The sequence below is a fragment of the Desmodus rotundus genome, chromosome 13 (genome assembly GCF_022682495.2).
Source record: "Desmodus rotundus isolate HL8 chromosome 13, HLdesRot8A.1, whole genome shotgun sequence".
Lineage (NCBI taxonomy): Eukaryota > Metazoa > Chordata > Mammalia > Chiroptera > Phyllostomidae > Desmodus > Desmodus rotundus.
Genome location: NC_071399.1, coordinates 45,908,436 through 45,980,524, shown reverse-complemented (window position 1 = coordinate 45,980,524; position 72,089 = coordinate 45,908,436). Strand labels below are relative to the sequence as shown.

The following is a 72,089-nucleotide window of genomic DNA, read 5'->3' as shown; positions in this document are numbered from 1 at the left end:
GTCCATGGGTCATACACATAAGTTCTTTGGCTTCTACATTTCTTATACTATTCTTAACCTCCCCCTGTCTATTTTCTACCTACCATTTATGCTACTTATTCTCTGTACCTTTTCCCCCTCCCTCCACCTCCCACTCCCCCACTGATAACCCTCCATGTGATCTCCATTTCTGTGCTTCTGTTCCTGTTCTAGTTGTTTGCTTAGTTCACTTTTGTTGTTGTTGTTTTTGTTTTAGGTTCAGTTGCTAATAGTTGTGAGTTTGTTGTCATTTTACTGTTCATAGTTTTTATCTTCTTTTTCTTAGATAAGGCCCTTTAACATTTCATATAATAAGGGCTTGGTGATGATGAACTCCTTGAACTTGATCTTATCTGAGAAGCACTTTATCTGCCCTTCCATTCCAAATGAAAGCTTTGCTGGATAGAATAATCTTGGATGCAGGTTGTTGCCTTTCATGACTTTGAATACTTCTTTCCAGCCCCTTCTTGTCTGCAAGGTTTCTTCTGAGAAACCAGCTGACAGTCTTATGGGAACTCCTTTGTAGGTAACTGTGTCTTTTTCTCTTGTTGCTTTTAAAAATATATATATTTATTGATTATGCTATTACAGTTGTCCCATTTCCCCCCCTTCAGTCCACTCCATCCTGCCCACCCCCTCCCTCCCACATTCCCCCCCCTAGAGTTCATGTCCATGGGTCATACATATAAGTTCTTTGACTTCTACATTTCCTATACTATTCTTACTCTCCCCCTGTCTATGTTCTACCTACCATTTATGCTACTTATTCTCTGTAACTTTCCCCCCTCTCTCCCCCTCCCAATCCCCTATTGATAACCCTCCATGTGATCTCCATTTCTGTGCTTCTGTTCCTGTTCTAGCTGTTTGCTTAGTTTGCTTTTGTTTTTGTTTTAGGTGTGGTTGTTAATAACCGGGAGTTTGCTGTCATTTTTACTGTCCATAATTTATCTTCTTTTTCTTAAATAAATCCCTTTAACATTTCATATAATAAAGGCTTGGTGATGATAAACTCCTTTAACTTGACCTTATCTGAGAAGCACTTTATCTGCCCTTCCATTCTAAATGAGAGCTTTGCTGGATACAGTAATCTTGGATGTAGGTCCTTGCCTTTTATGACTTTGAATACTTCTTTCCAGCCCCTTCTTGCCTGTAAGGTCTCTTTTGAGAAATCAGCTGACAGTCTTATGGGAACTCCTTTGTAGGTAACTGTGTCCTTATCTCTTGTTGCTTCTAAGATTCTCTCCTTCTCTTTAATCTTGGGTAATATAATGATGATGTGCCTTGGTGTGTTCCTCCTTAGGTCCAGCTTCTTTTGGACTCTCTGAGCTTCCTGGACTTCCTGGAAGTCTATTTTCTTTGCCAGATTGATGAAATAATGAAGTTCTCCTTCATTATTTGTTCAAATAAGTTTTCAATTCTTTGCTCTTCCTCTTTTCCTTCTGGCACCCCTATAATTCGGATGTTGGAACATTTAAAGATGTCCTGGAGGTTCCTAAGCCTCTCCTCATTTTTCCGAATTCTTGTTTCTTCATTCTTTTCTGTTTGGATGTTTCTTTCTTCCTTCTGGTCCACACCATTGATTTGAGTCCCAGTTTCCTTCGCATCACTGTTAGTTCCCTGTACATTTTCCTTTGTTTCTCTTAGCATGGCCTTCATTTTTTTTTTAATCTAATTTGTGACCAAATTCAACTAATTCTGTGAGCATCCTGATTACCAGTGTTTTGAACTGTGCATCTGATAGGTTGGCTATCTGTTCACTGCTTAGTTGTATTATATCTGGAGCTTTGATATGTTCTTTCATTTGGGCCATTTTTTTGTTGTTGTTTTGGCACACCTGTTACATAGGAAGGGGGGGAACCTTAGGTGTTCACCAGGGTGGAGCAAGCCCCATCACTGCATTTTGATGCCATATGTTGGGGAGGGGTCTGAGAGGGAACAAAGCCACTTGCTTCACTCTCTGCCGATTTTCAGTCACTTCCCCCACTAACCACAATCAAATGGGGCCCTTCTGGTGTTGATTCCTGGGAGGGTGGGTTTGTGTATATTCTAGGACCCTGTGGGTCTCTCTGAGAAAGTTTCCTGTGAGGTTGGGAGTTTCTCCCACTGCCACCTCAACCCCCACAGGTGTTTTCAATCAGAGGTTTGAGGCTTTATTTCCCCACACTGGAACCCTGTGTTGCGAGGTCTGTCTTGCTCCCCAGTTGTTCCTCCCGGTTTATCTGCACACGAATGTGGGACCACCCAGTCTGCAATCCCCTGCCTCTCTGGGTCTGGCAGCTGCCTTGCCCACCCTAGTCTTCCAGCTGCCACCTTCCTGTGAGTCCTCTCTGGCCAGCTGCTAGTCTCCTCCCCTCCTACTGGTCTGGCTGAATGTTTCTTCTTTAACTCCTTGGTTGTTGGACATCCATACAGTTTGATTTTCTGTCATTTCTGGTTGTTTTTTGTTTTTAAACTTGTTGTTGTCCTTCTTTTGGTTGTTCAAGGAGGCACAGTGTGTCTACCTACACCTCCATCTTGCCTGGAAGTCCCAAATTTACCATCTTAAATATTCTCAAATGTACAGCATGGTAATGTCAACTATATGCACTTTGCAACATATCTCTAGAACTTTTCATCTTGCAAAATTGAAACTCTGTATTGAGCAGCAACTCTCCTTTTCCCCTCCCCAGGTCCCTGACAATCACTATTCCATTTTATTTTTCCAAGTGATAACTACTTAAAATACCTCATACAAATGGAATTATGTAGTATGTCTTTTTGTGACTGGTTTATTTCACTTGGTGTAATGTCTTCAAAATTCATCCATGTTGTAGAATATGACAAGAACTTCACAGTTTTTTTTAATTGAATTTATTGGGGTGACATTGGTTAATAAAACCATACTGGTTTCAAGTGTACAACTCAACAATGCATCACCTGCATACTGTATCACGTACTCACTACCTGAAGTCACATTTTTTCCTGTCCCCATTTATTTAGCTTTTGCCCACTTATACGTCTCCCCATTCCCCTTTCTTTCTGGCTATCACCATAATGTAGTCCATATCTATTTGTCATCAGCCTCCAAACACCCTTCCCCTCTGACAGCTGTCAGTCTGTTCCATGTGTGCTTCTGTTTTTCTTTTTTGTTGTTGTTGTTGTTAAATTATTTTGTTGATTATATTCCAGATATAGAGGAGATCACATGGTATTTGTCTTTCTTTGATGGGCTTATTTCACTTAGCATAATGATTTCCAGGTCTGTTCATGCTGTTGGAAAAGGTAAGATTTTCTTCTTTTTTTACAGCCAAGTAGTATTCCATTGTGTAAATGTACCACCACTTTTTTATCTATTCATCTACTGTTTCCAGGTCTTGGCTATTATAAATAATGCTGCAATGAACATAAGGGTGCAAGTATTCTTTTGAATTAGTGTTTTTGGTTCCTATATGTTTGGCTGAATCTATAACTGACAGGACCATTTTATCCATAGTACTCGCCATAGCAATGATTTTTATCCAGTGTGCTTCAAGAATTTTTAAAACATGCAATACCTGACTATTTAGTCAGGGGCACTGACCTCTTTTCCCTTAGATTGTCAAATAAAAAAAAATGACAACAGCCAACACAATAGTAGTCATCCAGTGTGAATGAATAAAAATTATACCTATTTTTTGTCAGATCAGCAAAAAATATTTTTTTTGGTGTGCTGCAGAATTTTAGTAAATAGTTTATATATGCCATGAGATGAAAAAAGTTGAAAATTGCTGAACTATAGAATACTATAGACTCCACGGCAAAGCCTAGGAGCTTTGGTGGAGGGTCATCTATTAAAAATGTTTTATATTTGAATATATAACCTCCACTTTACAAAAAGTAAACTGCAAAATTTTATGTATTTCCTAGGATGTAGAAACTGAACTCCTAGTCCCCTTGATTCTCTCTTTTCCACAGTTCTGAATCCCATAGGATGACCACCCAGCATTTCTGGTCCCAGTGGCAAATCTGCTCCTAATGTGGATGCTGCTGGGGAGCAAGATATTCCAACAGTCAAATGGATGCTTAAACTATCATAGTCTGAGCCATTGCAACCTATTCTTTGGACTCCCTCAGGCTGATTCCTTGTGCATCAGGCCACCTTCTGATGCTCCTGTGGCTCTGCAAAGAGAATGCAGCATTTCTTTGAGTATTTCTGGTCTTTGTTACGGTGGTTTCTCTGACCAACACACACACACACACATACACATATACACATGCACATACATATATACATATAATACACATATATACACATGGTACACACATATATGTATATGCATATATACATATATATAATCAAATATATACATAAAATACATATTTATTCTCTGTGGCCATAAATTTCACACTGTAAATTAAGTTGGTAATATAGTTACTAAAAAGGGAGAATGAAGATTATTCTGGCCCATCTTGTCATCCATAGCCTTAGTTTTGAACTGTTCTACTTAATTTAGGGCTCATGAAGCCTTGCTTAATTTTTTTTTTCTGAACTTCTAAGTTCTAGCCCACTACTGTTATCCCACTGTTAACTTTACTTGTTCTCTGACATCATGCAAGGTCCATCTTACCAGCTGGACCTTGACTTCTCTTTCTGTACCTTTAGCTATGTTACTTTAGCTATGGACCCCGTGGGTAAGGCCCAGTTCTTAGGGCTCTTGGGCCACAATGATGTTCCTGTGTTTTGTGCTCACTGCATACCCAGCTGGTACCTACACAGCTTTTTGCACATAAAATTCCATGATTCTAAATCTAGTACATGCTTACAGATATGGGATATTTAAAGACTGTTTTAAACAAAGCAAACAACAGAACAATGCCTTATAAACCAATATTTAATGAAAATGAGGGCATTATGAGATATTTTATTTTATTGGTTGGCAATTATACTTAATGTTTCATTAAATTACTGTGACATTCTTGATTTTATTGTTCCCCCAGGAAATCCTTCTCTATCTTAAATAAAGTGTATTTTATCTATTGAGTGCATTTGGTACCTCTGCCCTGCACAATTACAACATAGTAAACAAAGAACTATGTGGCCTTTTAACTATAGAGGATTATCTTCCTAGGAAAAACAGTGTGTAATTCTTTCCCTTTAGGATCAAAAGGAGTCTTATGACACCTATGGTGAGATGGCTGAATCTTCTTGGCTCAAGTCTTCTCATTTCTGTTCTGTTGTGTTAATTTGGATAACTATAAAAAGATTGAAATCCATTTCTCTGATAGGGACCCTAAAGAACTCACTTCATAGGACCTACCCCAGCTTGGCTTTATATTTTCTGCATTTTTCCTCTATTGCTATTCAGAAGAGATATGGGTAAAAATATGTTTGTGTGTGTGTGAAAAGTATCTCAGCCCTGGCTGGTGTGGCTCAGTGGATTGAGTGCCAGGCTGCAAACCAAACGGTCACTGGTTCGATTCCTGGTCAGGGCATATACCTGAGTTGTGGGCCAGGTCCCCAGTTGTGGGTGTGTGAGAGGCAACCAATCAATGTATCTCTCACACATTGATGTTACTCTCCCTCTCTTTCTCCTTCCTTCCCCTCTCTCTAAAAATAAATAAATAAAATCTTTAAGAAAAAAGAAAACTATTTCCATTACTATGAGTTTTAGTATTCAGAATCACTCAACTATACTCATCTAAGATTATGACAGCTCTAATTGGTACACATTCTCTATATATACATATACAGTCTATCAATTGAATGCTATTTAGCACTTCTGATGTGAAAGGTACTGGGGAATCTTAAATCTCTTGTAGAACCAAAGTATGTTATAAACCAACCAATTAACAAACTAACTGTACAAAGGTACAATATGGGAGATACAAAGAGGACTCTATAATAGAGTCTTCTTTGCTAAAACCTAATAGGTGTTCTGGTTAAAGGCCAAATTGATACAACAATAATTCATAAAAATATTATATAAATTATTAACAAAGTAATACATTATATAACATTTTATAATTGAAAGGTTTTTATTCAAATATTTATAATCCATAGTTTGTTATATAAATGGTATTTATTATTTTTTATACAATAGGTAAAGTGCCACATGTTAACCATTCTTCAAGATTAACTATTTTACATTAAATCTATTTAAAAAATACTATCTAAATCTCTCTACAAAATGTATAAAATTCTAACATACCTGTGGGAACATGTCATAATTTATCTCCAGGCACAAGACTAGTCTATCACCACTCTTCTCCATCCTCATCCTTATTCCCAGTCCCTATTTTCTGTGAGATAGGACAGGTAACAGAAGTATAAATGGGACATAACTGGGATAATCTTCTGGTCAGCTTTTATTACTACATGTCAGCTACCCTTGGTCATTAGAGCGACATTCATATATTTCTTTTTACCACTTTTACTCAGTATACCTCACAAAATTTCATGTGCTATGTCCAAATTGCTACAAGTACATTCCTAACATTTCAGGCATGCCTCAAATATAGGTTAATTTTTTATGTTCTTTTTGGCAATAGGTCTTACATTTGCTGAGAATTAGGTGAGGATTGTCAGGGCAGGAAGCTGATCTAAGTGCTTTGTTTTAAGCCATTGGCTGAAAACATTTGGTTTAAACCGCAAATGTCCTGGACTGACCTTCAGCAGATCAGAGTGTGGGAGCTCATCTTAGTTGTCCACAACCTCCCACCTGCATTCTTATCTGCACCTTTCTCACTTGTTAGTGGGTACATATTTGTGGGGGTGGGGCTGAGGGCTAGAGGCTTTCACTTTTTATTCTACGAACTTCTGTATTGCCTGAATTTGCACATATTTACCTTTTGAAGAGGAGTGATTTTCTACTTTCTTCCACCTGCTTTTTTCAAATACATGCATTTCTTAAATTTAATTGTAAATATAACATGTTCACCATAGTGCAGTCCCTGCCCCATGGTCACCAATACTCAGTTCTTATTCCTCTCTGCTTCCCCAACCTTTTTCTTTCCTTCTTTATCATCTTTTCCTTTTTCTCTATTTTCACAAAACTTCAGTTTTGTCTTTCCTTTATTTTTTCTTCCTTAGCATAGATTTTTCTCAGCTGCACCCTCTGTAGGAACTGTTTTAGAGATTTGTCAAAGGTTCTCATTTGTAATTATATCCACATTTGGTTGCTATGACAGATGTTCCTTTAGGCTGTGGTTCCAAGAAATTAGTCCAGTGTGACCACTGCACTGAGTGACATATTTCTCCACTTCCTATATTTTCTCCACTCACATATTTTGAAAAGAAATTACGAAAACCACATGCTCTTCTTCCTCCATGTTCTTTTTCCTCCTGGCTGGTATACCAGGTGTTTTTAAGCAAAACTTTCTCCAAAGTGAAAGGAAATCATTGCTAGAGGACACAAAGAGTTACCTAAAAAGCACACTAGTTGCTAGGTGTGTGCAGAATCTGATTAGATTTGAGAAGAGGTGTAGGAAGAATTCTTGTATTTTAGAAACTGAGGTGGCTTCCTGGCCTAACTTGAAAAACATGATATTATATTAAAAAAATAAACTCCAACAAAATCTAGTTAGGAATATAGGCTAGTTGTTACTAAAAGTGTCAGATCTTGAAGATGGCAGCGAGATAGGTGGGAGTGGAGTCCACTTCCCCTCCGCACCAGTGAAATGCCTACCTGATACGAGGAACAGAGCGAATAGCCAATGGTATTCCAGCATATATGAAGATTGGAGACCAAAGATAGAGGACATTGAAAGGTCAGATGGTAAGAAGAGTGCTTAAGGACAATATGGTCCCTGGGACCAGCCCGGGGACTAGGGAGGCTGAAGCCCCCGGCTGGGGTGCAGGGTCTGCTGCAGGATTCTTGGGAGAGAGGCAGGCTGCTCTGTGTGAGAGGCCAGGTGCTTGTCTGGACCAGGGGGGCTTGAATAGGAGGAATTTCTCAAAAAGAAAAAGGGAAAATAGAGGAACTCAGCAGCTGTTCAGAGAACTCTCCGCAGCAGCCATGGCCTCTTGCGCCCCTACCCCCTCAGCCCTCGGACTGTGAACACCAGATAAACAGTCCTAGTACACACCTGAAGCCAGGTTGACACATACCCATATCAGCGGACGGGGCACCCACACCTGAAACCACAGGTGGGCCCTCACACCAATCAGCGGCCTGGGCGCCCGAAACTGAAACCCTGGGTGGGTGTGCACCCTGATCAGTGCCCTGGCTGCCCAGGCGCACAGACCCAAAGCCGGGGATCAGTAAAATTAACACCAAAGTTTGTTTGTGAGATGGAGTTGTGGATTCAAGTTTGATTTGTGTGTTCCCAGTTTGCCTGGATTTTTCTGTTCATTGTAATGGGACTGTGGTACTTCCAGTCTGACAGAGGCTATCCTGTGTTGGCTCCTAGGGGGAGGCCTATGGATAGAATTGTTGTGGACTGGAATAGGAAAAGCCGTTCTCCAATGAGTAAGTAGGATTCGGATTTTTACTGCAACACTGTTTGGCCTATGTATGCTTTGGTCTGTGGGGAAAGATGGCCCAACTATGGTCCCATAGATTGCAAAACTTTCATGGAGTTGGAACTGTATTGCCTATGGTTTGGGAAGTGGGATGAGACTGTATATTTCCAGGTATCCAGGTCACTGCATGATAGCATGTTTTCAAGGTCTAAACTTCAGACAGCTGCAGGATGTACTTGCAAATCTAGGGACTTTTAGAGGAAGATAAATGCCCATGGTAAAGGAAAAGCTGGACCTATACTCCATAAGGGGCCTTGAAATTCCTCTTCTGGAAAAGGACAGTGAATCCCAACACAGGGTAACAATGTTTCTGTTACTTTATTCATGTGCTTGTAAAGCTAGGGACATTTAGCTGCCAGATACTGAGTTTGAATATGGTCCTTCCCAGTGTGGAAAAGAACAAGGATTAAAAGTGGATTGTGGTTGAATCTGAAGGAGTAGAGGTATATAGAAAGTTTGTGAATGTTGTAGAAGGTCTGTGGAAAGTTGTAAAGGCTGTAAGAGGTTGTGACAGTTTTAAACCTTGAGGAAAGGAAACCTCAGCTCTTAGGTGTGATTATTCTTTATTTCTTGTTTTCTGATCTTATGGGGACATGGTTTGAACTTTGCTGTTTTGGGTACATCCTCTGCCCAAAACAGCAGAATCCTCTGCCTCTGCTTTTTGGCCAATAAGACCTAAGAAAGGTCATCTATAACCAGTTGGGGAGAATACCTTTGCCATGTGGGACCCAGAAAGGGTCATGTGGGGCTGATGAGTATACCAGCCTGAGGCAAGAAAGCATGTCTCTGCCAAGTGACTGGGCAGTGAGAGGGCACATCTCTGCCAGGAGAGCAGTGGATCCACTGGGGGGAAGAGGCTATCTCTACCATTAAAGTGAGGGGCCATGGAATGCTGATGAGTATGCCTGCTGGGAGTGAGAAGGCAGGTCTCTGCCAGGAGATGAGTGGATGCACTGGTGGGTGAAATACTGCCTCTGTTGGTGAGACTTTGGGCTATGTAGGACATAGGAAAGCTCAGCTGTGTAACTGGTCAGTGGGACCAGTGGGAAATGAGACAAGGTTCCAAGGTTCCAAACCAAGGTTCCAAACCAAGGTTCCAAGGTTTTAGTTACCCTTCTTTTGGAACTCTGTCTTTTCTTGAAATTTTGCTGTTTGTGCTCTGAAAGGACATTGAGGATTCCCAGGAAGAGTTAAAACCACACAATATGTGGTAAAGTGAACAAGGGAAAGCATAAGGCATAGGAATGTAATTTTAGTGGATCTGAATAGTTAAGAAGATTTGTAACAGGTGTACAGAAGGTTGTAGAAGTTTGTGAAAGTTTTGGAAAGAAATTATATGGTTTTAGCAATATAAGGTATAAGGCATGGAGATGCAATCTTGGTGAATATTAGGACAAAGATTTTCCTTCATGCTTTGTATTTTCCTACCTACCTGATCCCTCCAGAATTTGGCATTCTGACGGAGTGAGTGATGACATAGGTTTCTTTGCATAAAACCAATAAGCCCAGTTGTTAATGGTGGTTTTGTCAACCAAGACTTTGACTGGAATGTCATGCCTAAAGGTGGCATACCTGGATTCTGGCTGTTACCAGAAAGCCTGGAGAAATTGGGATTGACTTTTGAAGCTAGTGAAAGTCCACAAAAAAAAGCCTGGTACCTTGGTTGGTTGTGTGGTTCATGGCAGTCTCTCCAGGAAAGGAATGAAGGTTGCTTCCTGAAAGATGGCTAGAAGGAACATTAAAGGCACAATGGAAACCTCAAGGACTTGAGAGAAGCAGGTGCTACAGGCAAGGCCAGATGGCAGGTGTATAGCTCAGCTTCTGTGCCCTGAAGGGCAGACTGAAGAGTCAACATAAAGGTTCCTTGTGTGAGTTACAGCAAAGCAGACTTAAAAATCATATGTAATCAATTGTTGCTCTTGTGTTTATGCAAACAAGCAAAAATTAAAATTGGACTTAATGCAGTCCCTTTAATGACAATAAAGGCAATCCTAAGAACAAAAATTGTGGTTCAAGGAAAGCACAATGCTCAGTGGTAGACAGTGGATTAGTGCAGCTGTCTGCAAAGTTTGTTTTCATTTGGAATTTGAAAGTAGTTTGTGATATTATGAAAGATGCTGAATTCATAAGCAAGAAGGATGTGCCAAATTGCCACTGTTAAATGTCATGCCAGCAAAGGCCTTACAACTGGATGTCTTTCCAGAAGACAGTCTTGCAAACTCAGAGACTGATTTGTGGGTTGTTGTGTGAATTAACATGTACGTTCTTCCTTCTATTTTCATAGGGCATAAGCCTATGATTTCATTACCTGAGTGATAGTTTACACAATATAGACTTCACTCAAGAAGCCCATCTGCATCGCCGCCTCCTGAGATTCAGCAGTTTGGCTGAACTAAGCGGTTGGTTTGGTGAAATATGGGGCAGTCTGTGGGCTCCACTTTAAAACTGGTTTCCTTTTCTGTCCTAATGGTTTGGGCAGAAAGGGCCCAGAGGTCTAAAAGGTGGGAATCCCATCAGCTTTAGGGAAGATGTGTTGTCAACAGCACATCATATAAACCAGCCCATTTTTTGGTTAGCTGCTGTTCAGGGCCTGGAGTCTTCCAGGTCTTTCATCTGTCTCTGGGTGTGGTTATAACAAACGGCACTAATTGGATCTTAGCTATCTATTTCCCTGAGTCATTTAAGCTATTTACCCTCTGGTTGGGGAGAAATGTAAACAATTAGGGAGGATAGGATTTTGCAATTTACTAGATGACTGTAAACCGCTTGGCCAATTAACAATCTACTTAGTTTTCCTATTCCACTTGTTCTGGCTTACTGGATTGTCCCATATTTCTTTATACAACTGATACAATGACAAGAATAAATCTCAAAAATATTTTCCTGACCAAATAAGCCAAGAGAGTACATACTGTGTGATTCCATTTATAGAAAATTCTAGAAAATTCAAACCTAATCTATTCTATTTGTCCTCCCCCCACCCCTTTTTTTAAGTTTTGGGCATTCCCTTCTCCAATGGCCCTCCTCCTTGCAATAGGCACATTGATTGGCACCAAATGGGCCTCTCCTGCTTCCTTTGGGGTCCTGCTTCCTTCCTCCTTTGGCCTTGCCACTTTGTTTCTAAGAATACCATGGCCTACTTTACCTTCCTCGCTTTCCGGGAATTGTAAACTTTAAAGGCTATGGCTACCAGCTGAGAGGGATTCATTCCCAAGGGACCATCTAACTTCTGGAGTTCCCTTCGAATAACTGGAGCACTTTGCCCAATAAAAGTCATTTTTACCATCCACGCATTCTCTGTGCCTGTGGATCAGCATCATTGTGCTTCCTATACGCCAGATAGATCCTCTCTAAAAATACAGAAGGGGCCTCATCTGGTCTTTGTTGAACAGCCAGTATCATATTTTTTGTTTGGGGGCCCCTTTTTAAGCCCTTCCAGTACACACTTTCTGTTATGTTCCAGAAAATCTAAACCCCCATAATTTGGGTTTCAGTTTGGCTGTCAAGGGAATTGCCTCAGCTGGTGTTGGGGGTCCCATCAGGATTCTCTTGGTGGAGATGCTGGCCTCTTCATTAGCCCTATTTATAACCAGCTGTCTCTCATCTACATTAATGGGATATTTAGGAGGGCCTGTATATATGCCCACTTTGGATGATGAGTGGCAAAAATGGAGATGATAAGATCTGCAATTCTCTGAGGATCATCTCTATATGAGGGATTAGAATTTTTTCAATTCAGTAAGTCTGAAGTGGAGAATGGAGTATGGGTCCAATAGTAGCCAGCAGGCTGGCCATGCTGATTTACTCCACCTAGAGGATATTGCCTCAAAGGAAATTGCCTTGCTCCAGGTATGGATGCTCCCTGGCCAAATTAGGTGCCCTGAATGGTCTTTGAGGGGGAGACCCGTCCCTCGTCATACAGAGTGGAGCCATTGGCTCTGTGGTGCCTACTTCAGGGGGAGCTTGTGAAGGGGGTGGGGGTGAGAAAGCTCCTCCTGCCACCCACCCTGTGTCCTCTGGGTGCAGAACATTGATGAGGTTTATCTCATTCTCCCTTTCTTCCTTATATCTTACTATTGGGAAGAGGTTTGGGGGCCTCCTTCCTTTTCTGTACCATCAAGCAATTCTCTGTCCCTGGTGAAACCCTGTTATGCGACAACATAAATGCATTGACATAATGGATTTCATCCCATCTGTCTAACTATTGGCAGTACTGTTTCAATTGCATGATGGCACAATAACTTAGGGAGCTATGCATGGGCCACTTTTCCTCACAATTCAAAACATGAATAGGCCACACAGTATTCTAATAGTTAATTAATACCTCCTTGAACATTGGACAATAGCAGTACCTACTTCAGTCTGCCAATATCCTACCCAGTGGGCTCCCTCTAGGAGCCAGCACAGAACTGCCCTTATTGGCCTGGATGTACAGGCCAAAAACTATAACCTGAAAAATCCAAGAAACCTGTGAACATATAAATAAAACTGGTACCCATGACCCCATTATTCCAAAGAGTATTCTTGCAGCCTGTCAAGGCCAGGCAAGTTCACTTGGGATTGGGGCAGGCGAAGAAAATGCATAGAACCATAGGAATGCCAGACATGCCTTTATTCAAGGGTGGGGTGATCCACGCTCGCTGCAAGCCAAGTCTCACACATTGGGAAGCAAGTCCCTTATATACTAAATGTACACAAAGCTGGCAGGGTGCCAAAACATTGTATAACACAGCACGATTCCATGCATGCGGGACCACTCAAGGTTATGGGAATACAGTTTATCCGACCCCATTCCAAGGTTATGGGGACACCGCTTAGTTTAGTTACCCAGACATCTGGGTAAGGGAGCCAGATTGACTTCATTTACCCTACAAGTATTCACAAGCAAACCTTCTGCCAACCAATTTCACAAACCGTGGTTCTCACATAATGGCTTTCTCAAAGCAGTCCTCACCTGGACCTCATTTCAAGGCCTTTTCCCAGACCCATTTCCTTTCATCAGCCAGGTGTGTTTAGGGGGCCCACACCTCAAGTGGGCATTCTGAAAACTCCCAGAGTCTGGGAAACCCACAGTTCCACTCTTGGGGCACCCAGCCACAGGCAGTTAGGATCCCACCAGAGTTGCCATTGCTGCTACAGAACAGCAATTGGGGTCCTGCTGCCCACCACCACCCTCTAAGCAAAATTCCAGAGTGTAGGGTAAACAGAGGCAGTCTGGCTTCTTCACCCAGGTATGGGGGCAACTAAGGGAAGCAGTTTCCCATGACCTTGAAAATGGGCCTGATAAGTAGTGTTCTTATAGCCATAAGACTGGGTCCAATAAAGAGTTCCCATAGCCTCGAGTGGGCTCACATGTGTCTTATGAAGCTCTGCTACATAATTCTGTTGGCACCCTGCCGGCTTCGTCTATAATCTAGTATTTAATGGGGCAGGGGCTCCCTGCTGGGTGCCACACTGGGTGATGAGAAACATGCAGTGTGCCACACTGGGGGACAGGTGACATGCAGAGACATGCAGAGAGACACACAGCTTGCAGCATGCCTGGATCGTCTACCCTTGAATAAAGGCATGTCAGACATTCCAACGGCTCTGTGAATATTCTTCCATCTGCTTGAATCTCATGAATCTGTCAGGCCTTGAATGGTCACAAGACACAGAGGTGAAGGTTTGGTGATAGAGGGAAGGAGTGGTTATTCAAAAGCTTCACAATTTTGGAATTAACAGCTTTCCACATTCATTAGTCACTTAGGCCTATCAATTAAAGCTGAATTCTTTAACTCTTTAGGTACAGCTTTTATCACTTAAGCCTATCAATTAAGGTTAAACTCTTTAACACCTGAGTTCTCCTATCATTCCCCCCCCCCAATTTGTTTTATTTATCTTATTTCTACAGGGTTTACAAACTAAAACAATATACAAAAGCTACACAATTTTGGAAGAATGGCAGTATTCTGCCTCACAGCCTATTCCCTCTAGAACACCCAAAGAATAAACCTTCCAACCTCTGCCAGGATAGCCCAATCCTGGGCTTTGCGCAGAGTTCCTTCCGATCCAAAATACTGTCCACTGGGAAGTGCAGGCAGCTGCAGCATGACCATCCAGGCATCCTTGAGGAAGAAGAGATCCAGCAAGTGAGCCCAAGAGGCCAAGCCAGTTCGAGAACCTCCAAGCCACAGAGCTGGACCTCTTTTATTTCAAATCTTCTAGCCCATAATTCCATGCACTCTGGAGGCATTCAGCTTCTCAGTCAGTACCATCCTAGATTGTTTACTATTGCCTCCTGCTATGGCTCCTCCCTACTCCTTCCTAGGAATCTGATCAGATCTCTGAATCACCACCAACCAGATCTAACTATATGAGTTATACAATTACACTAAGAATAAATTTTATGTGTTAATAACTTAACTTTCTCTCTTATCTCGTTTTAATATTGGGGTATTTATGTTTCCATAAATCAGGCTTAAAAAAATAATACCAATTTAGTAGGAGACTGGAGTGCAGTTTTTATTGGCACTGATACTTACTGTGCTATAGAAAAAATCCAAAACCTGGAATCTGACTTTAGAGTCTGAGCTCTCCCTCATTTTTTCACCTTGGAAAAATCATTTCACACCATTCCTCATCTATAGTATGAGGATCATTTCCATCCCACAGTGTTCTTATGAAGATTAAATGACATAAACATAGAGTAGCTGTTCTACAAAGACAAAATTGGGTTTAAGGGAGACACAAAAAATCAGGTTTAAAAGGGACCTTGAGCATGGTGAGGAACTGGACAACTTCAAAGACAGTGGGGAGGTGCTTTACATGGAGTTTAAGGTAAGCATTTACTAGTCAAGGGGCCCAAGAACTATGTGGAGTGCAGGACCAATAAAATGGCACAGGTCTGATTAAGATAGTATAAAGTATACAAAACAAAGGGGAGTCACTTATGTCAACTAAAATGGCTGTCAATCAGCCATGACACTTTGGTTCAAGAGGAAAATTACCTAAGTCAGAGTAAACACATCTGGCAGGAGAAACACTTAGGATATCTGCACACGTGGTCAGAATAGCCATGTCTGCAGAGCGGGACCACCCACAGATATGCTTCTGGGGAAATTCCCCAGTTGCCAGCAGGTGTGTCAAGCAGAACAGCCAGCCATGTACCACCCATAGGCTGCTGGGAAAATTCCACACTTGGCATCAGGGGTGCCAAGACATTTATTGAAAAGACCCAGAAGGGTGGAGTACTCCACTTTCAAGGTATAAGTAAGACAGGTTCCAGATCACTGGCTGAGACAGTCAAGCTCCACACACCACAGTACTTCTCCATGCCACACTGATCTCCCTTGGCATCAGCTGCTCTAGGCTCTGCCCTGCTGCCCACTTGGCTCCAGAGATCCTTCTTTGCAGACATTGACAACTCTTTTGCCCACCCTGCTGTCTCCCAGACCTGCAGACTGAGACACTGGGACTCAGGTTCGATATCCTCCATTGATTGCTGTGTGTGTATGTTATTATGTCTCTTAGATTGTTATAGTGTGAGTAGGATATTAATGTATATTAATGTTCTACTCTGAGTGAATTTGCATTCAATAAAAGCTAAGTAAATAGCAGAGTTACTGTGTATGATTCCTTGGTGCCTGGCTGACTTATAGGAAAGACTATATCACAGACATTCACCCATGACGGGTAGGCCTCAAATACCTTTCCCAAAATCCTATTTCCAAAGCCCAGACTTCCCCACCTGGGTGAACTGAACCCCAGGGCATATTGTGATTTTTGACCTTGCTTCAATTCTCCCAATACTATAACTTTGGAGAGACCATTCCTTCATCTTTGTATCCTTCTTATAGCTGCTCATTGATAAGTACTTAATGTTTGGTATTAGACAAGGTCCTTATTACAGAGGCTGGACATCAGGACAGTGTCAGGTTAGCTGAATAACAGCAACAGATAACTTAAAGCCCATTTAAGTTCTTCCTTCTCTCTGAAGGAAAAAGCAGTAGTGTGATTTTTTTGTGTGTGGTTTTTTTTTTTTGGTAAAAGAAAATTTTAAATAGAATTGGTGAGATCATGTGGTATTATTTGTCTTTCACCGCCTGCCTTATTTCACTTAGCATAAGGCTGTCTAGTTCCATCCAGGGGGAAAGTAGAGACAACTGTGCTTGAACAACAATAAAAAAAGAAAAAAGAAAAAAGAATTGGTCCACTAGCCTGCAAAGATAGAGTTCCAAGTTTGGGCTGGGGACAATAGTTAAACTCATTTTGGTTGTGCTCTGGCTTGAGTTGTTGGCTGGAGCCCTGGCTTTGGTCCCAACACGAGTGCCAGTCCCACCCACCCGGGGTTGTGGGGTGCGGGTCAGACAGTTATCTTCCTCTCCCCAAGCCGCTGTGGCCCGGTTTCTGGTCCTGAGATGAATTGGTGTGAAGGCTTGGGCATTTTTTTGTTTGCTTCTAAAAATGCGACGAACAATAACAAAAGAAAGTACAGGGACGCAAACTGAACCAGCTTCTTGCGCGCCTACTTCCTCCCTGGGTGGCTCCCTTCTGGACGGCACCGCCTCCGGTGTCCTAGCTCTGTGTAGGAAGAGCCCAGTCTCTTCGCCATTGACGTCCGCTTCCTGGCACCAAGAGCAGGGCCCGCTTCTGGAACAGCGCTTCGCAGGCGAGTGCAGCCGCTCAGGAAGCCACAGAAGGGGCCAGCCTGGGGCCCTCCCCTTTTTCCAGACCACCGGGAAGGGTGGCAGTTGGAGACACCGGAAGGACTCCCGTCTCCCTTTACCCACATCCTCTCCCAAGGAAAGGCCAGACTGGGGTGGTGGAACAAAGGCGAAAATCGGCCTAGGAGCCCCACCGAGGTGTCGGGGAAGGAGGGCAGTGGGGTGGGGCCCGGTCGGCTACCCGAGTCCATTTTCCAGCCAGCCCAGCCACGTAAAGCCCGGCACCGAGCCGGAAGTTGGGCGGCAGGAGGCTGCAGGCAGTGCCCCCTCTGTGGTCCAGGAGGTCAGAGCTAAGTACCGGCCCCGGGCTCCTCTCTGGGAAAGGGGTGGTCCTGGAGCCTGCTGCCAGGGTGGGGATTTGTTTTGGCCAGGAGGGACCTACGTGAGTGGGGGCTGGCGGAGAGCTCTGTAGGAGCTCTAGTTCCAGCAGCAGGGCGGACAGCAGCGGTGCTCCTGGACTAGGGGTATGTGGTGGAGTGGCATGAGGGTGGGTTACCTGGGCCGGGGGCCGCGTGTATCTGCTCCAGAAAACCTGCTGCTCCGAGGAGCATGCTGGCTTCCATTGCGAGCACTGTAATATGGCCTCTTAATGAGAAGGCGACAGTGAACCAGAACCGAGAAGCTCCTTAGTACAGAAATCTCCAGCCTCCACCATGCTCGTGGCTTTTTCACTAGGTCCTACCAGGCTGGCTTTGTGTGTGAGGGGGACAATTGAATAAAACTAAAGGTTAAAACTAAGACTCCTGTGCAAACTAATGCATAACACTCTCTTCTTTTTTTCTTTATTTGCAGTAGTCTCCTTTGTCAGTCACAACGTGGAAAAGAAACCAACCAGATTTCTTTGCTCTGGGAAATAGTAACCCTGACGAATATACCTGCTTGCAGGGACAGAGGTAAACTACAACACATTTCCCTACATAAAAAACAAAACTAAACAACAAGAAACCCACCCAATTTCTTTAGGCTGAGAACCTTTCAAATTTGAACTCTGTGTAGAATGTATGTGTTCCCATGTTTAGAGCACACCCTCATGTGACCTTTGTTCTTTCATATTTTATCAAAACTCAAAAAATGCATTCCAGACTTGGGTATTCTTTATGAGGCAATTACCTGAAATATATTATAACCCAAATATTTATACCGCGATGGAAAAGAGAGGCGTCAGCTTAATCTCCTTTTTTATATTGTTATTTTCCTTCTCCTGTTTTCTGACTATGTAATAGCTATTCTAAAAGGAGAATTTCATTTCCATAACAATTCCCTCTGCTAGAATTTGATGGAGCTGTCTTGCACAATGAGAAGGTACATTTCTTTAGGCTTTCTTATCTTTCTCTAAAAATACCTTCTATTTTTGTACCAGCTGATGTACTAAACCTCTCTGCTAAGTCCTTCCACAACACCAGGTCATTCTGTTCATTTTCTACATTTATGATAAGTTGGGTACCTTGCCTCATTTCTGCTACAGCTTTTGTTCAGATATGCCGACTTCCATGAAATTGCTTTGTAGCTATTACCCTGTGTAATACTTAGCTTTGCTCTTCCTTGAAATTATAGGTCAATAGTCCAGCTCTCTTATAGGACCTTTCTTGGTTAATACACCTTGCTCTAACATAACACTTTAAATGTATTTACAGTTTTCACAGTATTTGTGCACATATGTAATGAAACCACATATATTTAGATAGTTTAGCAGTTTATAAGATTGTCACACATTACTTAAACTTTACAAGAACATTATAAAGGTACTGTAAAAATCCTTACTCTGTGAAGGTTAAAACTAGTGCTTGAATCTAGGTACTTAGAAGCAAATTCAATGTTCTTTTCATTTACTGGAGAGCCTGTTAAAATTGTAAAAATTATATAATTTAAAAAGGGATTTAGACAGCACATGATCAAACTTCTCCATTTTGTTAATTAGGGCACTAAATTTTTGACACACTTCCTGGATAGTGTAAGATCTAAGAATTGGGAAACTAAGATCCTGTGCCTAGCTTGCTGTGTACAACTTAGAAATCTCCATTGGGGGGGAAGGTGTCAGTTTTTTTCACTTACAAAGTTAGGTACTTAGCTAGATGGTCTCTTAAAATGTTTTTAAGTCCAGTACTTCTATTTTATTCCTTCCCCATAACTATTATTGTCATAAGTTTCCTATATGTATTGGTAATACACGGACACATACTAATACTAGCTGCCTTAAATTGTTTTATATTTTAAACTTGGTTAGGTATGGTAAAGTGTGACTTGTTGATTTTTTATTAAGCTCTATAGAAGTATGGCTCTGTTGTAAGGTCAGGAACTACCTGGAGAGGTGGGGCACTTTCATACATCATTGATTATAGTTCATAAAGTGGTGTACCCTTCCTAGAGGGAATCACGGCAGTCTTTTCAATAGCCTTAAAAATGTTCATACTCTTTAACAACCTCCCCCCCACCACAATGAAAAACTTAAAGGTTGTAAATAATCAGAGCTGTGGACCAAGACTTTTCTACAAGATGTGCACTTAAGTGTTACGATACAAAAAAAATAACCAATAAGAAAGAGCTATTCATAAGGTACACTAGCATATTTTAGAAGGGTATATGATGATAGGAGAAACGCATGTGATAAAATAAGTGAAAAAAGTGGATACAAAATTGTGTAATGCTACCAGCTTTATTAAAATGTGTGTGCAAACACAAGATTGGAGGAACTATGCCAAAATAATATTGAAAGAGATATACCAAGCTAATAATATTGGTTATTCCTTGCTGATATAATTCTGAGTAATTTTTCCTTTATTTTCTCAATTTTGTAGCATGACAAATCACTTTCATAATTTAAGAAAAACATAAAAACTAATTGCATGGATAGCCTCTCCACTTTAGCATAGCATCAAATTTCTATGTCCTTTTTATAAGGCATTTAACCTTTTAGAGTAACTTTCTTTGTAGATGTGCTGTATTTCTGTATTTAGGGCAAGAATTGACTTTTGGCTTATATTTAATCTTAATAAATATCATAGAACATTGGATTATCCATTTTTGTTATTGAGGAAAGACACTGCCATTACCATTGTGTTGGCCTGGGACTCTAGAGACTAGAATGGTGCTAGAAGAATACAGTGCTATGCCCACCTCTTGCTACAGTTAACCAAATACAAGTGTTCTTTGATACACAGAATAGTTACATTCCAGTCAAGCCTTTTATAAAGGAAATTCCCATAATGTAAACTCTTTTTAATTAATTTCTATTATAGATGTAGATACATACATTTCTAAGGAAAAGTGGTATTAAAATTTTTGCTGATAGTTTATTGTCTTTCTGTGGCATAAGCACCATGAGTATATCCTACTTGGCAATATCTTGGCTTCCTATTTAAAACAGAGGAGCTTTTCCTTTTTCACCCTGCGTATTTGCAGTATTGAATATGAATGAGCAAGAAGTACCAACATAGTATACACATTGTAATATAGTCAACCTAAAAATTGCTTGGAGTTTGGCACCATTAGCTTTCAATTTGATATATTCTGTAGAATAAGATCATTCTACACTGAACAAACGGAACATTGTTCATACTAGTCGTCTCAGAAGTAAGTTATTAGTTAGTAGATGGTACTTATCAGTTATGTACTAAATACGTGTTTACACTTGGCACAGTATTACATACTGTGTAAATAATTTTATCTAGATAAATCTAGCTAGTTACCAACTAGCAGGTCTTTCTAGTTAATTCTGAAAACTAGAATTAACCTCAAATACAGAGCTAGATGATAGAAACTTTTAATAGATACCAACCTTTTGGGATAATAATTTAGGTAAATGATTGCCAAGTTTATGGTTGTAAAGAAGACAGTTTGTTTTAGGTACAAGAATTTGCCACCTTTATTTAAAACTGTTTTTCTGGGAGAAAAGAAACCAGACATTCCTGATTCATGCAACGTTTGCAGAGGTCAGTAATTCCAACTTAAATTAACTTAATTTGAACTCTTAACAGGTAAAGATAAATATCCGGGTCTGGTTGCTACCAAACTAGGAGCGTAATTTAGTCTGGATGTATGTTTTCCTCCAATTCAGATACTTGGTTTATTCAAATTGATTTCATCTCTATGTGAGAAAATGGGATTCATCATCATTTGGAGTCCACATAGATTTTCAGCAGTTGTACATAAATGGGGTAGGGATATCTGATCTAAAACCCTGTTGATTTAATGCTGCAGACTTACAGGATCATAGAATAATATCTTGAGTGAATATCAAATGACGTAGGGGAAAAGTAAAAACGAAAGAAAGATGAAGAGGATGGGGGATAGAAGAATGAGGAAATCAGATTGTACTCATTGAAACAATATGGGGAAGATGAGTTAGAATAAAGGAAAGAGTCAAGGCGAAATAGTGGTACAAAGAAAAGAATGAAGGAAAAGAAAACAATTTTTCTCAGTGGTCTGTACTGTTTAGGTAGTCATCTGGTTTTTGTTTTTGAGAATGTCACCTTAGTCCAAAAATGGAACTCTCTCTGAGAAGGTCGGCCTCCCAAGCTGGTTGACCTTGTGTACTAGCTTCATTATACCTTACCAAGAATCTGAGTAGAAATATCTTGAGTAAAATTTTAACTACTGCTGTCTTATATGGACACATAGTTAACTTTTATATTGTGTTTGCAACAGCCACATAACAATTAGATAGCTATTTTAGACACAGGATGTGATATATTAGTTTTAATACTCATTTTTTAAATATTGGAAATCTTAATCTCTCTTTGTCCTGTTTTGATCAGATAAGTTATGGAACAGTCTAAAAGCCAGAATGAAGTGTAATAATGATATAAGGTACTTAAAACAAAAACTTTGTAAATAATTTTCACATATTATTAGATACATTTCAAAACAGTTGTATAGTGAGGACAGAAACTAATATGTGTAAATGTTTTGTCAAAGGTTACAGACTGAGATCCAGACAAGTATGTTTTAGTCTCCTCACAGGCCTGGATCGAGAGATTTCCCATAATACATTTTTTAATTTATAAAAGATAAAATAATACTATAACAGATTAAGGTCTTTGTGGAGCTTGTCATATTTAACGTTTCTGCAGTTTTACTTCCTTAGCTCAGTATGGTTTTCTTCTAATTGGCCGCCCTTTTCAGTTTTTTCTTTTTTTTTGACAACTTTTTGTTGTGGAAAATTTCAAATATATGGAAAATTTTTTAAATACTATAATAAATATCTTTACCTACATTCAGTAGTTTTTTACTGGACCCTTATTATGTTTCAAGAAAGAGTTATTAGTGGATCTCATACTAAAATAGAATACAGTATATTACTTGAAAATAAAATTAGTGTGCTTGCAGGAAGTGATTTTAAAAAAAAAAAGGGTGATCCCTTGTATTCTAAACATTCTTCCAAGAGAGTATTGATGACTCTTATTTCAGTAGAGCAGGGGTGTCAAACTCATTTTTACCCGGGAGCCACATCAGCCTCGCAGTTGCCTTCAAAGGGCCAAATGTAATTTTATGACTGTATAAATGTAACTAGGGGCAAGGATGTGGTTGCTGCCACCGGATAGAAACAAGGTGCCGGATAAAACAAGGTGGAGGGCTGGATTTGGCCTGCGGGCCTTGTGTTTTCCACCTTTATAGTAGACCTTCACATAATTTAGTTTTGTCTGTGAAATGAATTTCAATGTTTGTTATCCAGTTAGTTGTTAGGTATTTGGATATTTTTTTGAAATTCCAGAATTCAAAGATGCCTCAAAACAGGATGGGAATTTGGTTTATAATCCTAAGACATAAAGTATAATATATTGGCTTTTGTTTTTGTTCTCTAAGGGGAGTTGGAAAGAAATCATGGGTAGTATTTTGAACAACTTTATATTGCTGTCAACAAATGAAATTTAAAGGTTTTATATGGAATTTTCTTTTAATAAACAGGTTTTTATTAAAATTAATTTCCACTTAAGAATGAATAAATGAGCACCTTTTATGTTGTAATTATTTTGGGTTGATCATTTGAAAACAAAGGACTTGTGGAGGGAGAAGTCCAATACACACAGATTAGCTTTTACTTCAATTTTATGATTCCTCTCCTTTGCAAGTATTGGCTATTTATTTATTTATATATTTATTGGGGAAGGGAGGGAGGAAGAGGGAGAGAAACATTGATCGATTGCCTCCTGCACGAGCCCTGACCAGGGACCAAACCTGCAAGCTTTCCTTTGCAGGACGATGCCCAACCAACTGAACCACAGCAGGGAGGGGCGGCTTTCCCATTTTTTAATAGTTTGGTTGTTGTGTTTCAGTTCAGATTTGTAGGGACTGTTGATGCTATATATCCACTCTGTGGATATGTAGGCTTGATAAAGCAGTTTTCATAGTTTTCCCTGAGTGCAGCTACCTTGAAAATTTGCTTGAAACTAAATCTGTGGTGATGTTATACAACTGTGCATTTGTCAAGACTCATAGAACTGTATACATCTGGACTGGATTTTTACTTATATAAATTTAAAAATGTATTAACTATAAATATGTCAGGAAAATGCAAAAACCAGAGAGGTGGTAAACAACAAAGTATGTATTTGTTTACTTCTTTGTTGGTATAAAACTTGAGAAATTTTTATTGGGAAAACATTTTGGTGCTTCAAAATTGAGACCTTTTTAGTATTGAGAAACACAGTCAAAGGAAGAAATTAATCTTGGAAAATTTGTTTGCCTTTATACACTTAATTTGACATTGGTTAAGTCCAAGTTTTATGACTGAACAATAATATTGTTTACATAGTTTCTTGACATTAGTAGAGCTTGATTTCTATATTGGGGAAAAATTTGCTGCCAAAAGAGGAGCTACGCATACTTTAGTTTCTTCAAGAGTAAGCTTTATTGATTTCTTCAGATTTGTATGTGTTAGCTACACTTTAAGAAAAGGATCTGCCTTGGCTGGTGTGGCTCAATGGATTTAGCACTGGCTTATGAACCAGAAGGTCACTGGTTAGATTCATGGGCCAGGTCCCTGGTTGGGGGTGTGCGAGAGACAACCAGTTGATGTATCTTTGACTCATTGCTGTTTCTCTCCCTCTCTTTCTCCCTCCCCATCTCTCTAAAAATGAATAAATAAAATCTTTGGGAAAAAAAGGATCTATAAATTCCTTTACTGTGAAGCATACTCTGTGTAGTGAGACTAAAAAATCTTACTGTTGTCATTTAAAAGTTTTGAGGCAACAAACTTGCTGTGGTTTCTTGGATTAGGATGTTATGTCTCAGTTTTCTCTAAAAGTCAGCTGTGGTCACACAGTTTTATAAAGTTTTGAGTATAAAACTTAAGTGAAGAAGAGAAAATAAAACAGTGTTTAGCTTTTAAAGTGAATGAAAATTAGAATCTTTAAATTATAACCCAAAATTTGTATATTGTATTATTAAAAATAGTACAATAGGATCTGTCACAATTTCAATGCATTTTTTTTTTAAAGGGACTTTCCAAATAGTAATTTTTTCTCTCGTTCATTTTAAGAACTGTAAGTTGATTATGGCTTTGGGATGACTGTTTATTCTAAATTTTCCTGTATATGACATTTTTCCTCTTTACTTTTGATCATACTAGATTACCTTAAAATTCTTTTTGGCTCCTCTTGCAGTATCCTCAGTTTTCTTCAAAGTTTCTCTTTCCCTTGGGCGCCCTTTTTTTCCTCCTTATCCCAAGCATGCATCCTTTGTTTTTTTTTTAATTAATTTATTTACTTACTTACTATTTATTTACTATGTTTTGCAAGGATAAGTTAGGTTTGCTTTATTGAATGCTGCCCTCACTACTTTTCTATTTTTATTGCCTACTCCAAAATCTAGCCTTAGCATAGAATTCTTAGGTAAAAGTTGGTAGCAGTGGAAGTGATAAAGTGTAGAACAAGGCTAGAATTGGAGGCTATTCAAAAGTGTTCCTTCTCTGTTCTAGAAAGTCAGTGTTTTACAGCCACTTGATAGTTTCTCTTGGCATACCAGTCTTCATAGCCATTCTCTTCCCAATGTTTTTCAAAGATTGTGTGATTACTTAATGTCACAATTTTTTAGAAAAATCAGCTCATCACATATTTGCCATGATACTAAATTTGACAGAATAATCTTTAATTATATATATATATCCTGTATCTCTCACAATTTAATATAAAACCATAAACTAATTAGCCCTGCAAGCTCAGCTTATCTTTTAAATACTATTTATCTTCTAGATTGTAGCTCTAATTGTAACTCTTAAAATTATTGTTAAGAATTATTTACTTATTTTATATTATAAGATGGGCTACATATTATTACACTCTATATTTTATTACTTCGGTGATAACAAGATATATGTATATACGTATATTCCTAAGTAAAACTGAGTGAGGACACTTAGCACTATTTTGGTTTTAAAACTTAAAAATAGAAGTTTTAAAATGTACATTTAAAAATAATAAACTTATATTGAGAACTGGTATTATTTAGATCAGCGATCTCAAATATTTTGGTCTCAGACCCAATTACATTCTTAAAAATTGAGGATCCCAAGAGCTTTTGTTTACATGTGTACAGTATTTTAAATGAAAATTGAGAAAATTTTTAAGATACTAATTTTAAACAAGGATAAATCTATTATATGTTAACAAATAATTTCTGAAAAATAACTTTTTTGAAACATTAGTGGGAGGAGTGGCATTGCTTTACAAATAGATCTCCTTAATGAATTACTGTTTAACAGAAAACATCTGGAGTCTTTATCTGCCTCTGCCTTATACCTGTTGCAGTTAAGTTATTTTGGCTGAAATATACCAAGAAAATCAAATCTGGCTTTGCACAGATGTGTAGATGTTGAGGGGAGGAATATTTTAATAGCCTTTTCTGATAACTGTGGATCATCTTTGATATTATACCAAAATTTAAAGGTAGTTGCAGTATAGAACCTGAAGTCATATTTTTGAACATACTGGTCTTTCTTTCGATCTTTTTTACACATGCATGATTTATAGCATGCATTGGTGATTTGAACCAGTTTGTTCACTGTGTTATGTAGATCTCCAAATCTCTTTGTATTTTATTATATACTAATTCACCCCCCCCCCCAAAAAAAACCCCCACATTTATAAATATCACCACTTATCTCATTAGAAAAGTCTTTGATTAATGGGAAGCTGTCAGTGTCCTAAGTGGCAAACAGTGTTTTCCAAAAGTCTTGTTTTCACTCAAAGACTCAAATTTTAGCAATGGCAAGAAATACTGTCATTTTTTTCTTGACGTGACAAGCTCCTTTTTTTGTTTCCAGGAAAATGTCTGCCAGATACCTAATCTGAATTGTCATGGTTTAATTATTTGTTCTGTCCATGACAAAGGCAGGTGGTTCATTTCAGCCTGCAACTCAGTTACATAAGTGTTTTTCGTCCCAGCATTTTCTCCTCATATGTGGCAGAAATGTTTGTTTACTTTCTATTTTGTCACACAGGGATCAAGATTTAATAAAGTGAGTAATTCTTACTGCTTCATTAAGAACATTCTTGCCCTGGCTGGTGTGGCTCAGTGGATTGAGTGCTAGACTATGAAGCAGAGGGTCGCTGGTTTGATTCCCAGTCAGGGCACATGCCTGGGTTACTGGCCAGTTCCCCAGTAGGGGATGCAGAAGAGGCAACCACACATTGATGTTTCTCTGCCTTTCTTTCTTCCTCCCTTTCCCTCTCTCTAAAAAGAAATAAAAATATATATATAAAAAAGAACATTCTTAAATAAAATTGGCTATCCCCAGTTTGATGTGGTGATGAAAAATGTGGACTAATAGTACAGTTCGGTACTATGTAGTGCCTTGTGTGATTTCTGCTGAGACTCCAGCAGTGTCTGCTCATCATTGCTTTTACAGTGCAAATGATTAACATGGTGCCAAACGCAAGGAGCATCCCAATATTATGAAAATAGTATTAACCTCATGATGCCCTGGAAGAGTCTTAGGGAAACCCAGGTTTTTGCCTACTAGGTTTTGAAAACTGATGCTCTGGACAGTGTAAGGTGGCTTTGATTACTCTCCTGGTGGCTTAAAAAAAAAAACTCATTTAATTTTCTAGGGAAGAATGAATGGCAGCTTTCTCATTTTATTTTTTCACCTGTGGTTGTTAATTGTAATTTTGCCTTTGAAATAGAAAAGTGCCATTTTTAAATAAAAGTCTGCATGAAAGCATATGCTTGGATTTATATTTCTGTGCTGTTTAAATACCACATTTTTTAATTGTGGGCCCAGACTAAAGAGCTCATTCTCTTCAGACACTGAATAGCTTTGTCTCTAAGACAGCTAGTAGTCAGCTCTCTCTCTTTTAAAACAATCAATTGGGTGCTGCTGGCTCAACTTACAATTGTCTTAGTCCTAACCCTGTCTCAGCCAAAGACTGTTGTTGGAAAGTCCACACAAAGGCCTATGTACAGGGAGCCCTACTAATAAGCAGTGTGTTCTAGCCTCAGCAGATTAAATCTGCTTTGGTGTGCATTCCCTTCCCAAATTTCTCCTTTAATCCCTTTGTTTGCCTTGTTTCAGTGAAAGGTCATTTTTAATATCTATGAAGATAGTTTCTTCTAATTACTACATAGTGCAAGTGGAGGATTACTAGAGTAAAATGAAATGTTTATTTCTCTATGGTAGGATGTGATGGAGCTGCTTGAAGAAGATCTTACGTGCCCAATTTGTTGCAGCCTGTTTGATGATCCTCGAGTTTTGCCTTGCTCGCACAACTTCTGCAAAAAATGTTTAGAAGGGATTTTAGAGGGGAACGTGCGGAATTCATTGTGGAGATCACCTCCATTCAAGTGCCCCACTTGCCGGAAGGAAACTTCAGCTTCTGGAGTCAATAGCTTGCAGGTTAATTACTCCTTGAAGGGTATTGTGGAGAAGTATAACAAGATCAAGATCTCTCCCAAAATGCCTGTGTGCAAAGGACACTTGGGGCAGCCTCTCAATATTTTCTGCTTGACTGATATGCAGCTGATCTGTGGAATCTGTGCTACCCGTGGTGATCACACTAAACATGTCTTCTGTTCTATTGAAGATGCCTATGCTCAGGAAAGGGACGCCTTTCAGTCCCTCTTTCAGAGCTTTGAGACCTGGCGTCGGGGAGATGCTCTTTCTCGCTTGGATACCTTGGAAACTAACAAAAGGAAATCTCTACAGTTGCTGACTAAAGATTCAGATAAAGTGAAGGAGTTTTTTGAGAAATTACAACACACATTAGATCAAAAAAAGAATGAAATCTTGTCTGACTTTGAGACCATGAAGCTTACAGTTATGCAAGCCTATGACCCAGAAATTAACAAACTCAACACCATCTTGCAGGAACAACGAATGGCCTTTAACATTGCTGAGGCCTTTAAAGATGTGTCAGAACCAATCATATTTCTGCAGCAGATGCAGGAGTTCAGGGAGAAAATAAAAGTAATCAAGGAAACTCCTTTACCTCCCTCTAATTTGCCCACAGGCCCTTTAATGAAAAATTTTGATACCAGTCAGTGGGAAGACATAAAACTAGCAGATGTAGATAAACTTTCTTTGCCTCAAGACACTGGCACATTCATTAGTAAGATTCCCTGGAGTTTTTATAAGTTATTTCTGATAGTCGTTCTGTTTGGCCTTCTCATTTTTTTCAGTCATGCTATATTCCTAGAATGGTCTTTATATGATGAACTCTCAACCTGGAAAGACCATCTTTCACACTTCAGTTCCTATTTGACTAAATCACCTGATTTTGTAGAACAATCAGTTTTTTACTGGGAACAGATGACGGGTGGGTTTTTCATTTTCAGTGAAAGATTCAAGAATTTTACTTGGGTGGTGCTGAATAATGTGGCAGAATTTATGTGCAAATATAAATTACTATAAAATCTGTTTCAAGTGCATAGTTTTCGTTTGTTAGGCATTTATTAAAGAACAGAGTAGGTCCAAAAGTGTTCCTTTCAAAAATAATGTCTTAACACACGTTCTTCAAATTAGGTAGCATAAAGGTAAGAGTGAAATTTAATAGTACAGTCCTGAACTCTCCTACCTTTTAAAGAGTACTTTTGAAATAGGCATCTTACCCCTTAATATTGATTGCATTTATGCTGTGTCAAAAGAGGTGAGAGAGCACATGATCTAATATTGTATTGATGAGATAATGTAATAGTGATTTTTGACTTAAGCATGTAATAAAGATTACTATTGTGAAGCAACTTTTTTTGAGTGAACATTCTTTTAAAAATAACAGGTGCATTGAAGTTCCAGATTTATATACCAAAGGTTGATTTTTGCTAAAGTGTAAATCTTGTGATAAGTGTACATTTTTAAGAGGGTAGAGATTTCAGCTTGCCTATTTCTCCTTACTATAAATTTATCAACAAAGGAATTTGGTGATAAACTACAGAAATGTTAGATGGCTATACAAGCAAAGGCATAGGATTTTTTTTTAAAGAAGTCTAATTTGGCAAAAGCAGGAAATGCAAAAGCCTTTTTAATGATAGCTAAGTATGTGTTGTCCCAAAGTATCATGACAACTGTACAACCAACTACCCACTTAAAGAATTTAAGAGTAGCTCTGATTGGATGATGCAGTTGGATGGAGTGGCATCCCCCATACCAAAAAGGGTTGCTGGTTTGATCAGGGCACATATGTAGGTTGTGGGATCAATCGCAAGTTGGGGTGTATATAGGAGGCAGCCGATTGGTGTTTCTCACTTTGATGTTTATCCCTCTCTAAAAATCAATGAGTAATAAGACTAATTTGACAATAGATGAAACAATCCATTGGCTACTATAAAGTACAGTCACCATTAAACATTAATGCTGTCCTGTCTGTTCACATGAGGTAAAAATGCCCTATCCCCCAAGAAGTAAAAAAACTTAATTTCTTTGTTTAGAATTTAGATGAAAACAAAAGTAACCTTATCTTAGAACTGCTCTCTAGTATACTTTATATCTGTCATGGAACATGATTTTTCTTTGAAAGCCCAAAGTGTCTTTATCCCCCTCCTTTAATTTGGTTGACAGGAGATATTACAAGGGGAACAGGAAAAAAAAGATGGCAACAAAATTTAAAATACAAAAGAATCATTCTAGTTATAAGAAGAGTCGAGTTAAGCTGCTAGTACAGGTGATAGCTGTCTCATCCTTAACTGACAATTTGTGATTGAAATTGCTAAAGGTATCATAAGAAATGACAATGTTTTTCTGTACATTGTAGATAGAAGATCTGCCATGAGAACTTACAGTAGATAGGTCTGGGGAGAGGGAGGGCTTTGGTGTTCCTAGCTTTTTTTTTTTTTTTTAAATTTTTATTGTTACTCAATTACAGTTGTCTGCCTTTTCTCCCCATCCCTCTACCCTACTCCAGCAAGCTCCCTCCCCTGCTTCCACCCTCACCCTTGGATTTGTCCATGTGTCCTTTATAGTAGTTCCTGAAAACCCTTCTCCCCACTATCCCTTTGCCCCTCCCCTCTGGCTACTGTTAGATTGTTCTTAACTTCAAAGTTTCTGGTTATATTTTGTTTGCTTTTTTCCTCTGTTGATTATGTTCCAGTTAAAGGTGAGATCATATGGTATTTGTCCCTCAGTGCCTAGCTTATTTCATTTAGCATAATGCTCTCCAGTTCCATCCATGCTGTTGCAAAGGGTATAAGCTCCTTCTTTCTCTCTGCTGCGTAGAATTCCATTGTGTAAATGTACCATAGGTTTTTGATCCACTCATTTGCTGATGGGCACTCAGGTTGCTTCCAGTAGCTGGGATTATACCCTAAGAATCCTGAAACACCAATCCAAAAGAACCTATGCACCCCAATGTTCATAGCAGCACAATTTACAACAGCTTTTTTTTTTCTTTTTAATACAGGTTTACAATAGCTTTTCATGGAGAATTTTTTTTGTGTGGTATACAGGAAAGGGATCTACAGGGTCTGGTACAAAAAACCCCCCTATTTATTACAAAATCATAAACATGTAATTCTGTAACAACAATACCACATCAAGCACACTATATGACATTTTAGGTGAAATGTCCAAATTAAAATATAAATTATTACACCCATATTATTACCCTACCAACAGTACTCAAGCAGGCCTTACTTCTACTGGACCCTATATTTGACATCTATCCTTACATATATTGGCAGTTATCCTTAAACTATCCAGTTTCTCGTGGGTTTAAAAAAATTATTATTTTTTTGTATACTGCGAGATCCCAAGCAACTCAAATTTCAAATACAGCTAAGGATACACTATTTGCTTAACAGTAGTTACTGGAAATTTAGGGCTCTTTTTTTTTATTTTTATTTTTTATTTCTCCCTTCCACCTATCAGTCATGCATAACTAGTAACATTTATGGTTATAGTCTGATTTAAAAGTTCCTAAGACTGTGGCTGATAGTTTGTAGCCTCTAGTCTGAAGTAAGAGAAGAATGAGTGGCCAGGAACTGGTCATTTTGAATGTGGGAGGGAAGAAAATCCCCAGGTTTTCTGCCATAAAGCAGTTTCCTGCCTCTAAGTTGACAGGAATGTTAGACGGTGAGACCAAGAATTCAAGAAGACTGGTGGCCAGGTTTTTGTAGACAGAGATGGTAATTTATTTAGTTTCATCTTAGATTTTTTTTGAGAACTCAGTGGCATATATTACCCACTGCTTTTCCAGACTATGTTAGGCTTCAGAGAGAGGTGTTTTTCTATGAACTTGATCCTCTGGTTGATCTCTTAAACCAAAAACACCTGCTACAGCCAAGACCCGCTCTTGTGGAGGTGCATTTCCTAAGTGGAAACACTTAAGCTCTTTTCAGGGTGGTTGGCTCTTGCAGCAGAAACAATTGAGATGCTAACTGGGGGATTACAATGTTTATAGAACAACCTTCAACACCAATCTTTTGTAGTAATCCTTGCCTTCCTCAGATAATCTTATTTCCACTGCCTTCAAAAAGACCTTTCTATGCCCTGGTTTTGCATGAGGCTCATATAGCAGTACTGATAACTAAATTGTAGTCAGGTATTTTGTACTTTGAAACATCTTCTATACCAGTTCTTGATGTTTCCCCCTCAAAACTGAAAGTTTCTCATGTCTGAAACTTTTCTTGGAAAAAATGATGACTCAATGTTTTGTGGTAACCAGAACAGTTGGGTAGAATGCCCAGATAACTATTGTCAAAATTGGGATGCTTTTCAGAGTGAAAGAGGTATTGTTGTTATGTGGGACAGTAGGAATAAACCAAACTGTCCAGGGAAATCTGGGCTGTGGTCACTAAAGTTGGAGGAAATAATTTTATAGATGATCCATTCACTGCTAATGAATTTGGCTTAGGAATGAATCCCTTCCCCCCCCCCACCCCCCGCACTCCCTGCCCCAGGAGATTCATTTGGTGGCTGTCACAGGGAAGGCTCAGTAGTTTGTCCTGATCTTACATTTTATATACATTTGCTTTTTCAGGCCTTATGATTTGACTACTAATTTTCCTCCATCCCACTTTATTTTTTGTCCCATTTTTTCCCTTGTCCCCCTCTGCCCTGTTGCCCCTTTCCCTCCAGCAATCTCTGCCTGCCCCCCTTAGTTCATGTCTGTGGGTTGTGCATTAAGTCCTTTGGTTTCTGTATTGCCTATACTGTTCTTAACATCCCCCCTGTCTATTTTTTACCTACCCCATTATGCCTCTAAATCTCTGTATCTCCTCCCCCATTCTCTCCCTTTCCCCTCCCAGCTGATAACCCTCCAGATGATCTCCATATCTATGATTCTGTTCCTGTTTTAGGTGTTTGCTCATTTTTTGTTTTGGTTTTTTAGATTCAGTTGTGAGTTTGTTGTCATTTTAATGTTCAGAGTTTTGATCTTTTTCCTAAAAAAGTCTCTTTAACATTTCATATAATAAGGGCTTGGTGATGATGAGCTCCTTTAGCATTACCTTGTCTAGGAAGCACTTTATCTGTCCTTCCATTCCAAATCACAGCTTTGCTGGATAGAGTAATCTTGTAGGTCCTTGCTTTTCATCACTTTGTATCATTCTAGCCAGTCCCTGCAAAGTTTCTTTTGAGAAATCAGCTGATAGTCTTATGGGAACTCCTTTGTAGTTAACACTCTGCCTTTCTCTTGCTGCTTTTAAGATTCTCTTTTTATCTTTAATCTTTGGCATTTTAATTATGATGTGTCTTGGTGTGGACCTGTTTGGGTCCAACTTGTTTGGGACTCTGTGCTTCCTGGACTTGTATGTATGTTTCCTTTTCCAAATTAGGGAAGTTTTCTTTCATTATTTTTTCAAGTAAGTTTTCAATTTCTTGCTCTTCCTCTTCTCCTTCTGGCATCCCTATGATTTGGATGTTGGCCCTTTTGGAGATGCCCCAGAGTCTTCTTAAACTCTCCTTGTTTTTTTGAGTTTGGTTCTTGTTTTGTTCTGGCTAAATGTTTATTTCTTATGTTCCAAATCATTGATTTGAATCCCAGCTTCCTTCCCTTCTCTGTTGGTTTTCTGTGTATTTTTATTTCCCTTAGTGGAGTCTTCATTTTTTCCCTTATGCTTTTGCCATATTCAATGAGATCTTTGAGCATTCTGTCCACCAGTGTTTTCAACTCTGCATCCAATAGTTTGGCTGTCTCTACATTGCTTAGTTCTTTTTCTGGGGTTTGTTCTGTGCCTTCATTTAGGCCATATTTATCTCCTGATTTTGTCAGACTCCCTGTGTCTCTGTACTAGGTAGAGATGCTCTGATTCCATTTTAGCACACTTTTGAAGTCATATGGGGTGGAATCTTTGGTATTCACCAGGATGGGGCAACGGGCAACCGTGCCTCTGTGTGTGGGGGAGGAGTCGGGGAGGGAACAATTCTGCTGCTGGCTGGCTGACTTCTGGGTGTTTGCCTGACCCTCGCCCTGTTTCTAGTCAATTCATTCACTTACCGTATATGACTGACGCCCCTCCAGCTGCTGTCCTGGTTGCGGTTCCCAGGGTGGGTGGGTTTGCATATGTATCAGAAGTTTCTTCTACTGTCCCAACTCTGCTGGGTTTACAGCCAGAAGTTATGTGGCTTTATTTTACTGGCACCGGAGCCCTGGGCTCTGAGGTCTGGCCTGGGGCTGGGCTTGCTCACTTTCAAGGCGTCCCCCTGATTTTTATCCACCACATGTGATTGTGGGTCTGCCCATTCTGCCTGCTTGCCTCTGCCATACCAAGTGATCTCTGCCACAACTCCCTGTCTTCACCCATTACCACCCATCTGGATGAATGTAGCTCATTTAAATCTTTGGTTGTCAGACTTCCATAGTTCCAGGTGTTTTTCCATTTTAAGTTAGTTGTGTTCCTTATGGTTGAGCAATGAGGCCAGGTGTGTCTGCCTACCTTCCATCTTGACCTGAAGTCCCACTTTATTTTTTAATGCCAGTAAGACAGATAAGATATATCCCATGGCAAATTTGGTATCCTTTTACATTTCTGGCACTCTTAGACACCTGAAAACATTGGGATAGGTGGACCAGATGGCAGCATGCGGCATTTGAGGTGGTCCTGGTAACAGAAGCCCATGACCAGGCTCAACAGTGCAACCTCGAGGCCTATGCCACGCAGCTGCATTCATTTGTTTTCTTTTGTGGCCACGTGGGTTGTGGCCTCCAGCAGCTCAGCCTAGACCTACAGAGGGTCATGGAGCCACTCATTGCCACCCGCCTGCAGATACGGAAGAAAAATTCTCTGAAGGATTGTGTGGCAGTGGCTGGGCCTCTTGGGGTCACCCATTTCCTGATACTGAGCAAAACGGAGACTAATATCAACTTTAAGCTGATGCGCTTCACAGGAGGCCCCACTTTGACTTTCCGGATCAACAAGTACACACTGATTCGTGACATCGTCTCCTCGCTGCACCACAACTGCATGCGTGAGCAGCAGTTCACCCACCCTCTTGGTGCCTTCTGGTGCCTCCTGGTGCTCAACAGCTTCGGCTTCCATGGCATGCACATGAAGCTTATGGCCACTATGTTCCAGAACCTGTTTCCCCTCATCAACGTATACCAGGTCAATCTGAGTATCATCAAGCGTTGCCTTCTCATCAACTACAACCCTGACTCCCAGGAGCTGCATTTCCGCCATATAGCATCAAAGTCGTTCCTGTGGGTGCAAGTTGTGGGATGAAGAAGTTTCTCCAAGAGAAGTTCCTCAACATGAGCCACCTGCAGGACATTAGTGAGTTGCTGGCTATGGGTGTGGGGCTGTTAGAGAGTGAGGCAGAGCATGATGGTGAGCACATCACAAAGCTGCCCCAGGCTGTCGTGGGGCATGGCAACATGCAGGTGAGCAGAGCCTTATGAGGCTTACAGATATTGGGCCTTGGATGATGCTGCAGCTTATCAAGATCCAGGAGGGTGTTGGGGAAGGGAATGTGCTCTTCCATAGTTTCATGCACAACACAGAGGCGGACTACAGGCCATACTGGCAGCCAAGGAAGAGAAGCTGCGGCTCAAGGCTCAGAGGCAGGACCAGCTGGCCCAGAATATCCAGCATAAGCAGGAACGGCGAGAGGCCCACAGGAAGAAGAGCCCAGCAGGCATGAAGTTGATGGGGATAGCAATGCTGAGGTGGCCGGGCAGCAGGAGGAGAAGGATGAAGCTGAGTATTTCCACCAGGCAGTGGGCGAAGAGCTTGAGGAAAACATGTTCCCAAAGGCCCAGTGGCAATGGCACACTGGGCCTCCAAGCAAGAAGTCGTGGGTAAAGCAGCAGAGGCCAGACCGTGGCAGTGACCAGTGGCCTCTAAAGACCAAGGGCAGGCCCTGGGGTCCTGGGCCAAGCTGGGGCCTCGAGGGGCTGCTCAAGACTGCAGCAGAGGCCGAGCAAAGCCACCTCAGAGAGTGGCCTGAACCTGAGTCTGAACAGCTGATGGAATGCCCCAGATTGGGGCCCCTGAAATGCTGCCCTGGGCTCCTGCCTGGGTGTCCAGGTGCAGCCCTCAGTTTCATAAAGGAGTTAGTTTCCCAACCTCCACTCTAATAAACACTGATTTCCCATGGAAGAAAAAGAAAAAGAAAACACTGGTATAGTCTGTCAGTATGTTAAGGATAGTTGCTCCTGAGTCAGTTATTCACTTTTTCCCTCTATTGTTCTTGGCTGAATCCTATGGCTAATTTCCACTCTGCTGTCAGGGATCTCTCCCCACATCTCTTAAATATATCTTAATGCTGTCCCACCATTATTTTACTAACTGAAAGTTGGATTCAAATTTCAGAAAGAAAAAAAGGTATGTATATGTTCTTTACTTACAGTATTTCAAATAAAATTATCTTTGGGGACTAAAGGTAAACAAATTATTTTGGGATATTTTCTTCAACAGAAGCAATCAGGAATGACTGATGTTTGCTCCTCCCACCACATACATACCCCTGGGTTTTGCAACTGGAGAACATGGGGCAGTATAATTCTTAACTTTGTATACTTACAATTTCCTGCCCTTCCAAAGAGGATGAAATGTCATTTTGGGAAAAGAGAGCCAGATAAATTAATAGGCTGATTATGAAGAAAAGTAAGACCCTCTCATTACCAAATGGTTTTATGATATCTCTATACATAACTTTCTTTTCATTGGGGGCACTAACATATTGGGTTGGCTGAAATGTTTGTTTAGTGTTTTCCAGACAATGCTCTCATAGTGTTGTCTTTAACTTTATTAGAAACAATATTGTTAGATTGTATTTTGACAGCTGTCATATCAGCATGCATTAAAATAATGGTGAATTTTTGTGCAGCCATTTTAATATTGAAGATGGGAGACATGCAACATTTTTGGCATATTGTACTTTATTATTTCAAGAAAGGTAAAAACACAACTGAAATACAGAAAAAGATTGTGTAGTAAATGGAGGACTGGTGCTGTGACTGACCAAACGTATCAAAAGTGGTTTGCGAAGTTTCTTGAACTATTGACATTTTCGCCAAATAATTCATTGCTGTGGGTCTGCGTTATGCATTGCAAGTTGTTTAGCAGCATCCCTGGCCTCTACCCACTAGAAGCCAATGGCAGGAGATAGCTGACCTACTCAAAATATCCAAATCAATAAAGTTATTGGTAAAAACCAAAAATGTCTTTTTAAAATCAAAGTTGTCCCAATTTTCCTCCCTTGCCTTCCCTTGCCCCGCCCAACCACTGTCCCAACAGTCAATCCCCACCCTATTGTCCATGCCCATGGGTCATTTATAACTGTTCATTGATTAGACCGTTCTCCTTCTTTTCCCCTATCCCCCGCCCCCTCCCTTCTGATAGCTGTCAGTCTGTTCTACGTTTCCATATCTGGTTTCATTTTGCTCATTTGCTTGTTTTGTTAATTAGGTTCCTTTTATAGGTGAGATCATACAGTATTTGTCTTTCACCAAGTGGTTTATTTCGCTTAGTGTATTACTCTCCAGCTCCATCCGTATTGTCCTGAAACATAGGGGTTCTTTCTGCTGTGTAGTGTTCTATTGTGTAAATGTAACAGGTTTTAAGTTTTTTGGTTTTTTGTTTTTTGGGTTTTTTTGATATCTGTTTGGATAGACTTTTTATTCCACACCATTTCATTAGCAAGGCCACTACATTAGATTCTGCAAGTTTTCTCTGCACATAGGCATCTAGCTAAGGGCGCAAGTAGAACTGAACTTACAGTTCATGCTCCATTTACGACAGGTGCCATGGCCCCACACTGCCTCCATCCAAAGGAAAATGAGGGATATTTTTTATTTCTTTTCTTTTTAATTTTAATTTTTTATTGTTATTCAATTACAGTTTTGTGCCTTTTCTCCCCATCCCACTGCACCACCCAGCTGAACCCCACTCCCTCCCCCACCTACACCCTCCCCATTCATTTTGTCCATGTGTCCTTTATAGTAGTTCCTGTAATCCCCTCTCCTCACTGTCCCCTCCCCACTCCCCCGTCCATTGTTAGATTGTTCTTAACTTCAATGTCTCTGGTTATATTTTGTTTCCTTTTTTTTTTTTTTTCTATTTATTATGTTCCAGTTAAAGGTGAGATCATATGGTATTTGTCTCTCACCATCTGGCTTATTTCACTTAACATAATGCTCTCCAGTTCCATCCATGCTGTTGCAAGGGTATAAGTTCCTTCTTTCTCTCTGCTGCATAGAATTCCATTGTGTAAATATACCATAGTTTTTGGATCCACTCATTGGCTGATGGGCACTTAGGTTGCTTCCAGTACTTGGCTATTGTAAATTGTGCTGCTATGAACATTGGGGTGCACAGGTTCTTTTGGATTGGTGTTTCAAGGTTCTTAGGGTATAATCCCAGCAGTGGAATTGCTGGGTCAAAGGGCAGTTCCATTTTTAGTTTTCTGAGGATATTCCATACTGTTTTCCACAGTGGCCTCACGAGTCTGCATTCCCACCAACAGGGCACTAGGGTTCCCTTTTCTCCGCATCCTCTCCAACATTTGTTTGTGGATTTGTTTATGTTGGCCACTTTGACTGGTGTGAGATGGTACCTCATTGTGGTTTTAATTTGCATCTCTCTGATGGCTAGTGATGTTGAGCATCTTTCATGTGTCTCTGGGACCTCTGTATGTCTTCCTTGGAGAAGTGTCTGTTCAAGTCCTTTGCCCATTTTTTAATTGGGTTGTTTATCTTCCTGGAGTGGAGTCGTGTGAGTTCTTTATATACTTTGGAGATCAGGCCCTTGTCTGAGGTATCATTGGCAAATAAGTTTCCCCATACTGTTGGTTCTCTTTGTATTTTAATCCTGTTTCTTTAGCCATGCAGAAGCTTTTTATTTTGATGAGGTCCCATTTGTTTCTTCCTTCCTTTATGTCCCTTGCTTTAGGGGATGTGTCTGTGAGGATGTTGCTGCGTGGAATGTCTGTGATCTTCCTGCCAATGTTTTCCTCAAGGACTTTTATGATGTTACGACTTACATTTAAGTCTTTTATCCATCCTGAGTTTATTTTTGTGTATGGCATAAGTTGGTGATCGAGTTTCATTTTTTTCGGTGTAGCTGTCCAGATCTCCCAACACCATCTGTTGAAGAGGCTGTTTTTGCTCCATTTGATGCTCCTCCCTCCTTTCTCAAATATTAATTGACCCTAAAGACTTGAGTTTATTTCTGGGCTCTCTGTTTTGTCCCATTGGTCTATGTGTCTGTTTTTATGCCAGTACCAAGCTGTTTTGATGACAGTGGCCTTGTAGTACAGTTTGATATCAGGTATTGTGATCCCCCCTGCTGTGTTCTTGTTTCTCAAAATTACTGCAGCTATTTGGGGTCATTTATGGTTCTATATAAATTTCTGAAATGTTTGTTCTATATCTGTGAATTATGTCATGGATACTCTAATAGGGATTGCATTGAATCTATAAATTGATTTGGATAGTATGGCAATTTTGATAATGTGAATTCTTGCAATCCATGAGCATGGTACATGCTTCCATTTATTTGTGTCTCCCTTAATTTCTTTATTTAGTGTTGTGTAGTTTTCTGAGTACAGGTATTTTACCTCCTTGGTTAGGTTTATTCCTAGGTACTTTATTTTTCTTGTTGCTATATGATATGGGATTTTTTTTCTGATTTCTGTTTCTGCAGTTTCATTGTTGATATACAGGGATGCCTTTGATTTCTGAGTATTGACTTTGTATCCAGCTGTTTTGCCAAATTCATTTATTAGGTCGAGTAGTTTTTTGGTGGAGTCTATAGGATTTTCCATGTACACTATCATGTCGTCTCCAAACAGTGACAGTTTCATTTCCTCCTTTCCAATTTGGATGCCTTTTATTGCTTTTTCTTGTCTGATTGCTGTGGCTAGGACTTCCAATACTGTGTTGAATAGGAGTGGTGAGAGAGGGCATCCTTGTCTTGTTCCTGATCTTAGTGGGAAAGCTCTAAGTTTTTGTGCATTGAATATGATGTTGGCTGTAGGTCTCTCATATATGGCCTTTATTCTGTTGAGGAATGCTCCCTCTATTCCCACTTTGCTCAGTGCTTTTATCAGAAATGGGTGCTGCATCTTATCAATGCTTTTTCCACATCTATTGCTGTGAGCATGTGATTTTTGTCTTTGCTGTTGTTGATGTGATGTATTATGTTTATTGATTTGCAAATATTGTACCATCCTTGCATCCCTGGGATGAATCCCACTTGGTCATGGTGTATAATCTTTTTAATGTATTGCTGGATGCGGTATGCCAATATTTTGTTGAGAATTTTAGCATCCATGTTCATCAGCGATATTGGCCTGAAGTTTTCTTTGTTTTGTCTTTATCTGGTTTTGGGATTAGGATGATGCTGGCTTCATAAAAAGAGTTTGGGAGTCTTCCATCACTTTGGATTTTTTCGAATAGTCTGTGAAGGATAGGGGTTAGCTCTTCCTTAAATGCTTTGTAGAATTCTCCTGGGAAACCATCTGGTCCAGAGCTTTTGTGTGTTGGGAGTTTTTTGATGACTGCTTCAATTTCATCTGCTGTTATTGGTCTGTTCGGGCTTTCTGCGTCTTCTTCGTTGTGTTTTGGAAGATCATATTTTTCTAGAAATGTGTCCATTTCACCTAGGTTTTCAGATTTCTTGGCATACAGTTCTTTGTAGTAGTTTCTTACAATCCTTTGTTTTTCTATGGTATCAGTTGTAATCTCTCCTCTTTCATTTCTAATTCTGTTTATTTGGATCCTCTCTCTTTTTTTTCTTGATGAGCCTACTTAAAGGCTTGTCAATTTTGTTTATCTTTTCAGAGAACCAGCTCCTGGACTCCTTGATCCTTAGAACTGTGCTTTTAGTCTCTATGTCATTTAACTCTGCTCTGATCTTGGTTCTTTCCTTCCTTCTGCTTGCTCTAGGCTGTCTTTGTTGTTGTTCCTCGAGTTCTTGTAGGCGTAGGATTAGGTTGTTCGTTGAAATGTTTCTATCTTTTTAAGGTAGGCCTGTATTGCTGTGAACTTCCCTCTCAGGACTGCCTTTGCTGTGTCCCATAGGTTTTGGGTTGTTGTCAGTTCATTTTCATTTGTTTCCAGAAAGTTTTTTATTTCTTCCCTAATCTCGTCCTTGACCCAAACATTGTTTAATAGCATGGTATTCAGTCTCCATGATTTTGTGTGTTTTGGGTTTTTTCCTTTGGGGTTGGTTTCTAGTTTCATTCCGTTGTGGTCAGAGAAAATGCTTGATATGATTTCAGTTATCTTGAATTTGTTGAAGCTTGCTTTGTGTCCTATCATTTGGTCTATCTTTGAAAATGTTCTATGTACACTTGAAAAGAATGTGTATTTTGCTTCTTTGGGATGAAAAGCTCTATACATATCAGTTAAGTGCATTTCATCTGTGGTATTGTTAAGTGACACAATATCTTTCTTGATATTTTGTTTGGAAGACCTGTTCATTTTTTACTGTGGGGTGTTAAAGTCCCCTACTATAATTGTGTTGCTGTCAATATCTTTCTTGAAGTCCTCCAGGATTTTCTTTATGTGTTTGGGTGCTCCTATGTTGGGTGCATATATATTTGCAATGTTTATGCCTTCTTGGTGGATTCTTACTTTGAGTATTATGAAGTGACCTTCTGGGTCTCTCTTTATGGCCCTTCTTTGGAAGTCTATTTTGTCTGATATGAGTATTGCTACCCCTGCTTTTTTTTCCTGTCCGTTTGCTTGGAAAATTTGTTTCCAGCCCTTCACTTTCAGTCTGTGTAGGTCTTTTGTCCTGAGATGGGTCTCTTGTAGGCAGCATATGTGTGGGTCATGTTTTCTTATCCATTCAGCTATTCTATGTCTTTTGATTGGAGCATTTAATCCATTTACTTTTAAGGTTATTATCAATAGGTAGTTATTCATTGTCATTTTTTCCTACCTGTGTTCCTCTCTCTTTCTCTTTTCCTTCCTTTCCTTAAAGCAGTCCTGTTAGCATCTCTTGCAGAGCTGGTTTGGTGGAAGTGTATTCTTTTAGACTTCTTTTGTCTGGGAAACTCTTTATTTGGCCTTCTATCTTGATTGAGAGCCTTGCTGGGTAAAGTAGTCTTGTTTGCAGGCCTCTGGTTCTCATTGCTTGGAACATTTTTTGCCATTCTCTTCTGGCTTGGAGCATTTCCAGTGAGAAGTCAGTTGCTAATCTTATTGGGGCTCCCTTGTATGTTACTTCCTTTTTCTCCCTTGCTCCCATTAAGATCCTCTCTTTGTCTTGGAATTTTGCCGTTTTAATTATGATGTGTCTTGCAGAGGGCCTCTTTGGGTTCCTCTTGTTTGGGACTCTCTGTGTTTCCTGGATTTGTGTGACTTTTTCTCTCATCACATTAGGGAAATTTTCCATCATTACTTTTTTAAACAGGTTTTCTATCCCTTGTTCTTCTTCTTCTCCTTCTGGTATTCCTATTGTACGGACATCTTTACGTTTCATGTTGTCCTGCATTTCCCTTAATCCCTCTTCATTCTTTGTGAGCCTCTTTTCCTTTACTTGCTATTTCTGGGTGTTATTTTCTACTTTGTCCTACAGCTCACTGATCTGGTCCTCTGCTTCATCTAGTCTGCTTTTTATTCCTTCTACTGTGTTCTTCAATTCAGAAATTGTATTCTTCAGTTCCTCTTGGCCCTTGTTGATAGTTTCTATTTCCTTATTCATGTTGATATAGTTCGCCGTGAGTTCATTGTAGGTTCCCTGTAGTTTCTGGTAGCTCTCTTTGAGCTCAGAGAGTTCAGTGAGCTTCCTGATGACCATTGCTTTGAACTCAGTATCTGATAATTGAGTTGCCTGTTTTTCAGTTAGCACTGTTTCTCAGGCTTCCTCCTTTCCTTTCATTTGGGCATTGTTTCCTTGTCTTCCCACTGTTTGTGAGACTCTTCCTGTTAGGCTCTGCTTCTTAAATTGATGTATTCTGACTCCCTGGGTTTATGGTATGAACTTGTATGGTAGAATGCCAATGGGATTCAGTGGTGCCGTCTCCTTAATCTCCTGTGCTCACTGGTCTTCAGCTGACGTTTATGGTTCTAATATGGTGTAACTCTGTCCTTTTCAGCACTCCAGGTTTTATTGTCTCACCTGTGGGAAAAAGACAAAGGGGGGGGGATAAGAAAGGAAGGAGGGAAAAAGGGAATAGAAAGGGAAAGGAAGGAACGATGAAGGAATAAAGAAAGATCGGAGCCAAGATAAGAAGGAATTTTAACTAATATTAAAACAAATAAATAAAAGAAGGCAGGAAGAAGGAATAAAAAAGGTAAAGGATGGAAGGAAGAAGAAATAAAAAAAAGGACAGAAAGGAAGAAGGAATTCAGGGGAAAAGGAGGAGAGAAGAAACAAAACAAAAGAAATCAAAAGTCTTCTGCTGGCTTTAAACTGGTCAGGTTAGTTCTGCTGGTCTTCCTGTCTGTGGAACGGGAGGGGGTGGTTGTAAGGATTGGTTTCACTTTTCTCCCTTCCTGAGCCACACTCTTTGCTTATGTTCAGCCTCTGGTCCAGTTTCTCAGGGTCCTTCTGCTCCCTACTAGGCCTTTTAGTTCACTAGTTGTGCTGTCCTTGAGTTGCACCTATTAGGGGCAACTCACACTCCCCTTTCTCCCTGTTTGCTGTCTTAGATGCTAGGGGCTGTAGGTGCTGCTGTGGGGTAGTTCAGCCCCCTACTGGGTCGAGTCTTTCCAGGGAATGCAGTCTCCCCTAGTCCTGCAGCTCCCCTCTGCTGGGTATTCTACCTTCGTCCTAGAGAGCCAGTAGGCCCTGCACGGCTCTGTGCGCAGGGGCTAGGTAGGAGTTGTTCAGAACCGGTGCTTTTAGGTGTGGTTGCTCACAGGCAGCCAGGCCGTTGATCAGCCAATCTGCTGCTTTGGGACTGTGTGTGGGGCTGCTAGCCTCCGCTCCTGGTGTGCACCCACCCGAGGTTTCCAATGTAACAGTTTTTGATTCAGTCATTTACTGATGGGCATTTAGGCTATTTAGAGCACTTGGCCATTGTAAATAACACTGCTATGAGCATAAGGGTGCATAGGTTCTTTTCTATTGGTGTTTCAGGATTCTTAGGGAATAATAGCAGCAGTAGAATTGCTGGGTCAAAAGGCAATTCTATTTTTAGCTCTTTGAGGAAATTCCATACTGTTTTCCAGAGTGGCTGTACCAGTCTGCATTCCCACCAACAATGTACTAGGGCTCCCTTTTCTCCAATCTGACCAGCACCAGTTTGCTTAAATGACCATTCTGACTGGTGTGAGGTGGTTATGTCATTGCTGTTTTAATTTGCATTTGTCTGATGGCTAGTGATATTGAGCATCCTTTCATATGTCTACCGGCCCTCTCGATGTCCTTGGAGAGGTGTCTGTTCAGGTCCTTTGCCCATTTTTCAATTGGATTGTATGTCTTCCTGCTGTTAAGTCATATGAGTTCTTTCTGTATTTCAGAGAACAAACCCTTGTCTGAGATATCATTGGCAAATATGTTTTTCCATACCGTTGGTTCCCTTTTCATTTTGATGATGTTTTCTTTAGCTATGCAGAAGCTTTTTAATTTGATGTAGTCCCTTTTGTTTATTCTTTCCTTTATTTCCCTTGCCTTAGAGGATGTATTGGCAAAAATATTGCCGTGTGGGAAATCTGGAATTTTCCTGCCTATGGCGTTTATGGTGTCATGGCTTATGTTTAAGTCTTTTACTCGCTTTGAGTTTATACTGGTGTATGGTGTAAGTTGGTGGTCTAGTTTCATTTTTTTTTTTTTGTATGTACCATTCCAATTCTCCCAACACTACTTGTTGAAGAAGCTATTATTACTCCATTTTATGGTCCTGCCCCCTCCTCATATTAATTGAACATAGAGACATGGGTTTATTTCTGGGCTCTCTGTTCTGTTACATTCATCTGTGTGGCGGTTCTTACGACAGTATCAGACTGTTTTGATTACAGTGGTCTTGTAATATACTATGACATCAGGTATTATGATCCCTCTTTGTTAAGATTGCTGAGGCTATTAGGGGTCAATTTTGGTTTCAAGTTAAGTTTTTGAAATATTTGTTCCAATCAGTGAAGTATGTCATCGGTATTTTAATAAGGATTGCACTGAAAGTATAAATTGCTTTAGGTAGTATGGACATTTTAATGATGTTAATTCTGCTAATCCATGAACACGGTATATGCTTCTATTTATTTGTGTCTTCCTTAATTTTTTCTTTAGTGTTCTGTAGTTTTCTAAGTATAGGTCTTTTACCTCCTAGGTTAAGTTTATTCCTAGCCACTTTATTTTTCTTGTTGCTATGGTAAATGGGATTCTTTTCCCTAGTTTACCTTTCTGATATTTCCTTGCTGGTGAAAAAAAAATGCCTTCAATTTCTGAATATTGACTTTGTATCCTGCTACTTTTGCCAAATTCGCTTATTAGGTTGAGTAATTTTTTGGTAGAGGGTTTTCTATGTACACTATCAGGTCATCTGCAAAGAATGACAGTTTTGCTTCCTCCTTTCCAAGTTGAATGCCTTTTATTTCTTTTTCGTGTCTGATTGCTGTGGCTAGGATTTCCAATACTATGTTGAATGCAAGTGATGAAAGTGGACATCCTTGTCTTGTTCCTGATCTTAGTGGGAAAGCTTTTACTTTTTGCCCAATGAGTATGATGTTGACTGTAGATTTCTTGTATATGGCCTTTATCATATTGAGGAATGCTCCTTCTATTCCACTTTGCTGAGTGTTTTTATCAATGGCTACTGTCCCTTATCAAATGCTTTTTCCACATCTGTTGATAGGAACATAGGATTTTTTCTTTCATGTTGTTTATGTGATGTATTATGTTTATTGATTTGTGAATATTGTACCATCCTTGCAACCCTGGGATGTTCCCACTTGATCATGGTGTATGATCTTTTTAATGTATTGCTGGATCAGGTTCACCAATATTTTGTTGAGGACTTTAACAAGTATGGTGTCTAACATTTTTGGCCTGTAGTTTTCTTTCTTTGTTGTATCTTTACCTGGATTAGCGTAATGCTGGCCTCATAAAAAGTGTTTGGGAGCCTTTGCTGTTCTTGAATTTTTGGACTAATTTGAAAAGGGTGAGTTAGCTCTTCCCTAAATATTTAGTAAATTTACCTGTCAAGCCATCTGGACCAGGGCTTTTACATGCCAGGAGTTTTTTGATTACTGTTTCAATTTTGCTGGCTGTTATTTGTCTGTTCTGGCTTTCTGCTTCTTTTTTATTCAGTTTGGGAAGATTATATGTTTCTAGAAATCTGTCCACATCACCAAGATTTTCAAATTTCTTATCATACAGTTTTTCACAGTAATTTCTTAATCTTTTTCATTTCTGTGGTATTGGTTGTAATTTCTCCTCTTTTTTTTTCTGATTTTATTAATTTGGGTCCTCTCTCATTTTTTCTTGATGAATATAGTTAAAGGCTTGTTGGTTTTGTCAACCTTACAAAAAACCAACTCCTGGATTTATTGATCCTTTGAAATGTTTTCTTAGTCTCTGGGTCATTTAATTCTGCTCTGATCTTGATTATTTCCTTCCTTTTACTCGCTCTGGGCTTTGTTTGTTGTGTTCCTCTAGTTCTTGTAGATGTTGAGTTTTGTTTATTTAAAGTGTTTCTTTTTTCGGTAGGCCTGTATTGCTAAGAACTTACCTCTCAGGACTGGCTTTGCTGTGTTCCATGGGTTTTGGGCTTTTGTGTGTTCATTTTCATTTGTTTCTAGAAACTCTTTGATTTCTTCCTTCATCTCATTGTTAACCCATTCATTATTTAATAGCATGTTATTCAGTCTCCTTGAATCTGAATGTTTTCGAGTTCTTTTCCTTGAGGTTGGTTTCTAGTTTCAAGCCATTATGATCTGAGAAGATGGTTGATATGATTTCAATTTTCTTGAATTTGTTCAGGCTTGTTTTGTATCCTACTATGTAGGTTATGTTTGAAAATGTTCCATGTGCATTTTAAAAGAATGTATATCTTGTTTCTTTAGGGTGAATGGTTCTGTATATATCAATTAAGTCCATTTGATATAGAGTGTTGCTCAATGCCACGATGTCCTTGTTGATTCATTGCTTGAAAGATCTATCTATTGTTGACAGTGGGGTATCAATATCCCCTACTATGAGTGTGTTGCTGTAGACATCTCTCTAGAAGTCCTCCAAGATTTTCCTTACACACTTGTGCACTCATATGTTGGGTGTATATGTTTATAAGCATTTATCTTCTTGACAGATTCTTCCCTTGAGCATTATGAAATGTCTTTGTCTTTTTTTATGATCCTTGTGTTGAAATCTATTTTGTCCGATATAAGCATTGCTACTCCACCTTTTTTTCCTACATCCATTTATTTAGAATATTCTTTCCCATCCTTTCACTTTCAGTCTCTATAGAGTTTTTGTTCTAAGGTATGTCTCTTGAAGACAGCATATATGTGGGTCTTGTTTTCTTATCCATTCAGCTACCCCATGCCTTTGATTGGAGCATTTAATCCATTTTCATTTAAGGTTATCTGTGGGAAACTGTTCCAAGCGTGAGAAATCCAGTGGGGAGCGAGGTTGGCGGGCAGAACCCACGTCCATGGATAGGTTCTCCCATGGGAAATCAGGCCTGCATTGTACATAGGCTGCTATGAGACTTGCTCTTGCTAAAACTCCCTCATCCTGAATTGAGGCAGCAAATGTTTACTGAGTATCTTTAACTTCCTAAAGTCTGTACTAAACCACCCAAGAATGGAGTGTGACCAGTTTCCTCCTTGAGCTGTAACATCCTTCTCTTTGAACTAATTAGCAGTATTCTGTCCTTTGTTGTCCTTAAAAGGTAATCAATCACCTGTGGTGAACCTGTGCATAGTAAATGAGGACCATCCTCGATGTAATGTGCCCAGAAAAACAGTAAAAGCCTGTCCAGGTGGGGGTTGGCTCTCGCTCTCTCTTAGGCTCTCTCTAGCCCTCTCACCCTCTGTCACTTAGAGAGTGGCCCTGCTATCCCTTTTTCTCCACAGGATTTCTGTAGTCCCTGTGCATTTGTCTATTGCAGCCACAATACCGGATCCTGCGGGCCGGAATCCGTGTTATCTTGCACCTGGACAGGGACCCAGGGCTATGAGTCGCAGTTGTGGTCAACACACCAACCTGGTTGGTGTGCACACATCAACCCAGGTAAGGGCCGACAACACCTAGTGCTTTCCGGTTAGGTCATAGTGTGTTGGATTTCAGAGGAAAAGGGTTTTCTTCCTAGATCGCCCTCTCATGTGACCACTTTGCAACTGTACCTTCTTTAGTAAGCAGTAGCCTTGCTCTCTCTCCCAAGCATCTGTCGCAATCTCGTGGGCACGGGTCGAGTACTTAAAAGACACAAGGGCGCTCACTGCTAGAAGTGAGAGGATAAGCTGGACGTGGACCGGGACAGAACACTAGGTTTCCCCACCAGCCCCCAGCCAAAGTCCATGCAATGAGAGGCACACTGTAAAAACACTCACAAGCCCATCCCCAGGGCACAACCCCCAACTAGGTCTAGGCTTGGGAGAAAGAGCAAAGACTTTCCCTTTAATCAACTTTAAAAACAGCAACTAGTTACAAGGATATCTTAAAAGCATCTCAGTAAATTCTTTCTTTCAAGCCGCCTCTTGGGGTCCTTTTGATTTTGCCTTTTTGCTCCGTTCGCCTGCATAAGAAAAATCGGATAGGGAATGAGTGTTTTGGTTTCAGCCGGACTCCGAAGATCACTTTCAGAAGAAGTTAGTATTAGTCAAACAGGTTTTGTATGAGAACTTTTGACATTTGCCAAGCTCAGAAGACAAAAGGCACTTCCTCTCCTCGGCCTGAGAAATCGGGTTTTCCCATGTGAGTTGGAACCTTGCGAGGGTGTCTGGGATCAATTCCCAAGACGTGCGGGGGTCTTATAGGGACCTCCAACATCACCTAATCTAACTTCTGGCTCATCTGGGGAAGCATGATATAAAGGTTGGTCACCTAGCACTTCAAGCCCCATCCTCGTGGTTCTAAACACTTGGGGAGGACCCAAGACCCATAAAGCAGGGTTAGAGTACTGGGAAAGTCCAGTGCCCATCTCCCTGACGGTCTTTCACCAACAGCACATTTTGACCAACTACACTCTCCTCACTAGCAAGAAGTAGGATTTAAAGGAGCAGGCAGAGTAAAAAGCAAAACAGACTGGTTTTATAATTGCCGTGTTTGCAGTGGGACGAATTTCAGAAAAGGTTCTTTCATTTGTTAAGAAATTTTCTTTAAAGGTTTCTACAAATCCTCTACCATGGGGAACATGCTCTCTAAGGAACAGGAGCAATGTTTTCTGCTAATTCAGTAGCTTTTTAAGGCTGCTGAATGTCTCCCAGATAAGGGATCTTTACATTTGGAATATGGGGAAAAGCAGGGCACAGCAGCCCTCATAGTCGGGAAAAGCTTGGATAAAAAGAGGAAGGGGCCGATGCCCGCTAGCTAGGCCCTTCCCGTAGTCCTCTCCAGCTTCATGGAGCCACACAGCCCGCCCGGTGAGGTCAGCAGGGGCGAGGGCGTGCGCTCACAGCAAAGCCGCAGCGCCAGTGCGTGCACACTCCCAGCCCATCTGGGCCACGTTTTTTTGCCAAGGACAAGGACGGGCGGGGGTGGAGGAGACTTGGTCCCCTTAGCCTCCTTTCCCTGCGCCCAGCGCCTGCATGATCTCTACCTGCCAGGCTGCCCTGGGGCAGCAGTTCTGCAGGGCACCCAGCCTCCTCGGGCACCTAGCAGCAGACTGCACGTCTCCAAAGGGAGGCCCCAGCGTGCTTAGTTTTGAAAAAGGGATTTCTATAATGTTTATATTTCTATAACTGGAATGGGGACATTTCTCAACCCTGGAAAGGTATGTAGTTTCTTAAATGTTTTGGTCCAAATGGGCAAGTTGGACAAATTCAGCCTTACTTCCTCCCTGTCCCACTTAATGCCTGGGGCAGGGACCTTCTCACTCTGGGGATTGCACATCACCCTGCTCTCTGTGCTAACCCCAGATGTTTGCAACCTCAAATAATTTGGCAAACAGAAGTTACTCACTACCCCCCAGGGTTTTAACCATGCTGGCAATAAATATGTACAATTTTTTGAGTTGTGATGATAATTTAAAGTCACCTATAGACACACACCTTGGGCAAAACAGGCCTGCAGTTCCACACCCCTTGGTCTTATACAAAGACCCACTAGGGGAAGGAAAATGGGAAGGCCCAGTTGCACTACTAACTTGGGGAAGAGGGTATGCTTGTTTTTTCTCTCCAGAAGGACCTTTGGAGCTGCATGGAAGAGGGTGAAGCCATATGAGAAAAGGCTTCTCTGGCCCCAACCCACCTCCACCCCATTGGACTCTTTCGATCCAGAATTCTCCAAGCTGTACCATCACCCACCCTGAAGTGCAATTCCATCCAGTACTCCTGGAGTGATATTCAACATCACCTAGAGGGACTTTACCAATTTAAATTGCAGCTAGAATTGCATCAGCAGCTGCAGGACATTCAATGCTTGATTAATCAAGAGATTTTTCAAACCCTCCCTGATAATCTCAGCTGGCTAAACCCAAAAAACTTGTTTGATGAACTTAACCAGAATGTGGGTCTTTGGAGCCACTGGTTGCTTACTGATTATAATAATGCTCTGTGTACTTCTCTGCATTTGCAAATTATTTTCCCAGGGTCCTGTGAGAGACCAGCAAGTAGCAAGCTTTGTGGGACCTATAGAGATCCTAACTAAAAACAAGGGGGGGAATGTGGGGAACTGTTCCAAGCATGGGAAATGTGGCTCAGCCCCTACTCAGAAAAGCCAGTGGGGAACGAGGTTGGCAGGCAGAACCCACGTCCATGGATAGGTTCTCCCATGGGAAATCAGGCCTGCATTGTACATAGGCTGCTATGAGACTTGCTCTTGCTAAAACTCCCTCATCCTGAATTGAGGCAGCAAATGATTACTGAGTATCTTTAACTTCCTAAAGTCTGTGCTAAATCACCCAAGTATGGAGTGTGACCAGTTTCCTCCTTGAGCTGTAACATCCTTCTCTTTGAACTAATTAGCAGTATTCTGTCCTTTGTTGTCCTTAAAAGGTAATCACCTGTGGTGAACCTGTGCATAGTAAATGAGGACCAGAAAAACAATAAAAGCCTGTCCAGGTGGGGGTTGGCTCTCCCTCTCTCTTGGGCTCTCTCTAGCCCTCTCACCCTCTGTCACTTAGGGAGTGGCCCTGCTATCCCTTTTTCTCCACAGGATTTCTGTAGTCTGTGTGTATTTGTCATTACTTTTTCAAACAGGTTTTCTATCCCTTGCTTCTCTTTTTCTCCTTTCGGTATCCTTATGATAGAATATTATTACATTTCATGTTGTCTTACAGCTCCCTTAAGCTCTCTCCATTTTATTTTTGAGTCTTTTTCTAATTTTGTTGATGTGTCTGGAATTTTTTTTCTACCTTGTCTCCCAACTCACTGATTCAGTCCTCTGCGTCGTCTAGCCTGCTTTTAATTCCTTATAATGTGCACTTCATTTCCTCTTGGCTCTTATATTTTCTTTGTTCTTTTTCATGCTAGTGTCATTCACAGTAAGTTCCTTGTAGCTTCATTGGAGTTCTCTGTAGTTCTCACTGAAATCATTGAACATCCTTAATACCATTACTTTGAACTCATTGTCTGATAGTTTGGTTGTTTCTATTTCATTAAGGATTTTTTCTGAGGATTTCTCCTTTCCTTTTGAGTGGAGGTTGTTTCTTTGTCTTCTTATTTTAGCTGACTCTTCTTGTTTATTTCTCCTTCTTAGATTTATCTGCTTTGATTCCCTTTCTCCATAGTGTGACCTTCTGTGTTAGGAGACCTGTGGGATTCAGTTGTGCTCTCTCCTTGATGTCCTGACCTTGATGCTCTTGGGATATCCTTTGGGCTGTTTATGTGTGCCTTCTGTTTGTAATTGGGTTTTGATTGTTGTTGGGTCATTCTTTGGTGGGCCCTTCCCTCCCACTGGCTGACTGAGAGTCTGTCATCCACATCTTGTATTCTGTTGTACAGGTGCTACCAGAACAAAACTAAAGAGCCCAGGAAACAAACCCACAAAATTAATCCCCCACGCACAATCACACTACCAATAGCAAATGAGCCGGTATTAATAAAGGTGTAAATAGATTAAGACTAGTATAAGAAAGGAAAGCAAACACTTTCCTTTTCAGAGATGACTAACTGAAAGACAAATTGTTTTGATAGGGTGGAACAAGGGGAATAATAAGAGTAGGAATAGGGACAAGGCAAAGAGAGAAACAAAAATTTGTATTGTAAATAAGAAAGGGAGTGAAGAACACAGGATGGAGTAAGAGGGGAAGTGTATGGTAGTAAGTATAAACAGAATTTTTTTAAATAAAAAATAATGTAGAGAAGAAACAAAGTAGGAACCAAATTAAAGAAAAAGATCTACTACAGTGCTATCAACAACTGTAGATCAAAGATCAAAGATCAAAGATTAATATAGGGGACTGATGGGAGAGGCAAAAGAGGGGAAAAAGAGTCTTAGTAAATATCTAGAGGAAAGAGAAGTGATTTTGAGATAATAGAGGGAGAAGCAATACTAAGAGTGAGGAATGAAAATCAGGATAAGACAGGGAAAAATTAAAACTTAAAAAAAAAAAAAGAAAAGGCAGGAGGAAGGCAAAATGGAGGAGGAGAGGGGAATGGTAAAATTTGAGATTTGAAATACAAAAATAGTGAAGATCTAGAAATAAAATTGGAGAAATGCAACAACCACCATAACAACTGACAAGCAAACTGATAAAGGTGGAGAGAGAAAACACGTATTTTAAGAACAGTAAAAAGAATCTGAGATGACCAATGACAAGAAAAATGGTTGTGAGAGATTGGAGGGGGGAGAAATAGTAAGAGTATGGAATGGAAACAAGTCATAGCAAGAAGAGAAAATAGAATTTAAAAGAAAAATAAGAATGTAAAATGGAGTAAGGTAAGGGAGGAGCAAAATATGAGTTAAACTGTAATATAAAAACTAGTGACTTCATATGCACAAACCTGAAGGACAAGAAATAATTGTTTAAAAGATATGCAAAGGAGAAAATAATGCAAATCTTGAAGGAGACCATGGTGGAATTCATCTCACTGTTTTCTCATTCTGGATCCACCCTTTGTAATGTCAGATGGTGTGTCCCAGTCTGGCCCTAGGCAGCCGGCTTGAGGCTACCAGTGATCCAACAGTCCATGGCTATCTCTGTTGTTAATCTTCTGAAACTAATCAGTACTCATGCTTAAGCACCACGGGATGGGGCAGAGTAATTCCTGTGGGTGGGGCTACTGTTTCCTCTCAGGTTGGTGCCACTTGGAGGGGCCTGCTATGTCTGAGCATGATGGCTGCTACAATATGGGGGGTGACTTAGCACAGAGATCCTGGAGACTGCTCCCTCAGTTCTCTTCCCTAAGCCCTTGTCTCCAGATTCTCCTCCAGTGTCCTTAGTCCAATCTGCTCCCCACTTTGCTGGAAACCAGGGTAAGTGGTTGCAACTGACATTATGCACATTAGCCCTTTAAAAGGCTCTCTGTGATTCTCTGGCAAACAGAAATCCTGCCACTTTTCACACCTGGGTGTTACCTGGGTTCCTTTCCTGGCTCTAATGCTGTACGCTGGGGAGCCCAACTTGGGATTTAGACTCCACAAGTCTCAGAGGAAAATCCCCCAACCACTGAGTTTCCCTCTGGCACTTCAGCTGCCTCCCATGGGAGCCCAGCCAGCCCTCTTCTGTCTCCTTCACACTTCGTACCCATCATGTTGTGGTGAAGCAGTTTCTTCTGTCTGTTCGTGGTTATAAGGCTTCTCTCCAGCTAATGTTCCCTTGGTTATTCTGGATAAGTTCTCTACAATTTATTGTAATTCTAGATTGGTACTGGGAGTAGGTTAGTGTATCTTCTAATTACTCATCCATCCTGTTGGATTTCTACTTGCTTTATTTAAAGATTTTATTTATTTACTTTAGTGAGAGGGGATGTGAGGGAGAAAGAAAAGGAGAGAAACACTGATCAGTTGCCGCTTGCATGCCCCTAATTGGGCACGTAGGCCACAGCCCAGGCATATGTTTGACCGGGAATTGATCTGATGACCTTTCGGTTTGCAGGCTGGTTTTCAATCCACTGGGTCACACCAGCCAGGGCTATGTCTTTTATTTTATGGAAACAACTGAACAGCCTTTTTGCCAATTCAAAAAAATAGAAGGTAAATTACCAGTATTTTGTTTTTTAAAATTTGAGTGATTGAGATATTTGGGGATCTCTTTTGACAAAGGGATCCTAAGGAGACATAAGGAAAAATGGTGTTACTGATTTTAAGAAAAAACATTTTAAGATGATAAAAAGGATATTACCCCCCATCCCTCCCTGCTGATAACCCTCCATGTGATCTCTATTTCAGGGAATCTGTTCCTATTCTAGTTGTTTGCTTAGTTCGTTTTTGTTTTTGTTTATTTAGGTTCGGTTGTTGATAGTTGGGAGTTTGTTGTCATTTTACTGTTCATTTTTTGACCACCTTCTTTTTCCTTTTTCTTAGAAAAGTTTCTTTAGCATTTCACAGGATAAAGGCTTGGTGATGATGAACTCCTTTAATTTGACCTTATCTGGGAAGCACTTTATCTGCCCTTCCATTCTAAATGAAAGCTTTGCTGGATAGAGTAATCTTGGATGTAAGTCCTTGCCTTCCAGGACTTTGAATACTTTTCCAGCCACTTCTTGTCTGCAGAGTTTCTTTTGAGAAATCAGCTGACAGTCTTATGGGCACTCTTTTGTAGATAACTGTCTCCTTTTCTCTTGCTGCTTTTAAGATTCTCTCCTTATCTCTAATCTTGGGTAATGTAATTATGATGTGCCTTGGTGTGTGCTTCCTTGGGTCCAACTTCTTTGGGACTCTCTGAGCTTCTTAGACTTCCTGGAAGTCTATTTCCTTTGCCAGATTAGGCAAATTCTCCTTCATGATGTTTTCAAATAAGTTTCCAATTTCTTGCTCTTCCTTTTCTCCATCTGGCACCCCTATCATTTCGGATGTTGGAACATTTAAAGTTGTCCTGGAGGTTCCTAAGTGTTTCTTTTTTTTTTGAAATTCTTGTTTCTTCATTCTGTTCTGGTTGAAGGTTTCTTTCTTCCTTCTGGTCCAAACTGTTGATTTGCGACCAGGTTTCTTTCCCTTCATGGTTGATTCCCTGTTTATTTTCCTTTATTTTACTTTTCATACCCTTCACTTTTTCCTCTATTTTGTGACCATATTCAACCAATTCTGTGAGTTATGAACTGTGCATCTGATAGGTTGGCTATCTCCTCATCGCTTAGTTGTATTTTTTCTGGAGCTTTGATTTCTTCTTTCATGTGGGCCATACTTATTTACCTCGGCACGCCTCTTTTGTACTAAGGGGCAGAGCCTTAGATATTTGCCAGGGCAGGGCAACCCATGTTGCTGGGTTGTGGTGCTGAATGTGGGGGAGGGGTCTGAGAGGGAACAATGCAGCTTGCTCAGCTCTCACCTGGCTTTCAATCACTTCCTCCACTACCCACAAGCAAACTGGGTCCTTCTGGTCCTGATACCGGGGTGGGTTGGTTTATGTGTGTTCTAGGACCCTGTGGGTCTCTTCAATGGACTCTCCTGTGAATCTGGAAGTTTCTCCTGCTGCCTCAACCCCTACAGGTTTTCTCAGTAAGAGGTTTTGATGCTTTATTTCCCCATGCTGGAACCCTAGGTTGCATGGTCTGTCTCACTCCGCAGTTGTTCCCCCTGAGTTTTCTGCACACAAATGTGGGACTGCTCGCTCTGCCAGCTACTGCCTTGCCTGGCCCACTAGCTGCTTTGTTGCAGCAAGTCCTCTCTGCCCCTCCTGCTGGTGTGGATGAATATTTCTTGGACTTCCATACTGTTCTATTTTCTGGCAGTTCTGGTTATCTTTTCTTTTTAAATTTGCTCTTTTCCTTTTTTTTGGTTGTGTGAGGTGGCAAAGTGTGTCTGCCTATACCTCCATCTTGGCTAGAAGTCAGAATGGTATTATTTAAACTTCCAAAATAGATAGTCCCAGAACCAGAAGCTATTTTTAAAATTAAAAATATTTTCATCTCCAAATAGTATTTATTTTTTCTTTCTCTCTTTCTTATTTATCTATCTATTTGTTTATTTATTTATTTATATTCAGTTACAATTGTCTGCATTTTCCATAGTGCCAACTTCAAAGTAGAGATATAACCCGAGTAAGGTGACATTATTGGGATTTCAGATGACTGGATGAAACCTCTGGCTTCAGAAGACCTAATTGCCAGATAGTAATCATGTTTATTTCTTGCTCGCTCCCTGGTCTGAGTCTTTCTATTCAGATGTTTTTTGAAGGTGGCAAGTAGAAGAGTAAGCCTGAAGTGCTTCTAGGAGTTTGGTGTGTCATCCAGGTGTTCAGTATATTCCGCAATGTGATTTACTACTCGAAAGTCTTGTTAACCTAGTAGGTTGCTCAGTAATTACCTCTCAAGTTCACAGTACTAGAAATACTCGACTTGCAACTTGCAGATGTGGTAACATTATCAAGATCAAGTTATGGTCACAGGATTCTAGGCCATAGAATTCTGGTAGCATTTAGTCTATCTCACTTTTCCTTTTTATGGAAAAGTGTAGTTGCCTTTTAAGTTTTTAAAATATGTTTTGATTTTCTATTTCTCATTGACTTCTTCTATCCTTTTCTGGTGCCTTGAAATATCATTTCTCAATTTGGCTTCATAGGGAATTAAGTACTTTGGTTCAGTGATTTCTTGCAAAGTGCATTCCACTTTATTATAATCTACAATATACTGTTTGTATCTTAATTTTGTGAGATGTTCTGTAACTCTTTTTCACTTTGAAAAATGTTTCTAGGCTCTACAATCAAGATCCAGGACCTGGGAGTAGATGCAATGATTAAGTTCCTTAGTAGATGGAACTAAGGTTAAAAATTTTATATATCAGACATAATAAACATTTTTTGATATGTACTTTGTAGTTTTATAATTCTTACATTTTATTATTGAATTTCCTTTCCCTATAATGAACTTGTAAATGTGAGCTACAATAAACCACTCTATTTCAATCATAATTTAAGGAGACTTGAGATATCCCCAAGGCTTACAAAAACATAAAACTATCCTTGATGGTAAGTAAAGAAGGAGCAGTACAGCTATATCTATGTGAATACATTATATTGACATTATTAAAGCAAACATATAACCAATCTGAAAAGTTCAGATACATTTTTGTTGAATTATGTGGGTTGGCTCTATCAAGTTTCCCAGGAAATAGAAAGTTTTGTCATTTCAACTCCAGAGGCCTTTTGACCCCTATGTTTTGCTTTTCAACATCAGACAGTTATTGAGTAAAAACTGATAATTCTTCGTGAAATTTTATATCAGCAAGATTTACATGAAGAAAATGCTTTTGATAGGAGCAAATCACAAAAGAAAGTATGTAATGTCAGTGCTGATAATGGGTAAATTAGATTGAGGGGGAAAATAGTATATGTATTAAGTGTTCATTAAAATGATCAAATAAATTAATTTAAACAATATTTAATAAATTTGTTTGACCAAATTGCTCTAGAAAATAGTTTATCAATGAAAATTCATCAATGTTAGTTATATTCCTAAATGTAGAATTAAAATGACTTTAGAAATCACAGCAAAGTATATGTTTTCACTACTTTGAAATTACTGATTTGGATTTATAAATGAAATCTCAAAAAATATAATCAGGATTGTATGATGCCTTTATGTGACATTATAATTCAAATTTATGTTTAGTTTTATAGTCATTAAAGGGATGCTTTATAATTCAACATTTGTGTGTGTTTGTGTGTGTGTGTCCTAGGTATGTTTCTATAAAACCTGATGATCGAAAATTGGCCAATGGAACTGATGTCCTCAGCTTACTGATTGACACATTATTAATGGAAGGCTTCCATCTGGTCACCCCTAGAACATTATCCTCAGAAGAAAAAAAATGAATCTATGGCTTTGAAAGGATGAAAAGGCCTGAAGTTCTGGCCATGAACAAAACAGTGAACCTAGAGGCTCTGTCATGCCAGAACAATCTCAGAAAAAGAAATGAGGTTTTTTTGTTCTCTTTTAGAATAAAGGGAAGTTGCCATTTTCTTGTATGGAGATTCCATGTTGAAGGCACATATGTTAGTCAAGTATGTACTCAGACTAAATTTTTGGCTTTGTCTCCTACCATGCCATCTGTAGGTAACCACGCCTCAACATTGCCTAACCCACTCTAATTGCTTGCTGCTTTCTGAACAAGACAGTGCACTTGGTGCTTTGGCACATATTCCTTCTACCTTTAGTGCTGCTTTACATTTCTTTTTCATGAACACTACACAGCTTTCGAGAATGGGCTCTGGAATCATGCTGATTGATTTCTAATCCCAAATTAATCACTTATTAGCTCTATGACTTGGGCAAGCCATTGAACCTATCTGTGCCTCAAATTCTTCATCTATAAAATGGGGATAAATATATGTATTATAGGATATATGAGAATTAAAGGAGATAATATACTCAACACATTTCCTGGCATATGGTAGGTACTCAGTAACAATTAGTGATGTTGATGAAGAAGATGGAGCCCTTTACTTTGTATAGACTTATATGCTATTATAAAAATAAATTTTTCTTACTTGAATATGAGCTCCATCTACTCAACAGTGTTAACATTACTATGTGTCAAGCACTGTTCTAAATATTTAGTGGGAGGAATAATATCTTTGTTATTAATTAGTACCTACATTTGGTGAAAAGCTTTTGAATAACATTAAACTACACATATACTTTGACTTAGCATGTCCTCTTGTAGGAATTCTTATGTATGTGTAATTTTAAACAAGATAGAGGAATCATTAAGTCAGAGAGCACCAAGTGCTCTGTACTTAGTAAGGTTAAAAAAACAACAACATTGAGTTGAAGCAGTTGAACACCATTTTAAAAAGTACAATTAATTCATTGAAAAACATCTCTTAAACATTTGTTGAGTACTATACTAAGTTTTCAGGATTAAAAAAAATGAGTAAAAAAGCAATCCTAATTCTCAAGGAGCTCACATTCAGCTGAGAACATACATCATAACAGCAAGAGATTAGAAATAAACTCAACGTTCATCAGTAGGGAATGGGTAAATTATGGTTCATACAATGAAAAACAATGTAGCCCTGAAAATTGGGGCAGCAGTTTACAAAATGATGAGGATTGTCAGATAGTGTTGGGGGGAAAAAAGCAAGGTGCAAAAAGTATAAAGTGGAAAAAGATCTATTTTCACTTTATATAGTTTCCATTTGTGAAAAAAAATATATATATTCATTTTCTTATATATCCATGGTATTTTCAACAAAGATATGGATCACCTGTGGAGAGGGATTTGGATGAGTGGGATATAGGTATGGGAGAAAGATTTTTCACCAGACCATGTAGATATATTATCTGTTTAAAAAAAAAATAAAAGGGATTGGGAGGAAGATGGCAGCAAGACAGGTGGGAGCAGAGTCTACTTCTCCTCAGCACCAGTGAAACACCTAGCTGATCTGAGGAACACAGCGAACAGCCAACGGTATTCCAGCATATATGAAGACCGGACACCAAAGATAGAGGACACTGAAAGATGAGATGGTAAGAAGAGTGCTTAAGGACAATAAGGTCCCTTGGACTAGCGGCGCACCAGGGCAGCTGAAGCCCCCCAGCCCGGGCGCAGGGTCTGCTGCAGAATTCTTGGGAGAGAGCCAGGCTGGGCTGTGTGAGAGGCCAGGTGCTTGTTTGGACCAGGGGGGCTTGAATAGGAAGAATTTCTCGAAAAGAAAAAGATAAAATAGAGGCACTCAGCGGCTACTTAGAGAAGGCTTCCCAGCAGCCTTGGCCTCTGGAGCCCCTCCCAGCCCCCAGCCCCTGGACTGTGAACACAGGATAAGCAGCCCCAGCACTCACCTGAAGCCAGGCTGGCACACAGCCAGATTAGTGAACCGGGCGCCCAAAACGGAAACCCAGGGTGGGCGCGCACCCTGATAAATGGCTCAGCAGCATGGGTGCACAGACGCAAAGCGCCTGGGTGGGCGCGCACCTCCATCAGTGGCCTGGGCGCCCACAGCTGAAACCTGAGCTGGGTGTGCACCCGGATCAGTGGCTGGCTGCCCCGCACACAGGCCCAAATCCCGGATCCGCCAGACAACCCCATCAACAGCCTGGCTGCCTGCGGGCGACCAAACCAAAAAGCACCGGTTCTGAACAAACCCCACCTCGCCCCTGCACACAGAGCCCTGCAGGGCCTACTAGCTCTCTAGGAGGAAGGCACAACACCCAGCAGAGGGGAGCTGCAGGGCTAGGGGAGAATGCATTCCCAGAAAGACTTGACCCAGTAAGGGGCTGACTACCCTGAAGGAGCAACCAGAGCTCCTAGCATCTAGGACAGCAAAGAACAAGAAGGTCGAGTGTGAGTTGCCCTTAATTGGTGCAACTCAAGGACAGAACAACTGGTGAACTAAAGGCCTAGTGGGGAGCAGAAGGACCCTGACGAACTGGACTGGAGGCTGAACAACAGCCAAGAGTGTGGCTCAGGAAGGGAGAAAAGTGAAACCAATCCCACCACCTACCCCATCACATTTCACAAACAAGAAGACCAGCAGAACTAACCTGAATGGTTTAAAGCCAGCAGAAGACTGTTTTTGGGTTTTTTTCTCCTTTCCCCCTAAATTCCTTCTTCCTTTCTGTCCTTTTATCTTTTTTTTATTCCTTCTTCCTTCCATTCTTTACCTTTTTTATTCCTTCTTCCTGCCTTCCTTTATTTATTCTTTTCTTTTAACATTTGTTAAAATTCCTCCTTATCTTGCCTCTGATCTTTCCTTATTCCTTCTTCCTTCCTTCCTTTCCTTTTCTATTCCCTTTTCCCCTCCTTCCTTTCTCCCCCCCCCTTTCTCTTTTTCCCACAGGTGAGACAATAAAACCTGGAGTGCTGAAAAGACCAGAGTTAGACCATTTTACACCCATAAACATCAGCTGAAGACCAATGAGCACAGGAGATTAAGGAGACAGCACCACTGAATCCCACTGGCATTCTACCATAGAAATTCATACCATAAACCGAAGGAGTCGGAACAGATAAATTTAAGAAGAAGAGGCTAAAAAGAAGAGTCTCACAAACAATGAAAAGAAAAAGAAACAATCCCCCCCAAAAAGGAATGGAGGAAGCCTCAGAAACAATGCTAACTGAAAAAGAGGCAAGTCAACTATCAGATACTGACTTCAAAGCAGTGGTTATCAGGAAGCTCACTCAGCTAACAGGGAACTAGCAGAAAATACAGGGAAACTACAATGAACTCACTGCAAACTATATCAACATGAAAAAGGAAATAGAAACTATCAACCAGGGCCGAGAGGAAATGAAGAATACAATTTCTGAACTGAGGAAAGCAGTAGAAGGAAACAAAACCAGACTTGATGAAGCACAGGATCGGATCAGCGAGCTGGAGGACAAAGTAGAAAAAAACACACAGAAAGAGCAAGAAAAGGAAAAGAGACTCAGAAAGAATGAAGACAAATTAAGGGAAATGCAGGACAACATGAAACATAATAATATCCGTATAATAGGGATACCAGAAGGAGAAGAAGAAGAGCAAGGGATAGAAAACGTGTTGGAAAAGTAATGATGGAAAAATTCCCTAATTTGATGAGAGAAAAAGTCACCCAAATCCAGGAAACACAGAGAGTCCCAAGCCAGAGGAACCCAAAGAGGCCCACTGCAAGACACATCATAATTAAAATGGCAAAATTCCAAAACAAAGAGAGGATCTTAAAGGCAGCAAGGGAGAAACAGAAAGTAACATACAAGGGAGCCCCAATAAGGTTAACAACTGACTTCTCACTGGAAACGCTCCGAGACTGAAGAGAATAGCAAAAAATATTCCAAGTAATGAGAACCAGAGGCCTGCAAAGAAGACTACTTTACCCAGCAAGGTTCTCATATAGTTTCCCAGACAAAAGAAGTCTAAAAGACTATGCCTCCACCAAACCAGCTCTGCAAGAGATGCTAAAGGGACTGCTTTAAGGAAAGGAAGGAAAAGAGAAAGAGAGAGGAACACAGGTAGGAAAAAATGGCAATGAATAACTACCTATCGATAATAACCTGAAATGTAAATGGATTAAATGCTCCAATCAAAAGACATAAAATAGCTGAATGGATAAGAAAACATGACCCACACATATGCTGCCTACAAGAGACCAACTCACGACAAAAGACCTACGCAGACTGAAAGTGAAGGGCTGGAAACAAATTTTCCAAGCAAACGGACAGGAAAAAAAAGAGGGGTAGCAATACTCATATAAGGCAAAATAGACTTCAAAACAAGGGCCATAAAGAGAGACCCAGAAGGTCACTTCATAGTACTCAAAGGAAGATTCCCCCAAGAAGACATAAACATTGCAAATATATATGCACGCAATATGGGAGCACCCAAATACATAAAGAAAATCTCGGAGGACTTTGAGAAAGATATTGACAGGAACACAATTATAGTAGGAGACTTTAACACCCCACAGTCAAAAATGGACAGGTCTTCCAAACAAAATATCAAGAAAGATATTGTGTCACTTAACAATACCCCAGATGAAATGGACTTAACTGATATGTATAGAGCTTTTCATCCCAAAGAAGCAAAATATACATTCTTTTCAAGTGTACATGGAAAATTTCCAAAGATAGACCACGTGATAGTACATAAAACAAATCTCAACAAATTCAAGAATATTGAAATTATGTCAAGCATTTTCTCTGACCACAAGGGACTGAAACTAGAAACAAACTCCAAAGGAAAAAACCCAAAACACTCCAAATCATGGAGACTGAATAGCATGCTATTAAACAATGTTTGGGTCAAGGACGAGATTAGGGAAGAAATAAAAAACTTTCTGGAAACAAATGAAAATGAACTCACAACAACCGAAAACCTATAGGACACAGCAAAGGCAGTCTTGAGAGGGAAGTTCACAGCAATACAGGCCTATCTTAAAAAGATAGAAACATTTCAAACAAACAACCTAACCCTATGCGTACAAGAACTCGAGGAACAACAATAAACACTGCCCAGAGCAAGTAGAAGGAAGGAAATAACCAAGAACAGAGCAGAGTTAAATGACATAGAGAGTAAAAGCACAATTCTAAGGATCAAGGAGTCCAGGAGCTGGTTCTTTGAAAAGATAAACAAAATCGACAAGCCTTTAAGTAGGCTGATGAAGAAGAAAAGAGAGAGAATCCAAATAAACACAATTAGAAATGAAAGAGGAGAGATTACAACTGATACCACAGAAAAACAAAGGACTGTAAGAAACTACTACAAAGAACTGTATGCCAAGAAATCTGAAAACTTAGGTGAAATGGACACATTTCTAGAAAAATATAATCTTCCAACACTGAATGAAGAAGAAGCAGAAAGCCTGAACAGACCAATAGCAGCAGATGAAATTGAAGCAGTCATCAAAAAACTCCCAACACAAAAAAGCCCTGGACGAGATGGTTTCCCAGGAGAATTCTACAAAGAATTTAAGGAAGAGATAACCCGTATCCTTCACAGCCTATTTGAAAAAATCCAAACTGATGGAAGACTCCTTAACTCTTTTTATGAAGCCAGCATCATCCTAATCCCAAAACCAGATAAAGACACAACAAAGAAAGAAAACTTCAGGCCAATATCGCTGATGAACAGACGCTAAAATTCTCAACAAAATATTGGCAAACTGCATCCAGCAATACATTAAAAAGATCATACAGCATGACCAACTGGGATTCATCCCAGGGATGCAAGGATGGTACAATATTCGCAAATCAATAAACATAATACATCACATCAACAACAGCAAAGACAAAAATCACATGATCATATCAATAGATGCAGAAAAAGCATTTGTTAGATACAGCACCCATTTCTGATAAAAGCACTGAGCAAAGTGGGAATAGAGGGAGCATTCCTCAACATAATACAGGCCATATAGGAGAGACCTACAGCCAACATCATACTCAATGGACAAAAACTTAGAGCTTTCCCACTAAGATCAGGAACAAGACAAGGATGCCCTCTCTCAGCACTCCTGTTCAACATAGTATTGGAAGTCCTAGCCACAGTAATCAGACAAGAAAAAGCAATAAAAGGCATTCAAATTGGATATGACAAAACGAAACTGTCACTGTTTGCAGATGACATGATAGTGTACATGGAAAATCCTATAGACTCCACCAAAAAACTACTCGACCTAATAAATGATTTGGCAAAACAGCTGGATACAAAGTCAATACTCGGAAATCAAAGGCATTCCTGTGCACCAACTGCAAAACTGCAGAAAACGAAATCAGGAAAAAAATCCCATTTGATATAGCAACAAGAAAAATAAAGTACCTAGGAATAAACCTAACCAAGGAGTTAAAAGACCTACACTCAGAAAACTACACAACATTGAAGAAAGAAATTAAGGAAGACACAAACAAATGGAAGCATGTACCATGCTCATGGATTGGAAGAATTAACATCATCAAAATGGCCATACTACCCAAAGCAATTTATAGATTCAATGCAATTCCTATTAGAGTACCCATGACATATTTCACAGATACAGAACAAACATTTCAGAAATTTATATGGAACCATAAACAACTCCGAATAGCTGCAGCAATTTTGAGAAAGAAGAACAAAGCAGGAGGGATCACAATACCTGATATCAAACTGTATTACAAGGCCACTGTCATCAAAACAGCCTGGTACTGGCATAAAAACAGGCACATAGACCAATGGAACAAAACAGAGAGCCCAGAAATAAACTCAAGTCTTTACAGTAAATTAATATTTAACAAAGGAGGCAGGAGCATAAAATGGAGCAAAAATAGCCTCTTTTGCAGATGGTTTGGGAGATATGGACAGCTACATGCAAAAAAATGAAACTCAATCACCAACTTATGCCATACACAAAAATAAACTCAAGATGGATAAAAGACTTAAATATAAGTTGTAACACCATAAAAGTCCTTGAGGAAAATATTGGCAGGAAAATCTCAGACATTCCATGCTGCAACATCCTCACAAACACATCCCCTGAAGCAAGGGACATAAAGGAAAGAATAAACAAATGGGACCTCATCAAAATAAAAAGCTTCTGCGTGGCTAAAGAAAATAGCACCAAATTACAAAGAGAACCAACAGTATATCGGAAAACATATTTGCTAATGATACCTCAGACAAGGGCCTGATCTCCAAATTATATAAAGAACTCACACGACTCCACTCCAGGAAGACAAACAACCCAATTAAAAAATGGGCAAAGGACTTGAACAGACACTTCTCCAAGGAAGACATACAGAGGGCCCAGAGACATATGAAAAGATGCTCAGCATTACTAGCCATCAGAGAGATGCAAATTAAAACCACAATGAGGTACCATCTCACACCAGTCAAAGTGGCCAACATAAACAAATCCACAAACAAATGTTGGAGAGGATGCGAAGAAAAGGGAATCCTAATGCACTGTTGGTGGGAATGCAGACTGGTGAGGCCACTGTGGAAAACAGTATGGAATTTCCTCAGAAAACTAAAAATGGAACTGCCCTTTGCCCCAGCAATTCCACTGCTGCGATTATACCCTAAGAACCCTGAAACACCAATCCAAAAGAACCTGTGCACCCCAATGTTCATAGCAGCACAATTTACAATAGCCAAGTACTGGAAGCAACCTAAGTGCCCATCAGCAAACGAGTGGATCCAAAAACTATGGTACATGTACACAATGGAACTCTACGCAGCAGAGAGAAAGAAGGAGCTTATACCCTTTGTGACAGCATGGACGTAACTGGAAAGCATTATGCTAAGTGAAATAAGCCAGGCGACGAGGGACAAATACCATATGATCTCACCTTTAACTGGAACATAATCAACAAAACAAAAAACCAAACAAAATATAACCAGAGACACTGAAGTTAAGAACAATCTAACAATAGTCAGGGGGGAGTGGGGAGGGGACAGTGAGGAGAGGGGTTTACAGGAATTACAGGTTGACAGGTATAAAGGACACATGGATAAAATCAAGGCGGAGTGTGGATGTGGGGAGGTAGGTGGGTTAAGCTGGTGTCGGGTGGAGGGATGGGGAGAGAAGGCATACAACTGTTATTGAATAACAATAAAAATTTTTTTTAAATTAAGAAAATAATAAAAAAAATAAAAGAGCCATTCCTGAAAGGTAATATGTGTTTTGTGTAAATGTGTGTGTCAGGGTAAAGGGGGCTGCTATGACATATGTAGACACATATGTCAAGATTATCTCATTCTGACACAAATTTTACTCTACCATCCTTCCTGTGAAAACCCTCCACTTAGTAAAGAAATTGCATTCCAGACATTTCTAGTAATTTCTTAAAGATTTGTGCACTAGATTGTAAGGAAGAATGATTAAAAAAATTTCCCTAATCCTCAAAAGATTATGTATCACATAAAAGTGCTGAGTACTTTAAGATTAATAATGTGGAGGTTAGCAATTAAAAATAATGACCTGAATAAGAAAATAAGTGTTATGAATAAGTGCTTTGTTTTTTATGGCACTTATCCTTTCTTTTCTGTAGAAAAGCCACCTCAATTGTTTTAATGTGTCATCTTAGTTTCGGGGGTGATGTGTTTGGTCTGGTTGCCTTGCTAGCATCACATTCTAAGGCACAGTATTCCTATTCTGCTAAATTTTTGGCATGTATGGAATTTGACTAGTAGGGTATATAGTTGGCATGGTTATATATGTAACACTGTTTAATTCTCTGTAATGCTTTGCTGGTAAGATTCTTAAAAACAGGTAACTGGTTAAAGATACTGAAACAAAAATATGGTAACAGGAAATGTTTAAACTGCTACTGATATGCTCTTTGTCATTCACATTTACAGAAAACTAGTTCAATGAGAAATGCTCTCTTTAATGTACTAACAGAAGCATATTACCTATAGAAACATATATATAACATTCATTCATACCATAAATACTTATTGATTTCTGTTGTGGTCCAAATACTATCTGGACATTGGAGAAACTGCAAGGAACAAAAGAGTGCCTTCCCTTCTAGAGCTTACTACAAATATAATTCATAACATTGACAATGGGTGTAACTTAAAAATAATTTAAGCCTTTTACTGGTGTCTAAAAGTCATGTGTTCACAATAGAAATTTATAGGAGACAGAATGCCACACTTAAAAAATCATTCAGTATAACCCTGGCTGGGTGGCTCAGTTGGAGCCTAGGTTGCAGGTTCAATCTCCCCAGGGGGCATGCACAGGAGACAACTGATCAATGTCTCTCTCTCTCTCTCTCTCTCTCTCTCTCTCTCTCTCTCTCCTCCTTCCTCTTTCTCTAAAATAAATAAATATATTCTGGAGTGAGCATTAAAAAATTCATTATAGGGGAAGGTTACTTTCAGAGTGGATTGAGTTTCTTATTTTAGTAAATATTTTAGAGATCATCTCAACTGGAGACACATGTCAAGATCATCTTAGTAAACCTCTGGTGTTCACTCTAAAATAGAGTTGGACACTGTGATTAGGATGTGAAGACATGCAAAAAACTGAGTCCTGTTTAAGAAAGGGAGGTAGCCAAATATATAATAGTTTGAAGAAAACAGGGATGTTAGATGTGCCATAGGCAAATTAAAAACTGTTGCCTGCTTTATGGATAAAAAGACTAACATTTTCAAATGGGTACCACTTCTCGAATGAAATGATTTGTGAATTTTATTTTTGTTTATAAGAAAATAATGGCAGAAGTTTGTCTTGGCCAAATATGCTGAAAACTTTGTTCATCAAATCATATACACCTGTCAATCCATCTTATATGCAGAAGTATGAATCATTACAATGATATATTAATGCTTGTCAGTCTTAACCCGCAAACCACCAATATTCTATCACCCACAGTTTCATTTCTGGTAGGACTAAAAGATTTTAGCTTATTCTTGAACTTCAATAATTTAACTTATAAGCAATTGAAAGTTCTCCCTACAAAGATTTTCTGGAAAGGAGCTCTAGTGTTGAATTTTACTCTTTGATTTAATATACAAGTCATAATTAGAGTTTTTAGGTTGTGGCAAATCAGAATTAATTTGGGCTGCTTTGAAAATATATCTGAAATCAGGAGCCCAAAGTGATATAAAATAGTCGAGGGAAAGCAGTTTGAGAAGTTTCCAGTGTCTTTTATACTGTTTACATCTGGCAAGCTTCAACTTCGCTTCGTAAGTTTTTGTATTGCTTCTCTGTCCTAAATCATAGAAATGGTCACATCACCAGAGACTTTGCTGGGATAATAAAAGATTTGCTAAAAGTGCTCTAAATCTCCCACATTCTATTGTTATTTTTCCTCTGTTTAAAGAAGTTGACTCTGTAACAGCATGTTTAGAGATACAGAAGTCACCAGGGTTAATTTGTAAGAAGGAATTTAGGAAATTTTATTACCTTCCTGGAGCCAAAAAAGCCATGAAAGAGAACAATGTGACATATAACTTAGTGTTATAAACAAAACATCACTACCAACTTTGTCAAAGGTACACCTTAAGAATTATTAGGCCCTCCACTGGAACCACTAGAGATGAAAAGTTATGTACAAATTCCATAAAAATATTCATCATCTCATAATTAAGCTTAGAAAATGCCTTAACATCATTTATCTAAACTATAAGATAGATCCAACCACAAATGTCTTTAAATGGATAAAAAGCTTACACCTTAGATGGTGAATGGGAAATGAGTAGCATGGCATGGATCAAAAAAGGAATAACATACAGCAAAATAAATAGGAATTTGCACTCAAAGTGAAAATGTACGTAGAACTTGTCTAACCTTAGAGTGCTTTTAGGATGGCAGCACTCTGCACCTTCAGATTTCATACCAGTACCTCAAATCCAAAAATCATTGTTTTAAAGTGGCTTTTTACTCTATCAGTTGAGTAAAACACACCAAATACCAAGTGTTTCTATTTCATGTTACTACTGTCTATCATTTCATTGTCTGGTAAGAATTTGAATTTCTCTGGGTTACCAAGTTCGAGGCCAAATAGGACAGGTTTGTCTTACCCTTCTTGTAATAAGAGACCCCAAGAAAGTCCAGCAGCAATGCCTGAGATTCTACAAGTTCTTCTAAGTTGAGGGCTGGGACTGTGCTTTATAATGGTCTTCATATTCCCCCACAGTGCTAGACATACAATAGTCCAAAATGAACTGAACTAAAAAATTTGGAATGCTACAGTCTCAGTGAACAAGCACTTGGTAAAACAAGAATTATAGTAGATTCAAAGATGGATGAGGATACTTTATGTAGAGTCTGAAAAACTTGATTCAAGTTAAAGACTAGAGTATACCATACTATTTTTCTATTATTTAATTGGTTGATTACAAAATGAGATGAAAATATAGATGTATATAGAAATATTAACTAGTTGAAAGTTACACAAAATTATATAATTAATCAATAAAACAGCCCAGCCAAAATTGGAACATACATAATTTGCTAATAAAAATGCAATGCTATAAGAGTGCTTAGTAATTAAAGAAATATTAAAGGAATACAAGTTAAGAATGAATGTTACATGACTATGATCAATACTAAATCTTGACTTACCGCATTTTTTGGACTATAAGACGCACCTTTCCCCCAAATTTGGGAGGAAAATGGGGGTGCGTCTTTTAGTCCAAATGTAGTTTACCTGGCTCACTAGGGAAGAGGGAGGAAATATTATGTTATTTATGTTACCACATATTTTGCTTCAAAAATTTTTCCCGTATTTTCCTCCTCTAAAACCTAGGTGTGTCTTATGGTCCGAAAAATACAGTACCTCCATAATTTAGTTATGAAAAGATAGTAGAAGTCAGTAGATCGGGCATGTATGTTATATGTAACTAGGATGGAAATACAGGAAAAAGAAATGTTCCCATTTCTGGATAAACTGATTTGAAGTCATAGGTTCACTGAACTTGGATTAATCAAATGGTTCAAATATTGAAATGAATTGGCTTCAAAGATCCTGGTATATCCAGGACATATTACTTAGTTTTTAAAAGGCTCTTTGGAAGCACCTAAGATTAACATTTTAGGTTTCCTTATATATCATTAAAATAAAACATATTAACAATCAGAGATATAGAATAATATGGTATTTCTGTCTAATGACATGCAGCTTGAGTCTCTAAATAGCAATCCTACAAAACAAGGTTTAGCTCCTAGAAAACCAAAATATTTGCTTTTAAGTAATTTTTAAAAAGTGTATCTTGCTTTGGTCACTTTTTTTTTTAAGGGTTTTTATTTTTTATTTTTTAGAGAGAGGGAAGGCAGAGAGAAAGAGAGGGAGAGAAACATCAATGTGTGTGGTTGCCTCTCACATGCCCCCTACTGGGGACCTGGCCCATAACCCAGGCATGTGCTCTGACTAGGAATTGAATTGGCAACCCTTTGGTTCTCAGCCCATGCTCAATCCACTGAGCTACACCAGCCAGGGCTGCTTTGGTCACTTTTTAAACTGCCTACAATTTAAGCAGTATTGAATTCCTATTTGATTTGGGGGGGGGGGATACATTTTTCTTCAGAAATAAACCCAATTTAGGATGAGAAGGAGAAAGCTTCAAAGACCTCTTAGAACCTTCTTCATTTCCTCCTCACTGTGTTTCTCCATCAAAAACAAGTATCTAAATAAGGAACCTCAATTATCTAAACCAATTTTGGCCAGCTTCCAGAATTTCTTGTTATATCTCCTTTGAAATGCCACAGTTGCACTCTTGAAAAACTTGTCTTCCTGGTTTTCAAATTTCTGTTTATTATTATAACTCTTCAGCCAGAATGCCAGGTCTTTGTGCTGCTGTACTGTTTCTTGAAACTGAAGACCAGTGCATTTCCCACAATTCAATTACTTGCCTTTCCATTTGAGAAATTAAAGCCACATCAATTTACAAAGTTTTAAATGAGTGAATTATTTGGACTTTAAATTCTCAATTTCATTCCTTCACTTTAATACTGGGAGAGATCTTGTTTCATTAATAGAAATAGAGGTTAAGATTCAAGAATAGTAACACATTTTAGTCACTGACCTTCATAAATGATACAAAAGTAGGGATTTTCTTATAGGCACAAACATGAAATATGACACTTCAAGGAAAAAGGGAGAGTTTTAATTTAATTTTGGAAATGTTTATTTAAGATTACATACCTAATCAAGTAATTTATTTACATAAACATGTTTATATATTTCTTTTTAAAAGAAAGGGATCTATTGACCACAATAAAGAGTTTCAGTTAGCTTGTCTAACCTTATCTGCTTTTTGTGGACACTGACAAATTTACCTCTTCAGACTGACTTTTACATAGAATTCCAGGTCTATATATTCAGCAACGTTTAATTAAAGCATTTCAAACGAAATGCCTGAACATCATCTTAAATTCAGTATTACAAAAATGGGACTTAGCACCTTTCCTTCTCAAACCAGCTTCTCTTAACTGTCCACTTTCAGTGATACCATGATTGTCTAGTACAGAAAATATATAATTTTTGATACCACCCTTTTATCCAACTCATCATGATGTTCTGTAATTCTCCCTTTTGAAACATCTCTAATTTACTCATTCACTTCCATTCTCATTGCTACTATTCTTTTCAGGATTTCTTCATTCCTAGATTACATTAGTCACTTGTCCGGTTCCCTTACCACTAGACTTTATTTCTTAGAATCCTTTTGTATATAGTAGTGCCATATTTAATTTCCAAAAATTCCATTACTTTGTCAACTTCCACTATGTTGTTTCAAGAGGCTGGGCTATGCGGCCTCCCTATTTCTTGCTGTGTCAAGAGTAAAGTCCTCTAATTGGTTCTCCTAGGCAAAAGTCCAATAATTTAATTTTAATCTAGTTATCCAAATTCATGTAAACTGCCTCAGATTTAAAGACAAAGGTCCCAAGTTACTTTTGGGGGAATACTCCATTGTATTTTGCTTTAAAATCTCATCCACAAACCAGTCCACTACTTGACAA

General features: G+C 39.6%; 2 protein-coding genes and 1 pseudogene across 7 annotated transcripts; all 3 read left to right on the top strand.

Moving 5' to 3' along the window:
* The first annotated feature begins 16,857 nt into the window (after nt 1–16,857).
* On the top strand, nt 16,858–29,376 carry TRIM13 (tripartite motif containing 13). Of its 6 annotated transcripts, none has more exons than XM_045202831.2 (3): nt 16,858–17,147; nt 17,998–18,095; nt 27,818–29,376. In XM_045202831.2, exon 3 carries the CDS (start codon nt 27,824–27,826, stop codon nt 29,045–29,047), a length of 1,224 nt encoding a protein of 407 aa, XP_045058766.1. In that variant the 5' UTR covers nt 16,858–17,147; nt 17,998–18,095; nt 27,818–27,823; the 3' UTR covers nt 29,048–29,376. The 6 variants fall into 6 exon arrangements, with proteins under 6 accessions (XP_045058766.1, XP_045058757.1, XP_053772723.1 ...); XM_045202822.2 differs by having other exon boundaries at nt 17,995–18,095; XM_053916748.2 differs by lacking the exon at nt 16,858–17,147 and adding an exon at nt 17,188–17,340 and having other exon boundaries at nt 17,995–18,095.
* Nucleotides 29,377–31,593: 2,217 nt separating this feature from the next.
* Nucleotides 31,594–32,404, top strand: KCNRG (potassium channel regulator). Its single transcript, XM_053916307.1, is given in 3 exon segments — nt 31,594–31,699; nt 31,702–31,778; nt 31,781–32,404. Coding segments are annotated over 3 exon segments (399 nt in total). The 3' UTR covers nt 31,997–32,404.
* Nucleotides 32,405–34,643: 2,239 nt separating this feature from the next.
* On the top strand, nt 34,644–36,013 carry LOC112313361 (suppressor of SWI4 1 homolog pseudogene; annotated as a pseudogene).
* Nucleotides 36,014–72,089: the final 36,076 nt, after the last annotated feature.

Excerpts from the sequence above, each read along its gene's own strand:
- TRIM13 (XM_045202831.2), top strand. The coding sequence starts at position 27,824 with ATGGAGCTGCTTGAAGAAGATCTTACGTGCCCAATTTGTTGCAGCCTG.